This window comes from Crinia signifera, chromosome 11, assembly GCF_055691185.1.
Source record: "Crinia signifera chromosome 11, ASM5569118v1, whole genome shotgun sequence".
Classification (NCBI taxonomy): Eukaryota; Metazoa; Chordata; class Amphibia; order Anura; family Myobatrachidae; genus Crinia; species Crinia signifera.
The window spans coordinates 16715625-16787713 of record NC_139227.1 but is presented as its reverse complement, the minus strand read 5'-3'; the positions used below and the strand labels follow the sequence as shown (position 1 = coordinate 16787713).

The 72089-nt window shown below is 46.4% G+C and overlaps 1 protein-coding gene across 2 annotated transcripts; it reads right to left on the bottom strand.

Moving 5' to 3' along the window:
* Window positions 1–15338: 15338 nt before the first annotated feature.
* LOC146044964 (receptor-interacting serine/threonine-protein kinase 2-like) lies at window positions 15339–56364 on the bottom strand. 2 transcript variants are annotated; one of them, XM_083163642.1, is made up of 12 exons: window positions 56172–56364; window positions 47408–47609; window positions 44441–44594; window positions 40550–40705; window positions 34495–34628; window positions 32132–32181; window positions 30319–30489; window positions 29835–29920; window positions 25919–25978; window positions 22028–22133; window positions 18994–19086; window positions 15339–17751 (listed from the first exon to the last, which is right to left on the bottom strand). In XM_083163642.1, the coding sequence occupies exons 2-12, from the start codon at window positions 47551–47553 to the stop codon at window positions 17426–17428; spliced, it is 1482 nt and encodes a 493-aa protein (XP_083019768.1). In that variant the 5' UTR covers window positions 47554–47609; window positions 56172–56364; the 3' UTR covers window positions 15339–17425. The 2 variants fall into 2 exon arrangements, with proteins under 2 accessions (XP_083019768.1, XP_083019769.1); XM_083163643.1 differs by having other exon boundaries at window positions 15339–17730.
* Window positions 56365–72089: the final 15725 nt, after the last annotated feature.

Genomic DNA, 72089 nt, shown 5'->3' with positions numbered 1-72089 from the left:
CAAGCCAAGCGCTCTGTCTGGGGTGAACTCTGCAGTCTTGGAATGTCCTAGTTGTGCGAACATGCGAGTACAGCCGGTTTAGTGACTTATTTCTACCGTTTCTCTAATTATTCATCATTCTCTGTGACACAATCATAGAAATGCTGCGTCTGCATGATCTTATTTATTCATAGCATAGAGAAAGATGTTGGTCCGATTCAGACCTGAGCATTTGCTCAGCGGATGATGATCGACAGACTGAGCTTGTGTACTGCCCATAGTACAGATGCATACCCTCCAACATGACCCATTCCATTAGGTACAAAATGCTCTGTTCCTGGACTTCCCTGCCAGCGGCAGTTGCAGAGGTGAGGCTCCAGCACAGTCCAATATTCAAAAAGGGGAGCCACACCTACTGCCACCCCAAACATCACTGTCCTGGACTCACTGAGCCCCCTCTTTTATTATTGAACTGTGCTGGAGCCCCACCTCTGTAACTGCCACTGGCAGGGAAGTCCAGGAACAGAGCATTTTGTACCTAATGGAATGGGTCAGGTTGGAGGGTATGCGGATACACGAGGCAATCCTGAGATAAAATCCTGCTGATTTTTGTGATCGCTGGCCGTTCCCACGGCGATTGACAGGAAGTCGGCGCCTGGGGGTGGAAAGAGGCTGCTAACTACAAAGAAAAACGCAGGCGTGCTAAGGAAAATGCTAGGAGTGTCCAAGAAAACCCTAAGCGTGTCTGAGCATTTTAGGGTGGGTGTGTGTGATGTCAGCTCCAGCCCGGTTATGGCTTTATCCATAGCACCGCAAAGTAAGATCAGTGCTGCGCAGCACCTGAGATGAGTTGTAGCCCGTGTAGATATCAGTTGTTGGTAAGTTACAATGGGTTTTGGTTGGACATATACACATGGCTGTGAATGGATGTGTCTCACAGCGTGCACATTATTGGCTTAACTGAATGCTGCAAATTCACGGCTGTGTGATCAGTTCTGAATCAGGCCCATTGTTGGACCCACTGAAGTGGTCTCTGTCATGGATAGGTTCATGCGATGCGACCGACCCGATTTTTTTATTGAATCAAATGTGAATAGGGTCCCTGGGACCCGATTTTACATTGGATTCAATGTAAAATATTCCCTAGACCCCCAATTTTACAGCGTAAACCCCACCCCACTATTGACGTGAACCCAAAGCGTGGCAAGCGCAGCGAGCCCGCGAGGGGCGGCGGTGCGCGTCCTCCGACCTTTTCATTCCCCTACTATCCACGTCGGCGTGGAGTTGAGAATATAAAGTGTGGCGAGCGCAGCGAGACACCGAGCCCGAAGCGTGGCGAGCGTAGCATGCCCCGCGAGGGGACGCGTATAACTTCACAGGTATACGCGTCCCCTCACGGGGCTCGCTGCGTTCGCCACGCTTCGGGCTCGGTGGCTCGCTGCGCTCGCCACACTTTATATTCTCAACTCCACGCCGACGTGGATAGTAGGGGAATGAAAAGGTAGGAGGACGCGCACCGCCGCCCCTCGCGGGCTCGCTGCGTTCGCCAACCTTCGGGTTCACGTCAATAGTGGGGTGACGACGGGGCCATATATAATGTGAAATGGGTCATATTGGCCCATTTCACATTTTTTACTATGTGAGATGGACTTTATCAAGTCCATCTCATCTTGTGCCATTATAATGGCACAAGACCGACGCGATGCTCCCGATTTCAATGTTAAAAATTATTTTAACATTGAAGCCTATGGGGAAATCGCGGGCATCGTGTCGGTCGCGTCGGGGCCAATGTTAATGGTCGCGACCGACGCGATGCCCCCGATTTTCCCTTTGCCGGCAAAATGGACCTGATTTCAAAGGAAATCGGGTCCATCGCGGGCATCGTGTACCTTAACTTAAAGGTACACGATGCCCGCGATTGTGGGCGTTCTAGGAAACAAGTACCGAATAATCAATTGTAAAGTGCAACAGAATTTGCTGCGCCACAGATCGGCCCACTCTCTTCATTTTTTGCCAGCGCGAGATAGCCGTAGAGCTGGAAAGCGCAGGTGGACGGGAACGCGGGAGCACCTCACACGCTCACGCGTCCCGTTGCCCGAGAAGTGTGTAGTCTTTGCTGGCGATGGATTCGCCACGCGCCAGCCATTGCCATCCTTCGGAAGGGGACGGGTGTGCACGAGGCCGGCGCACGTGCGTCCCCTTACAACGGAGCTTCCCCCACCACCCTGCCGCTGGTCTCCTCCCTGAAGTGGAGCCGGGCAGGTCATCACAGTCTCAGAGCAGCCAGGGACTTATTCAGCAACGGCGATAATTACAGGAATATCTGGCCTGTTGCTGATGTCACAGACCCTCCCCTAAAATACTTAGACACGCCTGCATTTTCCTTGACACTCCCATTAAACGGCCGGTTACCACCCCCAGACACCTACTTCCTGTCAATCACCTTGTGAATGACGAGCGATCAAAAAAGAAGCAGGCTTTCATCGCAGGATGGCCTCCGGCATGCGTACTACGGGTGCCGTGCAAATTAGCAGCCGTGCTACCAGGTCTGAAATACCTCTTTGGTTCGGATCTTTTTGGGACATCTGGACCAGCGTTTTATCCATGTAGATCCACTACATTCAGGTGAATTCAGATTTCTGGAGAACCGAACCTGCACATCTCTAGTGGTTCCTACTTAGGGCCCAAGTATTTCCCCTACGTAGGGGGAAAGGGAAATTGGAATCCGCACACAATTGTGTTATACCCTTTTATTGAATCTTGGTTTTTTTGGGGGAGGGTAGCAGCCTTTTATCTTGATGATTCAGCGGGGGTGCTATCCAGGCAAATTTTGTACAGCAGTAGACTAAAAGAGAGGAAAAGGGGTTTGCGCTGTGGATGCACACCGGGGAGATGTAGGTTTCATAAAGTTTTTCATAAAAATTAACCTTTATTGATTTATTCAATAAAGAGGTATTTAGTTCAACAACGAAGAAAATCACACAGAACGCGCTGGAAACATTGTATATACCAAAATAAATATTTATTATACTAATATTCACTGGCCAGTGATAAGGTACACAATTAAAAATAAAATTGCATAAGATTTGTAATATAAAAGAAAACATGTATTAATAAAAGCATGTAATCTGACACAGTAGGTGATTTTGAAGCGTCCCAGTGGGGATAGATGGTAAGGCAATATTGCTGTTTTCAGCTTTATAGTGTCCCCCTGGGGAGTGAATGAATGATGTTTGCTTTTCTGGCCAGATGCAAAAAAAGGTAGAAAAGTGCTCAATGAAACAATATGTAGTGACCGGTTTCATACATACATATTGTTTCATTGAGCACTTCCAAATCCCAAAATTCCTCAAATTAGTAAACAGATGAAGGGGGAGATTCTCTATGCAAGAAATGCGGTAAAAACCCAGTTATCGGGGTTTTTACCGCATTTTGGGATGCTGTAAGCATCCCCCGCCGGGTAACGCGGCGGGGGGCATCGCCAGAAAAATCTGGCGATGCCCCATAGAAGCCAATGGGCTTCTACCGCATCCCACCGCCGCCCCGCAACGACCCCCGCCGCCCCGCATCGCCCCCTCCTCCCTTACCTGTGTCCGGGCAGCACAGCGCAGTGCTGCCCGGACCTTTGACCTCCTCCCTGCACTGATCCTCTTCCGGGTGCAGGGAGGAGGAGAGCCCGCGCAGCAGCAGCAGCGCCGGGTGTGGGAGGGAGGGGGGAGCCGCCGGGACCTGCTGGGACCCGGCGACTCTCACCGCAAAGGACAGCTCTTAACGCAAGAGCTGTCCTTTGCTATCATTATCGCATATGTTAGAACATATGCGATAATTATAAATGCGATGGGCGGCGAAGGGGGGCGGAGATTCTTAGAGAATCTCCCTCGAATTCTGCAAAAACTATGTACAAAGTATTTGAACTGTCTGGGAGTAATTGCTGTAATCATTTTCTTTACTTGCGATTCCTGCAGTACTCACATCTGATTCTCACCCCCATGAAAGAGCTTGCCTTCTAGCTAGCAGCAGCTGTTTCTCCTGAGGTTGGCGGAGCATTGAGGTTCTCCTAGATCAGGGGTGGAGAACATCAGGCCCGGGGGCCGTATGCGGCCCCCGTAGGCGGTCTGAGTGGCCCACCCACTCGCCTGGTGGCATTGCCGGGAGTCAATTACAGGGGAATTCTCGCAAGAGGTCGGTAGTTCTCACGAGATTCCACTTCATCAACAGCAGCCAGAGGTTGTCAGTCCTATTCAGCGGCAGCCGCCGGAGACTGTCAGTCCTAGTCAGTGGCAGCCGCCGGAGACTGTCAGTCCTAGTCAGTGGCAGCCGCCGGAGCGTGGGGCGGCTGCAGCCTGACAATTTGTAAGATAAATTTTTACATATGGCCCCCAAAGGATTTTTTCCCCATACAAACGGCCCTTGGCACAAAAAAGGTTCCACACCCCTGACCTAGATGCTGATATTGGGATCTTGGTGGTATATCCAAATGATACAGTACAAATTCTCACTAGCCAGGGAAAGTAAATGTGATCTTTATTCACATCGGTGTGGACACTTCTGCTCACACAAGAATGTGTGTCCAATAACTGACAAACACTCAGTTATATATTTTAGCAAACCTCCATTACATAGTTGTGGGAACCTTTGCTGCGCATATGATTGGACATATTAGTTTCACACAAAGGGTCTAATGCTGACCTAGATGGAATTTGCATCTAAATAGTAAATGGAAAATGCTCGATGGAAAAAGGTGCATGTGGCCTTTATGACCTGGCCTTATACACAGCGACAGGATGCAAGGGTAGAATAAACGACTGTTTAACTGCTGGAATTCAGTAGTATATGGTGTGTACCTGAACATTCAGTAATACATGCTAAAATATAGTACACAATTCATAAACAACACAGAACATGTTTGGACAGTGTTAGTAAAAATGATTGTCATCTTTGTCCTCAGTTATATTCTATATAAGGGGTAGAGTACCCACAAAGAGGCCATGTGCAACTCTCCAATGGTCATGTGAAATATTTTGTATGTATACGCCCTTACTTTACTGTGACCGTTCCCAGATGTTACTGTACTGTGGCGGTTCTCACATGTTACTGTACTGTGGCCGTTCCCAGATGTTACTGTACTGTGGCCGTTCCCAGATGTTACTGTACTGTGCCTGTTCCCAGATGTTAATGTACTGTGGCCGTTCTCACATGTTACTGTACTGTGCCTGTTCCCAGATGTTACTGTACTGTGACCGTTCCCAGATGTTACTGTACTGAGGCTGTTTGCAGATGTTACTGTACTGAGGCTGTTCCCAGATGTTACTGTACTGTGGCCGTTCCCAGATGTTACTGTACTGTGGCTGTTCCCAGATGTTACGGTACGGCAGCCGCTCCCATATGTTACTGTACTGCGTCTGTTCCCAGATGTTACTGTACTGTGGCCGTTCTCACAAGTTACTGTACTGTGGCCGTTCCCAGATGTTACTGTACTGCGGCTGTTCCCAGATGTTACGGTACGGCAGCCGCTCCCATATTTTACTGTACTGCGGCTGTTCCCAGATGTTACTGTACTGGAGCGTGGGGCGGCTGCAGCAGGACAATTTGTAAGAGAAATTTTTACATATGGCCCCCAAAGGATTTTTTCCCCATACAAACGGCCCTTGGCACAAAAAAGGTTCCACACCCCTGACCTAGATGCTGATATTGGGATCTTGGTGGTATATCCAAATGATACAGTACAAATTCTCACTAGCCAGGTAAATTAAATGTGATCTTTATTCACATCGGTGTGGACACTTCTGCTCACACAAGAATGTGTGTCCAATAACTGACAAACACTCAGTTATATATTTTAGCAAACCTCCATTACATAGTTGTGGGAACCTTTGCTGTGCATATGATTGGACATATTAGTTTCACACAAAGGTTCTTATGCTGACCTAGATGGAATTTGCATCTAAATAGTAAATGGAAAATGCTCGATGGAAAAAGGTGCATGTAGCCTTTGTGACCTGGCCTTATACACAGCGACAGGATGCAAGGGTAGAATAAACGGCTGTTTAACTGCTGGAATTCAGTAGTATATGGTGTGTACCTGAACGTTCAGTAATACATGCTAAAATATAGTACACAATTCATAAACAACACAGAACATGTTTGGACAGTGTTAGTAAAAATTATTGTCATCTTTGTCCTCAGTTATATTCTATATAAGGGGTAGAGTACCCACAAATAGGCCATATGCCACTCTCTAGTGGTCATGTGAAATATCTTGGATGTATACGCCCTTACTTTACTGTGACCTTTCCCAGATGTTACTGTACTGTGGCCGTTCTCACATGTTACTGTACTGTGGCCGTTCCCAGATGTTACCGTACTGTGGCCGTTCCCAGATGTTACTGTACTGTGGCCGTTCTCACATGTTACTGTACTGTGGCCGTTCCCAGATGTTACTGTACTGTGCCTGTTCCCAGATATTACTGTACTGTGGCCGTTCCCAGATGTTACTGTACTGCGGCCGTTCCCAGATGTTACTGTACTGCGGCCGTTCCCAGATGTTACTGTACTGCGGTCGTTCTCAGATGTTACTGTACTGCGGCCGTTCCCAGATAGTACTGTACTGTGGCCATTCCCAGATGTTATTGTACTGTACTGCGGCCATTCTCAGATAGTACTGTACTGCGGCCGTTCCCAGATGTTACTGTACTGCGGTCGTTCTCAGATGTTACTGTACTGTGGTTGTTTCCAGATGTTACTGTACTGCAGCCATTCCCAGATGTTACTATACTGCGGCCGTTTTCAGATGTTACTGTACTGCAGCCATTCCCAGATGTTATTGTACTGTACTGCGGCCATTCTCAGATAGTACTGTACTGTGGCCAATCCCATATGTTACTGTACTGCGGCCGTTCCCAGATGTTACTGTACTGCGGCCGTTCCCAGATGTTACTGTACTGAGGCCAATCCGAGATATTACTGTACTGCGGCCATTCCCAGATAGTACTGTACTGTGGCCATTCCCAGATAGTACTGTACTGTGGCCATTCCCAGATAGTACTGTACTGTGGCCATTCCCAGATGTTAACTTCAGTCCCCTGTGCCACCCCCCTTAGCAGTAAAGGTAATAATCCCATAATACAGTACATGTCTGACTCTGTGTTTATATGTAGCCGAAAAACACAATCTGCCAGAATAAAATGTGCACATTGTGTTTCTGTCTATTTCTGCAGAAGCCCCAGAATGCATTAGTACTGTGCTTACTTTAACAGATAAGAAACACCAATTTCTTTCAAGGTTAAGGAAATACAGTATGTCCTCATTAGCACTTTAAGTTCATATAAGACATTCCATTTGCTACTACAAATACAAACAGGACAAATAATGCAACAGAATTACCTAATTTGAATGTAAACTTTTCTTCTTATGTTGATAGGGGCAGATTTGAACTTGCTTTTGGCCTGATTTGGATTTGTAGCACGTGTTGGTTTATGTACAATGTGATGGTCTGTGGTCTTTTAATGCATTGGACCATGTGCAGAGCTGGTCCTGCGTGATCACTCACGGCCCCTCTTAGTACTTGTGGGCAGTACCATTCTACAAAGCGGGAATGGTACTGCTCGAAAGCCGCCCAGTGTGTACAGGGCAGCGATGAGCGCTCTCCTGCATCATCGCTGGTCCGGCCGCTCATCTGCTGGTATCTACAAAATTTGCAGCCTTGCTAACATTTCTGAATCAGGCCCAAAAGCCATTGACAAATGCGCACACAAAAGATTCCTGTTTAGCACTCACATGTATCCACCATCTGGTGACTATATAGACTGACAATGGGCCTGATTCTGGTGGACTTGTAAGCTGCGAAGATCCAGTACCAAAGTTGTTTATTAAAAGTCTCTTTTCAATAGATCAAAGATTTTTTCATGAAGATACATGAATCGCAACACAAACGCGTTTCGCCTATACAAAGGCTTCGTCAGGGGTTTGCTGCAGAATTGTACATAAACAATAGTTATTACAGCCGCACAGAGCACATCACAGCACATGGAGCATCGCAGCAGCAGCAGAAGCAGCATTACCAGTCTGTTTATAGCCTGTACCCAACACTACAGCAACAGTCTGTGCTGCAGGAACTCTCCACACTGTGTTCACAGCCTCATCTGCAGCAACACACTCTGGCTGTCACGCGGTGTGTCCCACAGCATCACCCTCAGCCTGACTGTTTGGCAGACCTCAAACCTGACCTGCACCATCATGTGTGCTTCCAGCAACTGGTCTGATAAGGAGGTACTTGAGCTATTGCAAATCAGGGCAGATGAGGAGTTTCGGCATCAGATGACCGCCACCGCTAGGGATGCGGTGGTGTATCGCAATATTGTGGAGATACTGGAATCCATAGCATGCAACAACAGGTTGTGTATAAATTGAAATCTCTACGGAAGCAGTTGAGCAAAGTCCTGAAGCGCAAGAAATAGGTCAGTGACCACTTACCAAGAGAATACTCCCCCGCCAAAATCTTCTGGGTTCACTTTAAAGTAAATGACGTATTGGTCTGGGGTCTTACTAGCCAGAATGCCACCACTGGCGATTGCCGGTGAAGAGGTGCTCCTTCTGACTGGGACACATGAGCATCTCACATGCAGGCGTGGAGCGGATACCCTGCCCGACTCTGCTTCAGGGAGGCGGGGTGTGCGGGGAGGTACCGGAGAGCTCCGGCGGAACAGGGCGAGTTTGTCCATTTCCTATTTACAGTACTATCATATTGCAAAATACTGTTGTATATATGTGTTATATTCCTAATGCGAGTATTCCAATGGTTAAAGCAAGTATCCCTATGGCTAATGTGAGTATCCCTATGGCTAATGTGAGTATCCCTATGGCTAATGTGAGTATCCGTATGGCTAATGTGAGTATCCGTATGGCTAATGTGATTATCCTTATTGTTAATGTGAGCATCCCTATGGCTAATGTGAGTATCCCTATGGCTAATGTGAGTATACCTATGGCTAATGTGAGTATCCCTATGGCTAATGTGAGTATCCCTATGGCTAATGTGAGTATCCCTATGGCCAATGTGAGTATCCTTATGGCTAATGTGAATATCCCTATGGCTAATGTGAGTATCCGTATGGCTAATGTGAGTATCCTTATGGCTAATGTGAGTATCCTTATGGCTAATGTTAGTATCCTTATGGCTAATGTGAGTATCCCTATGGCTAATGTGAGTATCCTTATGGCTAATGTTAGTATCCTTATGGCTAATGTGAGTATCCCTATGGCTAATGTGAGTATCTTTATGGCTAATGTTAGTATCCCTATAGCTAATGTGAGTATCCCTATGGCTAATGTGAGTATCCCTATGGCTAATGTGAGTATCCCTATAGCTAATGTCAGTATCCTTATGGCTAATGTGAGTATCCCTATGGCTAATGTGAGTATCCCTATGGCTAATGTGAGTATCCCTATGGCTAATGTGATTATCATTATTGCTAATGTGAGTATCTCTATGGCTAATGTGAGTATCCCTATGGCTAATGTGAGTATCCCTATGGCTAATGTGAGAATCCTTATGGCTAATGTGAGTATCCCTATGGCTAATGGGAGTATCCGTATGGCTAATGTGAGTATCCGTATGGCTAATGTGAGTATCCGTATGGCTAATGTGAGTATCCCTATGGCTAATGTGAGTATCCTTATGGCTAATGTGAGTATCCCTATGGCTAATGTGAGAATCCTTATGGCTAATGTGAGTATCCCTATAGCTAATGTGAGTATCCCTATGGCTAATGTGAGTATCCCTATGGCTAATGTGAGTATCCTTATGGCTAATGTGAGTATCCCTATAGCTAATGTGAGTATACCTATGGCTAATGTGAGTATCCATATGGCTTATGTGAGTATCCTTATGGCTAATGTGAGTATGCCTATGGCTAATGTGAGTATCCTTATGGCTAATGTGAGTATCCCTATGGTTAATGTGATTATCCCTATAGCTAATGTGAGTATCCCTATGGCTAATGTGAGTATCCCTATGGCTAATGTGAGTATCCCTATAGCTAATGTGAGTATCCCTATGGCTAGTGTGAGAGTCCCTACGGCTAATGTGAGTATCCTTATGGCTAATGTGAGTATCCTTATGGCTAATGTGAGTATCCCTATGGCTAATGTGAGTATCCCTATGGCTAATGTGAGTAGTATCCGTTGGCTAATGTGAGTATCCCTATGGCTAATGTGAGTATCCCTATGGCTAATGTGAGTATCCCTATGGCTAATGTGAGTATACCTATGGCTAATGTGAGTAACCTTATGGCTAATGTGAGTATCCCTATGGCTAATGTGAGTATCCCTATGGCTAATGTGAGTATACCTATGGCTAATGTGAGTATTCCTATGGCTAATGTGAGTATCCCTATGGCTAATGTGAGTATCCTTATGGCTAATGTGAATATCCCTATGGCTAATGTGAGTATCCTTATGGCTAATGTGAGTATACCTATGGCTAATGTGAGTATCCTTATGGCTAATGTGAGTATCCCTATGGCTAATGTGAGTATCCCTATGGCTAATGTGAGTATCCTTATGGCTAATGTGAGTATCCTTATGGCTAATGTGAGTATCCCTATGGCTAATGTGAGTATCCTTATGGCTAATGTGAGTATCCCTATGGCTAATGTGAGTATCCTTATGGCTAATGTGAGTATCCCTATGGCTAATGTGAGTATCCCTATGGCTAATGTGAGTATCCCTATGGCTAATGTTAGTATCCCTATGGCTAATGTGAGTATCCCTATGGCTAATGTGAGTATCCTATAGCTAATGTGAGTATCCCTATGGCTAATGTGAGTATCCCTATAGCTAATGTCAGTATCCTTATGGCTAATGTGAGTATCCCTATGGCTAATGTGAGTATCCCTATGGCTAATGTGAGTATCCCTATGGCTAATGTGAGCATCCCTATGGCTAATGTTAGTATCCTTATGGCTAATGTGAGTATCCTTATGGCTAATGTGAGTATCCCTATAGCTAATGTGAGTATTCCTTATGGCTAATGTGAGTATCCATATGGCTAATGTGAGTATCCTTATGGCTAATGTGAGTATCCTTATGGCTAATGTGAGTATCCCTATAGCTAATGTGAGTATTCCTTATGGCTAATGTGAGTATCCATATGGCTAATGTGAGTATCCTATAGCTAATGTGAGTATCCCTATGGCTAATGTGAGTATCCCTATAGCTAATGTCAGTATCCTTATGGCTAATGTGAGTATCCCTATGGCTAATGTGAGTATCCCTATGGCTAATGTGAGTATCCCTATGGCTAATGTGAGCATCCCTATGGCTAATGTTAGTATCCTTATGGCTAATGTGAGTATCCTTATGGCTAATGTGAGTATCCCTATAGCTAATGTGAGTATTCCTTATGGCTAATGTGAGTATCCATATGGCTAATGTGAGTATCCTTATGGCTAATGTGAGTATCCTTATGGCTAATGTGAGTATCCCTATAGCTAATGTGAGTATCCTTATGGCTAATGTGAGTATCCTTATGGCTAATGTGAGTATCCCTATGGCTAATGTGAGTATCCTTATGGCTAATGTGGCTAATGTGAGTATCCTTATGGCTAATGTGAGTATCCTATGGCTAATGTGAGTATCCCTATGGCTAATATGTTTGTACTGCACATGCGCCAGTGATGACAGAAGCTTATGGTGACACTGGCACCAGGAAACAGGGGGAGAGGGGCAGGGGGAGATGGGTTCCTGAGCCGCCACTGGTAGTTACCAACCTTATATCTTGATTGACGAGCTGAAAACTCATTAATCAATCCTTCCCAACAAGCTTGCTGCTTAGGTGTCATCATTTTGTTTGCTTCCCATGTTCATCTAATAAATGTATCTAATATACGACCACATCTTACACAAGACACTGCAAAAACTCTAATCCATAATAACATTTACCAAAGTAAATAATAAGGTTTAATTCTCCCCTATTGTCTCATATCCTCCTTGATAAATGCTCCCTTGTTCAGAAGCCAGATGGACGGTATCGGGAAACCCTTTGCTCCTATGCCGTAACAATGGCCTTTCTGTACAAAGTTAAATGCTATTGTTGGCTGTCGCTTCCTGTCGTGTTGGAGGTGAAAATTTAAAACGGCACTCATAAGTAAGTAATAATCATCAGCGTAATGCCTGCCAAACCGTGCACTGGCTGCAAGTGCCGCTTTACATTTTCATCTCTAACCTTCTGTAAAGTTGTTTGTGTCTGATTTGAAATAAAGCAACAAAAAAAAAAAGAATTCAAATAAAACTAACTTTGCAACATTAGCCAACCAATCATCTTGTAATGACAGAGCTGATTGGTTGCTCTGAGTAACTTTTTTTTTAATCTCTCTCCAACATTTGATAATCCCCCTCTTAGCATTGGACACAAATTGCATGTTCTGCATGTATCATCAAAATAAAGAAAGTTTGCTACCTACTTATGGGGCCTACACACAGGGAGATTATCCTGAGCGATGCTAAATCGCCCAGCACACAGCGCTGCACAGCAAGGTGACAGTATTGTGCGCTGAGCAATCGGTCAGGGCCAGTGTTCTCCGATGAGAACACTGGCCCTGACCTGTGATCTAACTGGATATATTTAGCATGCTGGATATTAATCACCGGGCAATAGCGACGCGTGGGGCCACACGTCGCTATCGCTATGCAGGGCCGGATTAAGCCTTCAGGGGATTCCGGGGTCACTGTAGACAGGGGAGCCCCCTCCCACTTGTCATTACTCGCTGCAGAATATTGCAAAACAGGGGGATTAATATAAACATATATATATATTTATTACCACATGAAAAGCCTGTGTTTGTCCCTCTGTACATTACTCTGTAGGAGCCCTGCTGCTCAGTGCTGGCCCTAATTAAAAACCCTCCCATGACGAGGCTGCTGCTGCTGTTGTTCTCCATGGGCCTGAGAAGCATATGATGAGCTTCACCAAGCAGAGCTCAGCACAAGCCTCTCAGCCTCTGATCTCTTGTCTCATGGGACTTAGTCAACTCCCAGTAATACACTGCACAGTGTGCCTTGGCTCAGTACCATTAATCATTGTCACATTGGTAGCTAGGTGAAGCTGCAGCACTACCCCACTGCCATGCACAAATCTAGATAGAGGGGGGGCCCAGGGTTACTGGCCCCCTGTGCCTATCCCCCCCTTAATCCGGCCCTGTCGCTATGGCCCCTACCCACGATGTAGGGACATTTTCTAGGCGATCTGCCCTGAAATCACCCCCTGTGTTGGCCCCATAAGACGCTTCACAATGATCAGCAGATTGAGGTCACAGAATCTTCATTTCACACAAACGTAAGCAATTAATCACTGCCGGTTCTAGAGAGCGACATGGTTGAATGCAAGAATACTGTGTATGTTAATAAAATTAGGCTTTCACTTATTGTTTACTATTAATGGTACACTATCTAAAGCCGGGTCATTTTAGTTGTCATTCTCGAGCCAGACTGAATCCTCACACAATTACACTACTGATAGCAATCTGCACAGATTATATCCTCACTCCTCTACCTAAATAGGAATGTACTAACAAAGGTTCTAGAGTTGAGTAGACAATATTACAATGTGCATGAAGTGCGTAGTGCGCAATGGGACCCAGCAGGTTAGCCTGCATCAGCAAGAAACGATGTTCTCCACCATCTGTACATGCAGGACGACAGAGGGAATGCACATAGTGAATTATATAGGGCCTTATCCAGTATCAGATCAGCAGAATCTGCTACTGCTAACGATTGAATATTGAGCACCACCCAGCACTAGGCAAGGCTGCCCAGCATGTTACGGACCACCCAGCAATGCAATCACAATCTAATTGCAATCAGAGTAAGTAGGATGGGATATCATGCAGCTCATAGGACAACACAGGGGGGGGACGGGGGGGGGGACACACACTGAAATAGCTCATTGCCAAGGGGGAATGCAGCCCGCTCCCCCACCCGCCTAGCTCTCCCGCTGTGCCCGGCTAAGCCAGTATCTTCTGCTATTTTCAATTCTCAAGTCTCCCGCTGGACCGCTAGCCAATAGGCGCTCGCAGTTCAGCAGCCAATGGTGCTTCTGATTGGCTGCTGGACCGCAAGCGCCTAGCGGTCCAGTGGTAGACTTTAATTGAAAATAGCGGCGGACTCCAGCCGGGCACAGCTCTGCCCTTGCTACACCCTGTGTCCATTAGCTTCTTTTTTTGCTCTGTATTACAAAACTCGCTATTAGGGCAAAACTAAGGGCTACGACTTAAGGTGGATGCACTTTAGATGACTTCCAAGTGATGCGATGTTGTGAACGACTTCTCTAATAAATCCTGGAGCTCCTGGACAAACGATATTGGTCTAATCCAGCCTGTATAGCTAATCTGTAAAGTTGCAGTTCAGCGCGAGTAGATAGCCGCAAGCCCGACAGAAAGAGAAAACACACCGCGCAAATCTGTGAATGAATTGCAAATGGTTCACAGTAAGAAGTATATTGAAAAAATAAAAACAGGAATAACAAATGTATTTTTTAATATAAACAGTAAAAGCCAGACTGTAAGACATTGTAACGGTTGACATTTAAGACTATTTTTTATTGTATATCATGTTTCATGAAGAGAAACCCCAAAACAATAATGTAACATATATATTTGAAGATTTCATTAAAAATAAAATTCCTGTAAGGATACACAGCGCCTCTATGAGAGTTAGTTATACATCTCTGTCATCAAAGTACAGTTCTGCTCTGTAAGAAAAAAAGATCCCAGGTTAACTAAGGCAATGGGGGGTTATGTTCAAGACCAAAGAAAACGACTGCAGGGATTACGCTACAGAATTAGTGCTAAAATGGTCCTAAAAGTGCATTAAAGATTGAGGGGCAGATTTATTAAGCTTGGAGAAGAGATAAACTGGAGAAAAAGCTGAGAAAAGGTAAATGGAGATAAAGCACAGCCAATCAGCTGTGTTTGAAAAAGACAGTTGGGAGTTGATTGGCTGGTGCTTTATCTCCTATTACCTTTTCTCTGCTTTATCTCCAGTTTATCTCTTCTCCAAGCGTAATAAATCTGCCCCTAAGATATTTTAAACTGTATAAACTCAGTTTCAAATGAAGGGTCACATTGTTAAAAAGAAGGGGTTTGAAAAGATATATATTTAAATGACTAAACACAAATGGTAAGTGATACAAATATTTAAACAGTGGGTGAGATTTAATAGGATGAGAGATTCAGAAAGTGAGAGATTTGGTAAGAAATCTGCAGGTTTTTTTTAAAGCGGCAATCATTTACACGGCAAAACCAGTTTGATTTTGCAGTGTAAAGGATTGCCGCTTTAAAAAAATTTGGAGATTTCTCACCAAATATCTCACTTTCTGAATCTCTCATCCCATTAAATCTCACCCTCTCTTTCTTTTTTTTCAGCTGCAAATACTTTTGTTAAAACGTGTAATATTTTGTCTGTTATACTCTGTTGTCTTTTATATAGACTTTTGCACGTGAAAAAAAATTCTGTTTTTCATTAGTCATTTAACTGCATTTGTTTTGCTTCATTTGACCTTAACAATGTTGTAATATGTCACCATTTAATTCCAAGAAAGCTTTGATACAACATACTACTAAGAGGGGTTTTCAATGCAGCGTCACGACTGTAGGGCTGGCCCGACAGCCGTGACCCTGTCCTGTTCTCGGCCGGCTCGATACTGAATCGGAAGCCGGGATTCAATGTTCCGCCTGCCGTGCACCAAAAAGGGGGCACGTCTGCAAGGTGCGGCCAGAAATCATCGTGCTGTGGCTGGGAGCTCGCCAATTGCCAGCCGTTCTAGGCAGAACGTGCCCGACTGCTTGTAAAGGGAATAGCGGCGGGAGATTGAATACCCCCTAAAGTTGTGTAAACACCGTATGCTATGGGTGCCGGACGGAGTCCCGACAGTCGGGATCCCGACAGGCATTCACCCGACGTCGGGATCCCAACTGTCAAAACACTGACAGCCGGGTTCCCGATGGCCGTCGGCTCTTTTCCCTCGTGGGGGTCCACGACCCCCATAGAGGGAGAATAGAATAGGTGGCTCGCGTAGCGAGCGACCGTGCCCGCAAGGGTCTTTGTTGCACTCGCCATGCTGTCTGGGTCCGGCCAGTCGGGATCCCAACGACGGAATAATGACTGTCGGGATCCCGACTGTCGGAACCCTATACCACACCCGTATGTGATTTATGCTATAGTTTTTGACTATACAGTATACTCATAATCGATAGCAAGTTAGTGCAAATCGCACCGTCTTTTGCCGCCACCGATCCCAATTCCATCCTGATGTGTGGCGCCGCGGCATCAGAAATGGAAATATACTGTGCAGAACCGTCTATTTCTACTATCTCGGAACGAGGGCCATGCTGCCCATTGCAATGGTCTTGGAATAATAATTGGCCCCGGGCCCTGTGTAAACACTATGAGATTATCGGCCCAATGAATGCTTAGTTTATATCTAGGTTAAGTCTCGGACTCCAGGCCGGCTGATCCCTACACTGTAATTATTAGTTTGGAATCTCCAGTCCGGAGTGTCTGTGCAGGAGCTCTCTCTCTCTCTCTCTTTCTCTCTCTCTCTCCTGCCCAATTAGTTATTTCTTTTGTGGTTCCATTATTTTCAGAAGTCATCCCATAAGAAGCTATCAGTAATTCTTCAAAAATAATTAGTGACTACCCCCGACCTAATTAGTAATATTACAACCCGATAACCCAGATGCTTATACAGTGAATGTAACATACCATAAAATAACATGACAACACCAAAATAGACATAAATATAATATGTTCTGTATAATTCTATAAAATATGTTATTGATCTTTGTTTTTAGAGTGGTGCATTCTGACCCTAGCTGGTTTTTCAATCCACTATTGGTGAGGAGGTACCCACACCCAATCCACATAAGATAGCCACACCCCACTAAGAGTAAGGTACCCGCACCACATGTCTATCCAAGACTTATGTACCCATTCCCTATTAAGAAATATTAACAAAACCGTTAAATGTACTGTAGTAAGGAGGCGGCCTGGCCATACCTCCCCGAGATAGCCACGTGCCCCCTCACCCAGGTCCAGGGTCTGTCACAGTTGTTGGCATCCCTGAAGAGAAGACGCACAGCACATCAGTCCGACACCAAACTGGGCTTTCTCTATACTGATATTTCTAGTGCAGCGTACAACCTACTATGCAGTCTTGACATTTAAGACATTAATAGCACCTGGCTGTACACCGTATCTCACACTCATATTTAAGTCTTTATATAATTTTTGTGTTATAAATGGCCATAGAGCACACGAATACAGCTGGAGTTTGGGCCTGTTAGCATTGTATAATGAATGTCCACCAACAGGTGCAGCAGACTACAGCGGGTCTGTGCATTAGTGTTCCACAGCAACAACATTTCTGTGTTCTTCCCATTTCTCATCATCGTCATGCTGGGTTTCTAGGGTGCAGAGAGATGACATTTCGGGAGCAGAGGCGGTCTATAACCATCCATGATGCCTCTTCCCCCTTTTCGGAGCAGGTATCCAGGTATTTCCTTGTTCGACATTGTAAAGTCCTCTCTGCCTTGATGTTTTCATAGTCACCCCGGGTCAGTACACAATTGGACATCATAAAATCGATGAGATGATTGAGGTGTCCTTCTGTCATGTGGGTTAGGATGATCTCCCTGTTCTTTGTCAGGGTCTCAACGGAGTTCGCACGACGAACAAACCGAGGACAAGAGGGCTGACCTGAAACGCACACAGACAAAACTAAATGTGAAAGAAGAAGAATATGCCAGGAAACGTCTAAATGCAACTAGGAGAAAAGCCATTGTGTTTTAAAAAATGATTATCTATAATTTATATGTTTAGTGTCCATGTGTCTCCGAAACACTGCCATCTGTTGGCAGCAGGTGAAACTACATCTACTAGCTTTGGAAGCATTTGCTTCGAGTGGACTTAAGGTCCATACACACTGGGCGACTATGCCTAGTGTGTATGGACAGCGATGATGTCAATCATGCATACACACTGAGCGGCTTTCCCCCTGCCTGGCACCGACGGAGGGAGGAGGACGGCGTTGCATAGCGCAGAGCTATGCAAAACCGCCCTCAACGCCGCTCATCTGTTGGTATAACTGGCGGTGATGCGGGAGCGCGCAGCAGCGCTCGCCGCTCATCGCTGGGGCATACACACTGGGGAGGCTTTGAGCTGAAAGCCACTCAAACAGGCTGTTTTGAGCGGCTTTCAGCTCAAAGTCACCCAGTGTGTATGGGCCTTTACACTGCCATCTGTTGGCAGCAAGTGAAAGTACATCTACTAGCATTCAAAGCATTAGCTTCGAGCGGGCTTACTAGTACAGTATAAGCTGTGAGTTGGTTGGTTGGTACTTTATCTCCATCCACTTCTATCTCTCCAATGTTTAGTACATAGACATGGGATATCTTATAACAGGATTTGCTGGTCTGTTGTATTTAGGCCATACTTGCTTATCCTCCCAAAAATCAGGTCTGCCTCCTGGCCTCCTCAGAAAGCTGGACAAGTCCCCACAAAGGCGGCAGCCTCACACAGCCCCCCTCGGCAGGGGGTGTTGCGTCATTGTGGCCCCGTACCCCACTGTGCAATGTCTCTAATAACAGCATTACACAGCAGGGGGGGTGGCCACAATGATGCAATTGCAATGTTCATGCCCCCTTATTGTCAAGCCCTGTTTCTTTTCCGGTATAGCTGCTGGCCTGCCCTCTACCGCTTGGAGCTGGTTGCCCTATCCTGGAGAGGTCAGCTTAAATGTTGCCAACACTGAGTCAGGCAGGTACCCGCCAGTTGCCGATGCTAGCTAGGCAGTATGAGTACATCAAATCAATTGTTTGACATACTGAATATATTCCGACACCTAATAACAAGAGACTTCAGATATAAAACAAATAAAAAGAAAGAATGAATGTATAACCGGATCATAAAAATGGTTTAACATAACCAATCCAGCTCCGTATGCTTAATGTATGTTCTTACCTCCTGTCTCTTGGTGTGTCCATCTCACCCCATAATTTCTCGATGCGATAGGAGGGTGAAATCTGTTCTTATTGCTTGGAACTGGCAGGCTGGCTGAGAGAACAAAGAAATGAAACAAGTGAGCCATCTGTGCAAACGTAGCAGATAAGTGTAAGCAGTATAAAGATAAAACAGATTTATGTCCTGAAAATACTCGCTGCACAGCAAAGCGACTTGTTTTATTGGCTTCCCTTGAATAGCGTGCTCAGTGCCTTCCACAGTGAAGACGGCCATTTTGTGTGCTGAACCAATTAGTAGCATTCTTAGTACCCCTTTCACACCAAAATCTTGTGTCTGACTAGGGATTGGGGACGCGTTTCCAATTCTGGACAAACCCCTTTCAGGCCGCGGTGCAGTGTTAACTCTTCTAAAGAGACACTGGGATGTTCTGACTCTGGACCCTATTCTAAATAAAATACTCCCACAAGCACCTCAGGTCATTTTTAGACAGACAAGGGCCCTTAAAAATACGCTTGCTCCAAGTTAAAAACAGAAAAATGGCTAAGACAGGTGAATGGCCTTCATCCTTGCAGTCGCTGCAAATTTTGCAAGGATAAAAAAGAAAATATTAAGTCAAGATAAAAGGAAATCCTGGGAAATAAAAAGGTATTATATATTGCCAAACCAGGCACATTATTTACATGCTTGAATGTAAATGCAGAACACGTTATGTGGGAAAAACTAAGAGGCAGGTAAAGATCGGAATCTTGGAGCACATTAGAAGTATTGTGAATGGTGCGAATAACCACAGTGTCCCTAGACACTTTGCGAAATGTAATGGGAATTCCCTGAGTGGTTTTAGTTTTAAAGCGATAGAGCAGTGGTTCCCAACCTTTTTTCTCTCCCGTACCCCTTGATTAGGATTTTCATTGATGAGTACCCCCTCCTCTCAATTTAAAATATAGACCGTACTTATGAGTGGAGTGGAAGTGAGCGGTATGCGTATGCTTGTGCATGTCCTTATATTAAGGAGTAGCGGACAGGAATCGTGCTCTTCTGTTTGCTGGTTGTTCATTGTTTCCAGGGTTCCCACTTACACCTGTAGGATTAATGCCGCTGCTTCTTCCACCTGTGTCAGTGCTGGGCAGATGATCGCTGATGTCTGATTGCAGCACGGGTAGCTCCCAGTGGATTGCTGGTCAGGCAAAAGCACAATGAGATGCTGATGACGCTGAAGACAGAACCATAAGTGACACAACATGGTTCTTCTCCATAGCAATGGGTCTTCTTCTTCTGCCATCAAAATACTTTTTTTCATCTTCCGCCATTACCAATATTATTTTCAAGTACCCCCAACTGGTCTGCAGAGTACCCCCAGGGGTACTAGTACCCCAGGTTGGGAACCACTGCGATAGAGCATGTGGTTTTAGATGGAGGAGGAGGTGATTTATTGAAACGACATTTTGGATCTACAGTATGCCTTAAAAACCCTGGTGCCCGATGGAACGAACGAGACCTACGATACCACACCTTTTTTGCACTGATCTCTGTCCCTCTGATGTCCAGGAGGTGGGGTGCTGTTGTTTGGGCGAATAGAGCCGGCCCCACTGCTCCCAAATGGTGCATTGTTCTGGGGGTCAGTGTAATCTGTAAAGAGTGGGTTCTCCGGAATCGCACCGGTAAATATTTATATATTATCCTATATATGTATATATATTCTTATTTTATTTTTATCATTTTTTTATAAAATATTTTATACATTTTTTTTTTTTTTAGAATATACATATATTTTTTTAGGATGTGGGTGACAGAAAATACTCTCGTTACTAACCAGTGGGAAGACTATGTCCCAAATAGATTGCACTTTGTATGATATTATTGTGTAAGTTGTAGATGTGTTTGTCTTTGGTGTGTATATGTATATATATATTTTTATGTATCCATTCATTGTAGTGTGAGATGTTGTGAAGTACCACTGTATAAAGAGATTATGTAGCTGTGCGATATGATGGAAATATGTCAGTTTTCCCGTGTTAAAACAATTAACCAATCCGGTAATACTGTATGGTATTTAAACTATGACGTGAGTAAGAAGGTCACGACAAAACGGGTTGGGCGTGTTTAGAGGACAACAATGTGGTGAGGTTGCCCTGCGAGACTCCCGGTGTGTGAAAGCCGAGTCCAGCCGAGGGCAGACGTGAGACTGTGCTGGAGACCATCCGGAGGCACTGGTTACTGATACATGAGGCCGATCACATCGTTCTTAGATGTCTGTATGTTGGTGCTATTAAAAGTGTTGCTTTTATCTATCAATTGATTGTGCCCCCATTTCTTTTTTCATTTCTAAGTAACACTTGGGACCTTATTCTGATTGACTCGCAAGGCTGCAAAATTCGCAGCATTGCAAGTCCATCAGACTCCGCCCGCAGTGCCGCCCGCCCCACCCTTGCACGCCGTGCCCCCCCCCCCCACCCCCACAGGGCTGCGAATGGATGATTTACACAATCATCCATTCGCAGATGGGGACCATCAAATGATTTAACCCGTGCACGCAGTTCAGAGTGAGCTATATAGTCACTCTAAACTGCGGACCCCCGGATGTCAGCTGCCCGCCCACCGGATGTCCGTCACGGCCTCATTACCATGAGAATGCCCAGCGTTCTCATGGGAACACCCATGGAACACTGGGCATTCCCATATGGTAATAGGGCTGCCTGGCGCCCACCACCCTTCACCCCCCCCCCCCCCCGCACGCCGGCTAGGGTGCGTGTACCTGGTGAACCAAAAGTCCGATGTGGGTGCTCGCACCCTACGTCTGCACATGTGCAGAAACACGCATGCGCAGGCATGCAACATCGGTCCTCCTTGCGAATGCACGGGGGACCAAAGCAATTAGAATAACCCCCATGGTCCGTGGTTGGATCATATTGGGAAATGACACAAGATTATAAAATGTGTGTTTTGAGACTGGCCCAGTGCTGTTAATAACAATATCATCATTGTAAAGCAATACATGACAGAACACAAGGCTGATTCACAGGCTCCACCCTCTTACCGCTCCTTTGTTCTTTCTTTGCCACAGGACAGAGTGAGGATGCGCCAGTGTCCTCGTCTGGGGCACTTTGTGTGCGGCTCCTGCTGCTTTTAGTTGTCCAGCAATCCTGCAAAGTACAAATGATGCTTACTCTCATATCCATATTAAAAAGCCTGTGGCTGTGCATCTGATACCAAGCTATTATCACTCTATGCAAAGATAAGTTACATCAATATTTAATTAAAAAATCCCCAACCATGGTAAAAGGTTAGAAAACATGTGCTTGGATATTGCAGGGAGCATTGTTGTGTAAGGAAATGGTTGAAAAAGCTGCAGTCAAGCAGCGAAACGCGTCAGCCTACACCCACATTGGATCCACCACCCACGCTTGTGCCAACTTTGTACCATCTCCAACCATTGGAACCGGACCAGCCCTTGAGACTGTCAGTACAAGGGTTGCATACCCTTTTCCAGGATAACCCAAGTCCAACAGTCCATTTTGCCAGCACCTCACCCATGGACAATCATTGAGGCTAGGGGCACGCCTCCCCATTGTGACCCAAACAAGGTTACTGGAGGTATTTTAACATACCAATACCAAGGCGGACATTTGGGTATATAGGAACAGATTCCACTGCACCATCTTCAACTCCAAGCACAAACATGTGGAACTACAGTAATTACAAATTCTTCAGTTCCAAGCACAGACGTGTGGAGCAAATGGGTGAATATACTTTACCAACACGCATATTACTGCTGTTTTTCAATTGAACAGTCATCTACAAACTTTCATTATAATACTGTTTCTAATATATATTTTATATATATATAATTTTTTATTACTATTAAATTGTTCAAATTTTAATAATGCTGTTTAGCGCGGTCACATATTACCTCCAGGCTATAAGGCCTATTGCATAAACTTTGATGACTCTTTACCCACTTATTATATAGATATACCCTTGTACTCCCTCAAAAATATGTGCCCAGTCCTCACCCGGAGGGTGTTATAGCTGCCCTCTACAATCCTTTATTAAACACTAAACAATTGGTGGCCACTGATTTCGACAGTTGCAGGTGCCATTGTCCAATGGGCACAGCAGGTTCTGTCCCTGGCTGTGGTGGCCACTAGCGCCGGCTGCACAGATATCTCACAATAATAGTGACATCGCTTATGCCCGGAGGACCAGGCCAGGCAGAGTGACACATCTCAGCAGCATTAGGCTGTTGTGCTATAGTGTGTTCGCCAGAGGGGGCATCAGTAAAGAGGCAAAGCAGGAAGCGTTATACACAATACGGGCAGGTGTAATACATCTACTCCAAAGTTATTTGGAGTATGTACGCTACCATGTACTTTATATGAGCAACTCCGAATCTCCTTGGTCTTTTCTCCTTGGTTGTCCTCTGTAGGACCTCAACAAGTATACAAATAATCTCTGCACAAATCCTCCACACAGCTCATTGATTGGTGGCCGAATACCAAAAATGCCCATAGCTTTATTAGCAAGATTTGACATTGGGTAACCATGGTGAAAATATATATGCCAAGTCATAGGTACAATGGGGCAGATGTATTAAGCTTTGCGAAGAGATAAACTTGAGATAAAGTGGAGATAAATTGGAAAGAGATAACGCACCAGCCAATCAACTTCCAACTGTCATATTTCAAACACAGCTGATTGGCTGGTGCGTTATCTCCTTCCAATTTATCTCCACTTTATCTCAAGTTTATCTCTTTGCCAGGCTTAATACATCTGCCCCAATAGTTCCTCATTCAACATACTATATATCACTCCCAGATCGGTTTTACTGCTGGCATCCTGACCATCGACCATGTATATGTATCCCTTCCTCACCGGTTCTACTTCTTATGGGCCATATTGTTATATAATGTGCTATTACTAAATTGAAGAGGCGATTGGATGAAGGTGTTATTATAACAGTGTTATTTTAAATGTTGATGGTCTATATACTGATACATTTTGTGGGTATAAAGTGGTGTGGACACTGTGAGATTTTGCGTTCGATTTCGACTATATACTGTAGTCAAAATAAATCGAAATCGAATGGACAGCCGCATTCTATGCCAAATCGATCCCGATGCGCGCTCCCGTTCAGTGTAAATTGAACAGTAAAATAGACTGTGCAGCCATCACTATATAATACAGATCTGTACTATATAGTCCAAATTGAATGCGTTTTGCTTGTAGTTTGATTCGATCCCAATCGAATAGCAAGCACAATCACACTGTGTAAACACACCTTAATGGGGCATACAGACACGTCGATCCAGCGGCCGTCGATTACGAGAAGGAAGGAAGGGAGGGAGCATGGAACTGCATTCTGTCTGATGATCGAAGCCAGCGGCGTAAGGCCCTTATTCAGATCTGATTGCAGTACAAATTTGTTCTCAAAATGGGCAAAACCATGTGCACGGCAGGTGGGGCAGATGTAACATGTGCAGAGAGAGTTAAATTTGGGCGGGGTGTCTTGAAACGGATATCTAAATTGCAGTGTAAAAATAATGCAGCCGGTATTTACCCTGCACAGAAACAAAATAACTCACACAAATCTAACTCTCTCTGCACTTGTTACATCTGCCCACCTGCAGTGCACATGGTTTTGCCCATTTTGAGAACAAATCTGTACTGCGATCAGATCTGAATAAGGGCCTAAGTTCGTTCCAGGTGCCTAGAGGCAAGATATACTGTATATTGGTGCCCCCCCCCCCAACACACACAAACACACATATACACATAGTTACCTACCCTCCTGCATTTTGCAGGAGACTCCCTGAAATAGCAGCAATCTCCCTCTCTCCCTCATTAGTCTAGCAATCTCCCTCATTTCACCTAGCCCACATTACACTGTTACATCATAGTTACCTCCCCTCCTGCATTCTGCAGGAGACTCCCTGACATAGCAGCAATCTCCCTCTCTCCCTCATTAGTCTAACAATCTCCCTCATGTCACCTAGCTTACATTACAGTGTTACATTTTTGGGGAAAAGGAATGAGAGACAGATACATTTACATTGAATCATCAGCCCCATTTCCCAGCACATTACCAAGTATAGTATCTCTTACTAACTGCTTTGGGGCTCAGCTACATTTGGATATAAGTCATTCTAAAAGATTCCTCTCAGATGTAGCAGTACACACCCACGCTTCTAGGTGCCACGTTCACAATCTCTTTTCACAATCTCTCCATATATGGAACTAGAGACGCCCTTTGGGTGGAGCATGACACAATCCCTTAATGGGGCGCTGTGCAAAATTCTATTACCAACTATAATCTCCCTGAAACTAGTTTTTAAAAGTAGGCAAGTACGCATATACACACACAACACAACCCAATAAAACCTTATATAAAATATATATTTCTGTTAAGAAATATAGATAGATAACACATATATTTCTCAGAACTCAGCCACAGAAGCAATATTGTTGGCTTTCCATCCTGTTGCCACGGGGCCGTACATCGGGATAGAATCTGCATCGAATGCAGCTAAACACTGTTCAATTCAGATTAGCTTTTGCTTCTCCAAACAAAATCGAATCGAAAACGTGTCAAAATCGAAGCGTGTGTACACCCCCATTAGTCCTATTTCCAATTCATAAATTCAAATGATTTATCTTTAACTGTAAATACCTCAGGTTCTTAAAAATAGAACACCATGCCCTCACCTATTCAATTGCGTTCTCCTCCTTTGTTCTTTTAATATAATTATTTATGTGTGCTTTCTTGCAGCTCCAGTAACCGTTGGAGAGCAATATTATTATTATTATTATTATTATTATTATTATTATTATTATTATTATTATTATTATTATTTTGTGTCTTTATAATGTTTATGAAACTAAAACAAACTTTATTTAAAAGAAGGATTTCTCCTAGAGAGTAAACACTTACATCTAAATAGCTGATGTCATATTCCACGGCACATGTCTGGGAGTGTTGTGTTGCCCTCTCCTGGAAAAAATACATCATTACAATTCGCAAATGTTCCAACAATGTAATGAAAGTTAAACACTATATAAATTATATCCTTGCCTATGTTTGAAGGGGATACGGTCATTACGTCGACAATCATTTGGTCGACACCGTTAGGTCGTCATGCAGAAATGTCGACATGGGACTGGTCGAAAGGTCATTAGGTCGACACAAGCATTAGGTCGACATGGGCAAGGTCGACATGGGATTTTTCACAGTTTTTTGAGCCAACATGTATTTCATGCCCTATCATCCACTAAGGCGTGGCAGTGGAATAAAATACTGCGCTGAGCCATGCGAGGGGACACGGTGCTACGGGTCAATGTCCATGTCGACTGTGTCGGTCAAAAAACAGTGAAAAACCCCATGTCGACATTTTGACTGTCGACCTTGCCCATACCGACATAATGCTTGTGTCGACCTAAACCCATGTTGACCTAGACCCATGTCGACCTTTCTGCGTGTCGGCCTAATGTCCATACCCGTTTAAAGACAATTTAATCTGTTAGTAAATACAATCTTAAATTACCAAAAGTCTAATTTTGTATTCTGAAATACAATAATACAGTATCATAATCCCTGAGCCCCATTACATACAAACTCTTGATGTGCTCCAGCCAATCTCCTAACTGTCATGTGTTTGCAAAATTACAGAGAGGAGCTGATTGTCAGGAGTATTCTTTTAGGGATGGCCATTGTTGCAATTGCCATCGATGGTTGCCATCGATGGCAATTCTGCAACTGGACATCGATAGTGCTATCGCTGACTATCTATATTTTTACATATCGATGGTCAGCCATTATGTTTGATTGATTGGCCTGTGGGCCAATCAAAACACGCTGGCGGGGCGGAGCTATGCTCCGTGTCCCGGTACTTTGAAATAAAAAAAAAGGCTAAACATCCTTTTGCTGTTCGATCGATGGAGGGAAACCATCTGGTTCTCCCCTATCAATGGCAAAAGTATTCAACATTGGCCATGAACCATCAATGATTTCGAATCATCGATGGTCGATGGCCATCCCTACATTCTTTATGACTCATAACAAGTTATAACAACAATATCATTTATTGATAAAACTGTCCCTTAGTATAATAAATGATGTCATAACACGATTATTGCACCTTCTTTATTATTAGAGAATTGATATCATTCACATAAATTGAAGTGGAGAATTTTGATAATCTGATCATGCCGAGACTGGCTGAGATAAGCACGTTATTTACTATGATTTCTATGGGATCACCTGATACATAGTATTGTCTGGATTCACAGCTGCTGCAGCAGCAGTGCTGCAAGAGGCGTCCTGTGTAACGAGATGCCTCCTGCCAGCTTCCCTGATCCGCTGTCTGAGTCCAAATACACCGCATCGGATCACTCTGTGGGACCATCGGTTGTCAGATAGCTCAGGATGTCCGGTGTAATGACTCAGTCGGGGCAGTGAAGCTGTGTCTAAGGACAGGAGCGTCAGCCCTGTTTTCTTGAACGCTAGCTGTCTCCAAACGGGCGCAATATGTAAATCATCCTGCAACTTATGGGGCACTGCCACCATGATATCTGCACATGATCTTGGTACAAATCTTGGGGGTGTATTTATTTGCTTACAATTATAATCTTTGGTACTTGTTTCCTAGCACGGCCGATGCGATGCGACCGACGCGACCGACCCGATTTTTAAATTGAATCAAATGTGAATAGGGTCCCTGGGACCCTATTTTACATTGGATTCAATGTAAAATATTCCCTAGACCCCCAATTTTGCACCGTAAACCCCCACCCCACGATTGACGCCAACCCGAAGCGTGGCGAGCGCAGCGAGCCCGCGAGGGGCGGTGGTGCGCGTCCTCCGACCTTTTCATTCCCCTACTATCCACGACGGCGTGGAGTTGAGAATATAAAGTGTGGCTTGTGCAGCGTGGTTAGCATGGTTAGCAATGGTTAGCATTACTGCCTCACAGCACTGAGGTCATGGGTTCTATTCCCACCATGTGTTATATATACGGGGCAGTATGGATGCTGTAATGGTTAGCATTACTGCCTCACAGCGCTGAGGTCATGGGTTCTATCCCCACCATGTGTTATATATACGGGGCAGTACGGATGGTGTAATGGTTAGCATTACTGCCTCACAGCGCTGAGGTCATGGGTTCTATCCCCACCATGTGTTATATATACGGGGCAGAACGGATGGTGTAATGGTTAGCATTACTGCCTCACAGCACTGAGGTCATGGGTTCTATTCCCACCATGTGTTATATATACGGGGCAGTATGGATGCTGTAATGGTTAGCATTGCTGCCTCACAGCACTGAGGTCATGGGTTCTATCCCCACCATGTGTTATATATACGGAGCAGTACGGATGGTGTAATGTTAGCATTACTGCCTCACAGCGCTGAGGTCATGGGTTCTATTCCCACCATGTGTTATATATACGGGGCAGTACGGATGGTGTAATGGTTAGCATTACTGCCTCACAGCACTGAGGTCATGGGTTCTATTCCCACCATGTGTTATATATATGGGGCAGTATGGACGGTGTAAAGGGTAGCATTACTGCCTCACAGCACTGAGGTCATGGGTTCTATCCACACCATGTGTTATATATGGGGCAGTACGGATGGTGTAATGGTTACATTACTGCCTCACAGCGCTGAGGTCATGGTTCTATTCCCTCCATGTGTTATATATACGGGGCAGTACGGATGGTGTAATGGTTAGTATTACTGCCTCACAGCACTGAGGTCATGGGTTATATTCCCACCATGTGTTATATATATGGGGCAGTACGGACGGTGTAATGGTTAGCATTACTGCCTCACAGCACTGAGGTCATGGGTTCTATTCCCACCATGTGTTATATATACGGGGCAGTATGGATGCTGTAATGGTTAGCATTGCTGCCTCACAGCACTGAGGTCATGGGTTCTATCCCCACCATGTGTTATATATACGGGGCAGTACGGATGGTGTAATGGTTAGCATTACTGCCTCACAGCGCTGAGGTCATGGGTTCTATTCCCACCATGTGTTATATATACGGGGCACTACAGACGGTGTAATGGTTACATTACTGCCTCACAGCACTGAGGTTGTGGGTTTGATTCCTGTGCAGAGTTTGTATATTCTCCCTGTACTTGCGTGGGTTTCCTCCGGGTACTCCTGTTTCCTCCCACATTCCAAAAATATACTGGTAGGTTTTTGGCTCCTAACAAAAATTAACCCTAGAATGTCTGTGTGCGTGTACATGTGGTAGGGAATATAGATTGTAAGCTCCACTGGGGCAGGGACTGATGTGAATGTTCAAATATTCTCTGTAAAGCGCTGCAGAATATGTGTGCACTATATAAGAAAACGTTAATAAATTGCCGAATAACTCGTAATAATCCTGTTTCTCCAATAGTTTTAAAAAGTGAAACTGAAATTGCAAAACGTCTTGAAACCGGCTGAACACGGCCTCAATTGAATAGGCAAGCCTGTTTTTATCGCTAACTGAAAAAAAAACAACAAAAAAAACACGTATCTAACTGAATACCCCCCCCCCCCCCCATTTAATTAGGTTGTAGATATCAATGTTTTCTGTGTGGAATACCCTAGTGGTATATATCCACTCAAATGGTTTTTCCGGTATGTTCCTTACATAAGCAACCAAAAAACCAATAGTTTGCATGTTCAGCCTTGAGTACAGGACATAGAAGTTATATACAGTAAATGATAGTCCCAATAATACATCTTCCCATTGTTCTTGAGATATGTGTAGAGGTTCACTTTCTAGCATTTCTATGAGGTTAATATGAAAATCTGCAGTTGATAATAAATGAAAAGAACATATCTCACCTTTTTTAACTGGAGGGTGTCAATTTCACGTTGCGTCTCTTCGCTAGAAAAAGTCTGGAGGACGCTTTGTAGATGGGACAAGCATTCTGTACAGGGAACATAAATACTTAGTAAATTAGCCTTCTGTAGTAGCCTTGAGGGTGGATTGACTTTTCTAAGCCTGCTGTCCTCTGAATTCGGGGCGGGTGCCCCAAACAGGCATTGTTACACCCGCGTCTTATTTGGAGACGCCCCTGGGTTCACCCCCTGCCCGCTTCCAGCCCTCCCTTCCTGGGGCAAACTGCCTAGCAAATGTGACACTCCCAAAGCCGCTCGCTCCTGGGGTTTGATCATATGCAAACCCTGAACACCGGGGACTAATTCGGCCCATAAAGTACTGTCTGAATCGGCCCCAAAATCAGAATGAAGAACTTTGCTGTTGTTACACTTCAGCTGTTACGTCCGATCTGTGTACAGCCATGTGGATGGCAAATGTTGAACTTACCAGCGGCTGATGGTCTTGCGGTGGGTTTCTGATGCCAGCACAGGCTGGTGAGCCGATTTAGGTTTGTGCGATGGATCTGCGGGAGATCTGTGGCCTTCAGGATAACACACATGTTTGGCTGCGGTCTGATGCCTCTAATGATTTCATTTTCCAGCTGCAAAGGATTCTTTTCTGTGATAGATGTTAAACAACATTAACAAAAACATGATATCTTTATATAAGCTGTGCGGGCTGGTGGTTGTGAGGCAGCTGGGCGTCTGGGAGCCCGGCTGGGGAGAGATGATGTGCTGCAGGAGGTGCATCTTGGTGCCGGGTGGGCGGCTGGTGCATGGCAGGGGAGCTATGTGTGCGGCTGTGTTCGGCCTGCGCAGCGTGAGCTCTGGCCAAGGAAACTGCGCTTTGCGGTGCATTTCTTGGCCTGGCCACTCCTGGAAAACAGGGACAACATGCCCCCATTACTGGAAATGCAGACAGTTCCGGGCTCTCTCCTGTTCCTGTCAATCAGGCAGATTCTATCGCATTTCATCCTGCACATACGCAATGCACATCCTACACGTGCACAGTTTCCCAGCCATAGAGAAACTGCACTATATATGACCCCCATAGAGGGAGAATAGAACCTGTGGCGAGCGCTGTGCTTGCCCCCCTGTCGGAGTAAGGGCAGTCGGAATTCTGATGTTAGTACACTGGCTGAGAGCTGTGAAAAATACAGAAACTCTGCACAGAAGCAATCATTGCTGAGCAATCATAATCATACCTTAGCCCACAGTGTTTTCTGGATCCCAATTCCTTTTCATTTAATCATTTGGACTCATCTGGACCAGCCCCAAATTCATCAGCACCAGCAATTTGCACCCTAGCAGATGGAGTACCATCAGCAAAACAGCTACACCCCCAAGCCGTCCTCCATGGTGGGCTGAACCCAGTTGGACCAGTTTTTTACACCAAACAGGAGGTAAACAGGAGACTGCGCATATTAGGCCTTATTTTGATTCATGTTTAGGGTCTGCGCATGCCCAGGTGCGTTTCTGCGGATGTGCAGACACAGGGTGCGTGCACCCACGGCAAACTTTTGGTTCGCCGGGTGCACGCACCCTACATGCCAAGGGGGGCGGAGAAGGGCGGGGTGCCGGGCAGCCCCATTAGCAGATGGGAACGCCCAGTGTTCCATGGGCGTTTCCATGAGAACGCTGGGCGTTCCCAGGCAAATGAGGCCGTGACAGACATGCGGGGGGCGGGAAGCTGATATCATCCATTCGCAGCCGTGCAGGGGGGCACGGCGTTCGAGGGGGGCGGCCGGTGTCTGATGGACTTGCAAGGCTGCGGATTTTGCAGCCTTGCGAGTCAATCAGAATAAGGCCCATTATGCATGGTGGACGGTAATTTAAAACCTTTTTAAAACAATGGGAACGGACAGTGCAGATACTTAAATAGCAACCGTGTGGAACTGACTAAATGCATGCATTGTAGTGTCAATTACTAACACTATTGGTCATAATATTTGTATCTCTTGATAAAATGTATTTTTACTGTAAAATCAGTCCAATTGTTCTAGATAGATCTTTGTTGAATACCCAAGCGCTGCTTCACCACCCATTTTTTTTCTCTTCTCAGTTTCAGGGGACTGACTATCCCCCCTATAGCAGCTGCTGGTGCGGCAGCTTCTGTCAAGTGCTGCTACCACCCCTAGGGGTACAAATATTTTTTACCTGTATATGTACACCCTTTCATGGTCTTTAAAGCAGTGTAAATACATCTTCTGTAGTAGTACACTATGCAATGTGATGAGAGGGAATCTCAGGGATGCGCTTACCAGGGAACGGTCGTCGTCTGCTTAGGCTTTCATATAAAAGTATCCCGAAGCTGCAGAAGAAGAGATGACTGTTTTATGCAAATCGTATGGAGACAATAGAATAGGACAGCGTCCAGATTTACTACCAGTTTTATTTTCCTACGTGTATTGGTTGGGTGTTTAGCATTTAGGGGCCTAATTACAATATGGAGAAAAGCCAATAACCAATCAGAAATGGGCATTTATCCAAAAGGCGGGGCATCTCTATATTTTAGAGTTTTTTTTGCAAATGCTCTACTTATGTTGAATAAAGGTTTTATGCAAGTACTATTTAGTATAAATCTTGTACGCCATACTGTTCTCTTATGAAAGGGATTGTTATCATTTTACATACAGATAGAGCCGGCTCCATCCTTGCAGGGGATACGCCGCCAGTGCGCTCCGTGGCAACGGAGCTTGGTGGGGGTCCCCGCTGCCTCCCCCGCTGTCGCCACCGGAAAATTAGAAAATGCATATGACGTAAACCCTTATGTAGGGTACACACCAGGGGCGACCCGCTAACGATGTACAGTGTCTCATCCGACCCGCTCACGGTGACGCGGGGGGGCACGACCCGCTCACGATGTGCACCGTGAGCGGGTCCGATCCGATGGCGACCCGCACCCGGCTGTATGGTCGTCATTGAGATCCTACCTGCAGCAGGTAGGATCTCAATAACGACCGACCCGCGGGACCGCGCATCGGATCGGTATCGGTCCACACCAGGACAGAAAAGGGCCCAATCAGCACACAATCTACATCCAATTGGTCGGAATTGGATCTAGATTGAGGGGATCGGGCCCTAGTCGTCCTGGTGTGTACCCAGCATTATTCTTGTTGACTCACTCTGATGCAAATTTGGAATCACCCTAACCCTGCCTTGCGAATGATTAACCAGCATCACCCACTCGAAAGCGGTATTCGTTGGCAAGGCTTGCGATTGGATGTTTTACATGAACATCCATTTGCATGCCAGTGGGAACCTCCCCTATCTTTCGATGGTCGCCGACCATGGAATGATGGTGAAGGCACACACATATGTCAGAGTGGTCCAGCTCACCCTGACATATGCGTGTAGAAATGCAGGGAACTGGGGGGTCAGCTGACATCTGGTTATGTCAGCTGTCCACCCCCTGCACCTGCGTCACGGATGCACTAGCTTGTGTACGCCCAGCGTTTTCATGGGAACTCCCATGAAACACTGGGCGTTCACATATGCTAATGGCCCAGCCCGGCACCACACACCCCTCTTCACCCCCTGCTCACAAGGCTGGGTGCCTGCACCTGGCAAACAGAATCTTTGCTGAGTTTGCACGCACCCAGCATATACACTTGCGCAGAAATGCTGGGGCGCATGCGCAAAACATCGGTCCCTGTGCGAATGCACGGCCGCTGCAAATGAACTAGAATAAGGGACTTAATGTGAATGCAGCAAATAAATGTGAAGGAGGAATGAAGATGTGAATAAGGGTCTTTACTGTTGCGCAGGTGTATAAGGGGATCTGCTGTCTGGCAGAAGGTTTATAAGTGGACTACTGTTTGGAGTGATGTGAATAAGGGTAGTCAGGTATAATGTGTAATAAGAGGCTATTGTGCAGTGTAATGTGAATTGGTACTATTATGTGGCCACACCTCTTCTCCAAGAAGACACACCCCCTTTATTTTAAGCACCCACCTGAGCGCATGCTGGGCCAGATGCACTCAGCTTCGAAAGTGATAAAATGGAGAGTGATAAACAACCAACCAGTCAGCTCCTGCCTGACATTTTTCAAACACAGTCTGTGACATGGCAGGTAGGAGCTGATTGGCTGGCTGTTTATCACTCTCCATTTGATCACTTTCGAAGCTTAGTGCATTTGGTCCGCTATCTCTTTTTTGAATATGGGGGGTGGGCGGGCACCAAATCTCTCTCTCTCTGGCACAGGGCACCAAAATGTCTAATTACAGCACTGATTAACCATACTTGCCGACTTTGGCATACTCCTTTCCGGGAGAAGCCCGGAGAGGAGTGAAAGGGGGCGGGTAGAGGCTTCGTTTTGGGGGCGGGGCACGGCTGATGTCATCAAGCCCCCATGACGGGCTGAAGCATCAATTTGCGGGTCCGTGGGTGGGGCTAAAAATTACGCAAAATGCCGTCCCCTCCCCGCGGACCCGCGAAAGTCATAGTTTTTAGACCGCGGGGAGAGGGGGAGCCGGGGCTGTAGGGAAATGCGGGAGACTTGCCCCCCTTCCCGGGGGAGGGGGACCCGATTTGCGGGACCCTCCCGGCCATTCCGGGAGGGTAGGCAAGTATGTGATTAACTTCTATATACATTACTGACAGTGTCACATTTCTTTTTACTAACCTGTAAATGTCATCTTCTTTGGTTGGTCTATGTCCCTGCAGTCTCTGAGGCGAGAAATACACTAGAGATGCATTATCATCCGTGACTGGAGAAACGGAAACTTTCTGCATTTCTGACAACCAGAAATCTGAGAGCTGGAAGAAATACTTTAAATTAGCAACGAGCAACAAGATAACTGGGAACCTGTAGAAGACTAGAAGGAAGTACAGGACGGCAGACATGGGGAAGAAGGGCGACATACAGTTTGTTACAATACATATCATCATGTGCTGAGCATGCATTTAATAGTATAGACACCCCAATAATATGATACACATTCACATATCTATTTCTAAGCCTGGAACAGTTGCTTTTGTTCCCTAGTGTAAAATAAAGTGCTCAAATATAAAACAGTAATAACATGCTACAATTCCTGAAGGTATGGCTGAACTTTAGACCCTCCTCAAAAGAGCAAAAGGCACCGATCCTTGACTTCCGAAGCCAACAGTCCCTTTGAAGGTAAGGCTAGGGAGAACTTTTTTTCTCCTGGGAGCCCTAGTAGTAGTAGTAGTAGTAGTATGTTTATTTATAAGGCGCCGCAAAGTGTCCGCAGCGCCGTACATAGCAAACAAACAACAACAACAAAAAAATTACAAGGTAACGTACAGTGTGTGTTGAAAAATACAGTATAAATAGGGGTATAGTTGGTAGAACTAAAATCAGCATCAGTTCAGAAGTAGGTGTCAAAATTGTCAAGGAGACTGAAGATGAAGTAGAGGAAGGGAAGAACAGGACAGGAGGACAGGTGAGGTAATGAGGTAGGGTGAGTACGTGAGGAAGGAGGACCCTACTCATAAGAGTTAAAGACTAAAAGAAGGTGGGTGGACGAACGAAAAACAATAGGATAAGTAGGAACGGAGGGGTAGGGTAGGCAGGATAGGAGGATCAAAAGAGGTTAGGAGGAGGAGGGATAGGCTAGTCGAAAAAAGAGGGTTTTGAGGGAGCGCTTGAAGGAGGTAAGGGAATCAGAAAGACTGATGGGTGGCGGGAGGTTGTTCCAGTGCAGGGGGGCAGCGCGAGAGAAGTCTTGGACACGGAAGTGGGAGGAGGTGATTAGGTGAGAGGTCAGTCGGCGGTCAGCGATGGAGCGAAGAGGACGGGAGGGAGTGTGGATAGAGATCAGTGAAGAGAGGTAAGGAGCGGTGGAGGAGGAGAGAGCCTTGTAGGTGGTGGTGAGGAGTTTAAAGAGAACTCGGAAAGGAATGGGGAGCCAGTGAAGAGATAGACAGAGGGGGGAGGCGGAGGTAGAGCGGCGGGAGAGGAAGAAGAGCCTAGCAGCAGCGTTAAGAATGGATTGGAGAGGTGCGAGGCGGGTGAGAGGTAGCCCAGACCATAATCATCTCCACCCTCTTTGATGGGAGAACATCTGTGGTCCATGGAAGTGGGAGCCCAAGGATTACACCACTCCCCATAGATCTTGTGAGTGTGGAGCCCATAAGGGTGTTCTGCAGCATCCTACCAAAAAAAGAATAACACTAACCTAAAAGTGAATATGGCTCCAGCCAATTGCTATACTAGTATAAATATATCCCACTCAGCCAAAAGCCAGAGCAGGAGGAGCTGTACATCACAGGATATGTGGAATAAAGTGCAGTGTGCAATACTCATCACTGATGACCCGGTGTCGCACCACTGGTTTACCACTCCAGGGACTCAATATCCCAAGCTTTCTACAATGCTGCAGACCAGAGGATCGAACGTCAGGGGGCTTTAAGCCAAACAGCATATCGCCATATATGGTCATCTACGCCTGGTCTTAGCCAAAAACCCAAGACAAACAGCAGAAGTCCACACAGAACTGAGGGAGGATGGGGCCTTACTAGTGACTAATGTCTGCTAATACAAAAACAAATTAGCTAAGGAGGAGTTGAGGCCTCAACAAAGTAGATCAACAAACATCGTTAATTAAAAAAATGAATTAGTTTTCCGCCTGAAATATAGGAAATTGTCTTTTTAATGTGGATTCTGATTTAGATTTGGTTCTTGTTACTTTGATTATTTTCTTTTTTTCAAACAACATGCTAAGGTTTGGATTGGACAAGCAAAGTCAATAGTCTGGACTGGAGTCTACTAACTAAGCACTGGGTTCTAAAACTCGGGTCCCCCAAAAGCGATTATGCCCAAAATTGAAAAGGGCAACGGTTTTACTAACAAAACATCTAGCTCTAAACACGATTGGCAGCGCCACGTTTAAGAACCCAGCGCTTAGTAAATAAAACCTGGAGAGTGATTAAGCTCAATCTCTGCATCTCACATCAATACATTAACCTGCTGCTGAGGACACGTGGGAAAAAATTACTTGTTTATTTTTTATTTATAGTTTCTTCTATAGTGCAGCATATTCCGTTGCGCTTTTCTGAAGAAGACCACTAATCACTAGATTAGCATGGACAGTATATTATGACCAATAACCAGTAAAAAGCTGACTAAAACTAGCACCAATGCTAACTAACAGGAAACTGATGCAATAACAAGGTAACGTAATAACAATAAGACTTGGTAGCTACACACACAGGAAGGGGCGCCCTGTAATACCACTTTCACACTGCGGGTCTGACCCTTCACATTGCAGTAGATTACCGGTTTAAATACCGTTTAAATACCATTCACATCTGTCAACCCCTTTAATCGATTTTATTGATATATGATATATTATTTATTATCCAAAAGTACCACACAACAAAAATTAAACGAATTGCACATGCAGAATGATGTTTATTGTATTTATGCGCCATGCAGTCTTATTTTAACAAGTCCATAATAAAAGTTATGTTTTAAATAAATTAACTCTACATTTTTCTAAAGAGTGCGCCCAAAAAGCGTTTGCTTTCTTTTGTTTTGCATCTTGCAAACAAAACCAACCCACCCTCAGTTATTGCTACTGAACGCTGGGCGCACCACCAACCAAATAACCACCAGTATTCATGACCATGTGGTTTCTATGTTGGTTACAACAAAATTTGATTAATTAACTACAATTAATCCAGCTGTGCGGGCCCTTCCCCACCCTTTCCTTGAACCCCTTTAATCCCCTGAACACGTTTCAAGGCAGAATGCAGGGGACAGCCTATCACAGGTCTGGAATCTGTTGTTTTTACTAAATACCGTTTCAGAGCTATTCTCACTGCATAAAAAACGGCTCTGAAACGTGTAGGACTCTGCTTTTTAAACGTTTTGAAATACCGGTTATCTTTAACCGGTAAATCAACTCTGGCGCTTTCCCACTGCAGCCTTAAACGTTTTAAAATGGAAAAAATAGTGCAGTGTGAAAGGGGTATAAGAGAGGAGGAGGCCCATGTTGAGCCTCTTCCGTTTGGGCCTCCTCCTCTCTGTTGGCAGCAGCGCAGCGCAAACCAATAGAGTATGAGCACTAGAGGGATCAGAATCTACTGCGCATGCTCATTTTTCCAGCGCGGCTGCCTTCAGAGTATTGAAAAAATGGGTGCACCCATTATAAATACATCGATGAACAGGGGTAGTCCTTAGTATCCAGCAGTCTAGTGACAATCCAGACAAAGATAAATGGAAGGCAAGTCAGATAGCATGGAGAAGGTAATGGAACCTCTATACCACAGGAATACTGGCGGAAGCGGGACTGTACACAGCTGGCCAGGTAGGTTGAGGTCAAAGAGGGAGATGCATCCAACCAGAGGCGGAACTACCTTGGTGCAGCCGGTGCATTGCACCGACTCCTCAGTGCTGCACCAATGGTAGTTCTGCCTCTGGTTTGATACATCTCCCTCTTTGACCAGGAGTAACCTCGGCCCCACTAGACATTTTTCTATTAAATCCACTGCTGCCAACCACTGCTGCCACTGGCTTATTGGGAACTTGGGTTGGAGACCACCCACAAGTTCTGCGATGTGTGGCGGAGAGGGGCTGCAGGTGTTACTGCATCCCTCCCTATTTCTCTCTGTGTGACAATGGGTGGGGGACCCTTCCAAGATTTTGCTATGGGGCCCGCAAGGCTCTAGTTACACAAACATGGTGTGCAGGCGGCAGTGGCGGGCCAGCAAACTGGCATAGCATACAGTAGGGACAGAAGCGCAGGGCAAAAACATGGTGAAGAAACAATGGGCCGATTCAGGCTTGATCGCACGGCTGCAAATTAGCACAGCGGACGATTATGGACGACCTGTATGGGCCTCAATGCCAGGAAGGTGGTGTCTGGGGAGGTAACTGGACATTTCATGGGAGTACCAACAAATCTGCAGGCGTGCCAGAAAGAACATGTCACGGAAAGTGCAGGCACGCCTGAGCGTTTTAGAGAAGGGTGTGTGACGTCAGCTCCAGGCCAGTAAGTCTCTGGCTCCTCCGAGCCTGCGATGGCTGGTGACCAGTAGAAAAATCACTTGATAGTGAGAGTGTTCCTAAGGGTTTCACACGGCCGCGCCATCTCCCTAACTGCTGGCCGCTGCATATCCGCGGCCATGCTATCAGGTCTGAATGACCCCTAAGAACAGCAAAACATAGCGATCACCAGATCAGAGACCGCCAGCGTACTTTTCACATAACGGACTTAGGGGGATATTCAATCTCTGGTAATGGGGGAAATATCAGCAGTGCAGTATTAAATCGCGACCTGGACTGCCTGCTACAGACCCGCCTCCCTATGCAGGGCCGTAACTAGGGGGGAGGGGCTGGGGGGTCACGCGCACCAGGCGCTGGAGGGGGGGCGCTGTCAGGTCCGGTGACAGGCAGCGGGGATCCGGGTAGCCGCTGTAGCGGCAGCTTGACTCCGTCCGTCTCTACTCTCTCCTACTAGCGCGGCGGCGGGAAGCGCTGGTGATGACTTTGAAAAGACTTGCCGGACGCTGATTGGCTGAATTCAGCCAATCAGCGTCCGGCAAGTCTTTTCAATGTCATCACCAGCGCTTCCCGCCGCCGCGCTAGTAGGAGACGGACAGAGTCAAGCTGCCGCTACGGCTACACCAGTCCCCGGAACCCCACTGCCTGTCCGCGGACCCCCGCTGGCTGCACACAGGAGTTATGTAAGTTGTCAGCGGGGAGGGGGAGGGGGGGTCTCCGGCGCCAGGGCCAAGGTGGTCATTTGGTCGTCCCCCCCTGGTCAGGGGAAGGGGGGTGGGGTACCAAATGACTGCCTTGGCCCGGGCGCCGGAAACCCTAGTTTCGGCCCTGCCCTATGGAGGAGAGTCTGTATTGTCGGAAAAGGTTGTGGATTGTCGAATCTGTTTTCGCCGGGCCAAGGACTTCCCCACTCTCTACAGCTTGAAAAATGAATTCAGACAGTCGAGATACAGTTGGAAGCACCGAAAATGGGATACAGAAAGCTGCTGCATATCTTTGGGACAGGATTGATTGCATTTAAAATACAACTGGCGCATACCCCCCAACATTTTGGAAAAACGACCCAGACCTTGCAAAAGGTGCATGGCTACGCCGCAATGCCGCAAACACCATCCATGGCCCTGTGCTTTCATCAATGTAGGGTCATGGACAGCGCTCGGTCAGCTGCTGGAATGTCCCCAGACCCTATGTCTCCTTGCTCAGCTCCTCCATCAAGGGGGTGCTGTGGGCACAGCTGCCCCAGCCACTCTGACAGAGAGGAAAGGGCCCGGGCCACTAATTCTGCCCACCGCACCCCCCCCCCCCCCCCACCAACTGCCTCTGCTCTGAGCTGCCACCGCTGGTGAGTGAGCCAATCAGATTGGCTGCCGAGCCGTGAGCCCTGTTTGGCTTACCATAGTTTAAATAGCCACCAGCATCTGGAGGTGGAGGAGAAGACTTGCGCCCCGGGAGCAGTGGGTTTCAGCTGGGACAGCGCTGTGGAATTTCTAGTGTCATCCCTGTCCATGATTAAACGCTGTGCTCTTGCGCACCACAGCTGCACCACTTCTAAGCAGAGCCACCCGTGACAGGTGGACTCCCAACTGCACCCCCTACCATATCACCCTGATGCTCATGGGAGAGACCCATGACAGTCCCCAAAAAAACAGGACTGTCAAGCAAAAATTTGGACAGGTGGGAGGTATCCTGGCATGTTTCCTTGTCTTACCTTTGCTCGGTATTGGGCATCCAGGAGGACATTGCAAGGTTTCAGGTGTTGGTGCATTACAGGAGGGTTTAGGTTGTGTAAGAAGCAGAGGCCCTCGACAACGTCAGTCAGGATCCGGATGCATAAACTGAGTGGTAGCTCAGGATACAGGTCACTCTAAAATCAAACAGAATAATTCATTAGATAATGAGTATCATCATCACAAGTAATGTGTTCAGATTGTATTTACTACAATGCGCAAGACAAATACAAAATATCACAATGATTGTCTTAAGTGCACAAATATTTGCGTGCTCGTATGAATGTGTGTGTGTTCATGTGCAGTTTTCCTTCTTTGCTCCATAAATCTAGGTCATACTTGCCTACTTTTGAAAACTAGTTTCAGGGAGATAATAGTTGGTAATAGAATTTAGCAAAGTGCTCAATTTAGGGGGCATGTCATGCTCCACCCAAAGGGCGTGTCTACTTCCATATATGGTGAGATTGTGGAAAGAAACTGTGAACGTGGCACCTAGAAGCGTGGGTGCGTACTGCTACATATGAGAGGAATCTTGTACAATGACTTATATCCAAATGTAGATGAGCCCCAAAGCAGTTAGTAAGAGCTACTATACTTGGTAAAGTGCTGGGAAATGGTGCTGATGATTCAGTGTAAACGTATCTGTGTCTCATTCCTTTTTTCCCCAAAAATGTAACACTGTAATGTGGGCTAGGTGACATGAGGGAGATTGCTAGACTAATGAGGTAGAGAGGGAGATAGCTGCTATGTCAGGGAGTCTCCTGCAGAATGCAGGAGGGGAGGTAACTATGATGTAACAGTGTAATGTGGGCTAGGTGACATGAGGGAGATTGCTAGACTAATGAGGGAGATTGCTGCTATTTCAGGGAGTCTCCTGTAGAATGCAGGAGGAGAGGTAACTATGGTGTAACAGTGTAATGTGGGCTAGGTGACATGAGGGAGATTCCTAGACTAATGAGGGAGAGAGGGAGATTGCTGTTATGTCAGGGAGTCTCCTGCAGAATGCAGGAGGGGAGGTAACTATGATGTAACAGTGTAATGTGGGCTAGGTGACATGAGGGAGATTGGTAGACTAATGAGGGAGATTGCTGCTATGTCAGGGAGTCTCCTGCAGAATGCAGGAGGGTAGGCGGCTATGTGCTAGGTGTTAACCAAGACCTTTATCTAGGAGTCAAAAAGTGAAACCAAAGAAAAGACACATTTTCTAAACTGTTCCTCAAAATATTTCCCACTCGTCAGAAAAATGTCACGTTTCACTAGTACGTGCTCTCAGAGTTACCCCAACCATACCCCGCCTGCCAGAACTGGCTGACTATTGTATCAGAGCTAGTCTCTTCTTTCCTGGAAATGCGAGCTTACAAATACAGGAGAAAGATTGCATCTCTGCACGCCTGCTAAATACCTCATTGTGGGCCTTATTCTAGTTCACTCTTTCTGACAAAATCCTTCTTAGATGGACACAACCATGCACACTTCAGGGGGACAGATGTAAAATGTGCAGAGAGAATTAGATTTGGGTGAGTTATTTTGTTTCTGTGCAGGGTAAATACTGGCTGCTTTATTTTTTCACTGCAATATAGATCTCACTTTGAAGTAAAACCCCACCCAAATCTAATTCTCTCTGCACAAGTAACATCTGCCCCACCTGCAGTGCACATGGTTTTGTCCATCTAAGAAGGATTTTGTCAGAAAGAGTGAACTAGAATAAGGCCCTGTTTAACACTGCCCTGCAGTTTCCAGGGACAGCCAGGTAGACAGAAATGGCGAAAAGGATTCACAGAATTACTTTATAAAACATGCAAGGAAACAATAAACCCAAGCAAGCTAATGTAACAAAAGTTCCCAAATAATTTTCAGTGGCGTCACAAAGGGGGGTGCTGGCTACTTACGAATTCCAGGAGGTGACACTAAAATGCTGACTCCTCCTCAGTTACAGTAGCAGAGTGCTACAGTGCGACAATAACCTGCAGCATTTGGCTTCCGTCACTAAAAAGGATCCGGCAGCCCACACTCCCAAGAAGTAAGGTAATCAGGGCTTCCCCTGTGAGACCACTCCCCCTTAATGATGTCAGGAGGGCACCCATGAGGCCAAACTTCTTTTATATGAAGCCACACCCCTTTTAGGGTGCACGCCCATGGAGTCTCTTCGCTGAACCAGGTGTCATTGGCCCACACTTTCAGATTATGCACATTGACCATTGCGTGGGGACGGCCTACCAGCACCGCACATCCCTGGCTAGACCCAGCATGGAAACTACCATGGCCAGCACCACCCAGCGGATAGGAGCAGAGCAGGGGCGACATTACTGTGGGCATGATGTGTAAGGGGCACTACAACTGTGTGGCATGATGTGTAATGGGCACTACAACTGTTTGGGCATAGTATGTAAGGGGCACTATTACTGCAGTTATAATGTGTGAGGGACACTACAACTGTGTGGGCATGATGTATAATGGGCACTACAACTGTTTGAGCATAGTGTGTAAGGGGCAATATTACTGCAGTTATAATGTGTGAGGGACACTACAACTGTGTGGCATGATGTGTAATGGGCACTACAACTGTTTGGGCATAGTGTGTAAGGGGCACTATTACTGCAGTTATAATGTGTGAGGGACACTACAACTGTGTGGGCATGATGTGTAAGGGACACTACAACTGTTTAGGAATAGTGTGTAAGGGGCACTATTACTGCAGTTATAATGTGTATGGGGCACTACTGTGTTGATTTTTCAACTAGGTCCTAGACGAAAAACGACACTAATTGAATACCCCCTGTTAGTGTGATATTAACATTGTTTAGGGCCCTGTTTTGTCATGTCAATCACTGTGCCACCAATGTACATACCTGTGATGGAAAATGAAATGTAACCTTCCAACTAACCAATAAAAATAAACCTTATTGTGACAATATATATAGATGAAGATGAAGAATTAAAACAATAAAAAATGTTCCTTAAACGTGTACCGATTGCTTACGGTCACTGGTGGCAGCCATTTTCTTGGCTCAATCAATAATCCTGAGAAGGCAGCATATCATCTGATCCAGTGGGGGTGGATTATTAAATCAACAGTATATATGTTGACAGACAATCAGTCGACAGGAAAATGGTCTACATGGTCTAGGTTGGTATTGACAAAATGTCGACACAAGCAAAATGTCGACACCGGAAATGGTCGACACCGGAAATGGTCAACACTTGTTTTTCTCACTTTTGGTGTGTATGTCGACATTTCACACCATATTATTGACATGCACACCGTATTAGTGACATGGGCACGTAATAGTGACATGGGCACGTAATAGTGTGCCGCATCCCCTGCTTCAGGCACTGTTTCTTGCTACGTGCGACATACCATTTCATTTTCCAGCTGTGCCCACTTGGATCGTGCACAAGTAAGTTTCAATTTTAATAAAATCCTGACAAACTTGTGTAGACCGTTTCATGTGTCGAAAATTGACATATCAGATCGACCTTTTGCTTGTAGCAACCTTTTGTCAATGTCGACAAAGATCATGGGGGCAGATGTATTAAGCCTGGCGAAGAGGTAAACTGGAGAAAAAGTGGGAGAACACAACACACCAGCCAATCAACTCCCAATGGTCATATTTCAAACACAGCTGATTGGCTGGTGCGTTATCTCCTTCCACTTTATCTCTTCACCAGGCTTAATACATCTGCCCCATGCTGCCCTAGGCACTATCGATCAGAGACCATTACATGAGGCATTCATGTACCGCATTCTTGCTCAATCTGTAGCCTGACAGGAATATTTGTCCAAGCCACTCTGGTTCCGTCACCCTCTGTAGGCAACAGATAAACCGTCAGGACAAATGATTTGAGCATACACTGGAAGTGCGCAGCCCTACCTGATAAATGAGGGAGTGCAGTGATAAATTTGGCATCCACTCTGTCACAATACCAATCGTATGTGGTGTCCGATATATTCCCAGCGTTTCTGTCAGACGCTCTGATTTTATCCTGCCAATATATTCAATTTCTCTGAGGATTTCTTCCCGATTTCTACAAATACAGAATGTTAAACTTAATAACTAAACAATATTTATTTAAGGCATCAACCTCTTTCCAAACATCACAGGGTAGTACCAGTTAATTGTGCTTCCAAAGCTTATTAAAAGGTTACAGCTCTGGTATAATTATATTAGGGATAATAAATAGCAGTGAAACCAAACTTTGATATAATCATGAGAGAATGTCTGTTGTATGGAGGAATACACAGGGGCGGAGCTTACAGTGGTGCAGCAGGTACAGTGCACAGGCCCCACTGCTGCCCCGGTCACACTCTGCCTCCCCCTGTAACCGTTTGCCTCTCCATATCACCCACTGCTATGTTACACAGACTAACGTTTACACGTAAAGGAATGCTCCTTGCAGCTGAAGCCTGGCAACACTGAAACACACAGAGATATTTTATTTTGAATGATAAATATCAGCAATGTTTGGATATTCAGGTTATATAACATTCCTCCACTGAGGCGCCATGGTTCCACTCCGCCACCGGAGTCAAGTGAGCTGCATCAAGCCCTACCTAAGATCCAGACATGTACTGTATATGGTGGCCGAACGCACACATTACTACATCTCCAGGATGGCGGCATTGTGGCTTATGTGAACAAGGGGTTTCTGTGTGGCACAATGTTAACAGGGGGCACTAGACTGTGTTTAACACACATTTATAGGCATGAAATGTACACATTTGATTCTGTAATAACACCACCAGCATAGTGTATTGACAGTTTAATTAGTCAGGGGGCCCCACGAACCTTAATTGGGCCCTGACCACACATTTGCACATTGCATTGGCTTCATCATATTTATATTCTCATATCTTAAGCTGGCCATACACTAGTGCAATTTGGCCACTTTTTGCCCAATTCCGACAGATCGGGCTGTTAAATCAGGTGAAAAGTGTCCAAACTGCATGTTTTTGACATCCAATCTGATCCCATGCCCAATCCCGTTAGGAGACGGAGATCGGACTTGCTGCACATGATATCCGACTCGGACAGCCTCCCAGCAGTGGGGAATAGGAACGCATACGATATATTGTATGCAAAAGGGCAGCTGCAGCATACGATATATCTTAATTGACCTTGCCGCCCAGGAGAGGGGCATCATTTTCACCCCAAAGAATATACACTTTTTCATAAAATGTTATTTTCCTGCATTGTTTTGTAATAAGTCTAGTTTTATTTTTTTAGTAATATGTGAACACTATTTCTACTATGATACCAGCACTCATAATCATGTCATTTCAACCCCCCCAGGACACATTCATATGTCAATTCCCCCGGTAAAAATTAACATATCACCCCCCTCCCCAGCACACATTTACATGTCACCCCCCTCCACAGCACACATTTATATGTCACCCCCTCCACAGCCCACATTTATATGTCACCCCCTCCACAGCACACATTTATATGTCACCCCCTCCACAGCACACATTTATATGTCACCCCCTCCACAGCACACATTTACATGTCACCCCCCCTCCCCAGCACACATTTATATGTCACCCCCCTCGACAGCACACATTTATATGTCACCCCCTCCACAGCACACATTTATATGTCACCCCCTCCACAGCCCACATTTATATGTCACCCCCTCCACAGCACACATTTATATGTCACCCCCTCCACAGCACACATTTACTTGTCACCCTCCTCCACAGCACACATTTACATGTCACTCCCCTTTCCACAGCACACATTTATATGTCACCCCCTCCACAGCACACATTTACATGTCACCCCCCCTCCCCAGCACACATTTATATGTCACCCCCCTCCACAGCACACATTTATATGTCACCCCCTCCACAGCACACATTTACTTGACACCCTCCTCCACAGCATACATTTACATGTCACTCCCCTTTCCACAGCACACATTTATATGTCACCCCCTCCACAGCACACATTGACATGTCACCCCCCCTCCACAGCACACATTTACTTGTCACCCCCCTCCCCAGCATACATTTACATGTCACTCCCCCTTCACAGCACACGTTTACATATCACTCCCCCTCCACAGCACACATTTACATATCACTCCCCCTCCACAGCACACATTTACATGTCACTCCCCTTCCACAGCACACATTTACATTTCACTCCCCCTCCACAGCACACATTTACATGTCACCCACATTCCACAGCATTTCACAGGAAAAACTTGGGTTCAGAGGGCACGCTCACCCCAAATAGGCACGAGAGGAGAGTGATAACCTCCAGCCATATGCTAAACATATTTGGCCAGGTCCACCATTCATGTAATAAAATACAGAGTATCCCCTCCAACACCTACCCGAAACATCAATAAACATGGATTTTAACTGTGAAGGTACATAATACTAAATAAAATAATAATTTATATATGTTTCTTCTTAATTTTAACACATATGGAACAGGAGGCAGGGTGATCCCATATTTCAGACCAATCTTCTTAATCCAAAGTAACTCCTAAATCAAGGCCCCAAGCTAATTCGTAGGGGTCTTGTGTAATGCTCGTCTCCTCGGCCAACACAGTATACAGAGCAAAGATCAGGCTTCTAGTAGAGAAACGTCTTCATCAGATTCAAATGAAGTTAAAGGGATAATAACTAGCGGCTGTGCTACTGCATGACTTGAGTGTATGTGGACACATCTGTAGCATTGGGTGTATGTGGACACATCTGTAGCATTGGGTGTATGTGGACACATCTGTAGCATGTGGACACATCTGTAGCATAACAGGAACAAAACAGTAATACAACGAGGCTGGGTAATAACAGGCAGAGGAATTATTTCTATAGGAGTATAAATTACCTTTCCCGTTGGTCATCCAAAGACAAGAGTTTTATGAAGACGCATGATCCGGTGGGTTGATGTGTAGATTTGTAAACATGTTCTGTACTTGTCTTGACTATCTGGTAGGTCCGAAAGTCCCGGTGTCTGATCAATGGCAAGTTCATTTCTAGCACACAAGTGGGTGATGTTTTTCTACATGAATCACTGTGATGTTAGTGGCCTAAAACCAATAAAAAGATCAGATCATTAGATAAAAACAAAGAGGAACATGCAATGATGATTTAAGCATTCTCCACGCTATAGCTTCTCCACTTTGATGGTGACAAACCGTGTACAACCCTGTTCTTTTTCCAGCCTTCAGAAGACACTGATTTCCCACTTACAGTATATTAAACCATTAATTGCCACCAAACTCTCCTCATAGAAAGGAGAATCTGTATTTAACATCTCTGAGGGGGATATTGCAAGATATTGATACATCCTAACAGGTTTATAATATACAGTAGGAGTGAACTCTCAAATTACATATACAAGGGGTTCCCAAAGTTTTTGAACCACGGCACCCTGAAGCATCAGGAATGTTTTTGCGGCACCCCTGGGCTAAAAATTTCTCATTGAGAAAGTCAGAGACAAATATCAAGATAAAAAAAGTGTTAATAACTCAGTTGTGTGGTAATGGACAGGATTCACTTGTGCTTGTCCACAATTTGACTATAATAATGGACATAAAGAACTTGAATTGGTGCTGGACCACCAACCCAGGGCACTTCTGCAAGTCCACCAAGACACTCCAGGGTGCCACGGCACACAGTTTGGGAACCACTGACATATACAGTATAACATCTTCCCTCCAGGTTATTTTCTGCACACTGAAGCCATCTCAGATAGAGAATAAGATGCTGTATTTATACAATCTTTAATCAGAACAATATAAATAACAGTACGGTGCACTGATATCCCACCACAGGTGATTTTTTTTTTTCCAGCACACTTTTTCTCTTATTAGGGTAAGCACGGAAACACGTTGGTTAACCTCCCTCTGCACCAGCCTGATTAGCACTTGTCTGGACCAGCCCCCCACATTTTGGAAAATTTGTTTAACGATCAATGACCTCCTTGGGGAATCTCCCCCTCCACTCCATTCATTTATGTGGATAAAGACCACCTTTGAGTTGCCTCCTGTGACCACCAGACACTGCTAACTGTCAATTGGTCATCTCACCAGCGAGGACTCACCTATTTAATTGGATATAAATACAGCTTCCACCCTTGGGACTTATAAACATTCCACAGCTAGTCACCAATTGGAGGACAATGTAAATAGGAGTGGACAGTACACCTACAGTATGCCACGCCATGCCAGGAGGAGTGGTAACTATACAAACCGCAGCAATTTGCTTATGGACTGAGTTTCTTTCATTTCTGGGGCATACAGGAACAGACACATTAGGCCTTATTCTAGTTCACTCTTTCTGACAAAATCCTTTTTAGATGGACAAAACCATGTGCACTGAGAAAGAGAACGTGTGTCTATTTTGTGGTGCACCAGAGAGAATTAATTAGATTCAATAAAAATTAACCTTTAATTGATTTATTAATTAAAAAACTGCGAAATATAAAACCAAAACACAAAAATTGACAAACAAAGTGCAAAAATAGTGCGTGTTAAAAACAGCACATGTGGGGACTTGCTTGTGTGTTTTTAATGAGTCTCTTTAATGATATATTGGTTTTGTGTTAGCGTCTTTTGAAAATAGTCTTTGCTACAGAGTGTGGGAAAAACCTCATATACACTTGTAGCTGTTTTCTAAATGGATATACTCCTAGCACTGAAGTAAGAACATATTCTTCACATGTGTTGCCAAATTCCTCACTGTATTGACACTTGTCTTTTAGTCACGCTTGCCGCTGATTGCTAATTTATCAGTGTGTCGACACTTTGATGTCGATATGATTAGCTTTCATTGAGTTGGCTTGTGCTGATATTGAAATGACCCGGTGAGGGGCTTTAATTGTCTCCAATAACCTAGTTCTATTTCAATCTGTCAGCATTTAGTAGCAAAACAGCGTTTTATATAGATAGTTGAGAAACTATGTTGCTGTAGGGCTTGTTAATAATGTAATGTTGTTATGCTGCTGCATGTAGACAGTCATTCATCAGAGCCTCCAATATAATTGATTAGTGAGCCCCGTCAGCGGGTAAGGCAGCGTTAATACTTAGTGTGCCTGCCCGTGTTTTAACAGTGAGACAATTTTAATGGCAAGACTGCGTATGTATACAGACCGTATAGTATTGGTGCAAATAAATATGTTGCTATCGGGTTTATTACTTGTGTAATGCTGCTATGCTCCCGCATCTAGTACAGTCATACAGTCAAGTCTCAATACCGCTAATTCGCAAACCCAAATTTGTCAACGGGTAAGGCAACGTTGGTAGTCAGCGTGCCTCCCCGTGATTTTACAATAGAACAGTAGTAGTGGCAGGACCGCGTGTGTACCTGCTTCTGTTCTATTATTCACATGTGTTGCCAGATTGCTCACTGTATAAACATTTGTCTAGTGGTCACGCTTGTTGCTGAATGCTAATTTGATAGTGTGTCGACACTGTGGTGTAGACTTTGTTAAACACTTCAGCTGATATTGAAATGACCTGGTTAGGGGCTTTTAATTGCCTCCAATTACCTCTTCCTATTTCAATCTATCAGCATTTAATAGCCAAGCAGCGTGTAATAGAGAAAATTATAGCGATAGTGCAGGTACTATGTTCCTGCGGGGCTGGTTGATAATGTAATGCTGTTATGTTATCACATGCAGACAGGTATTAATTACAGCCTCAAATATCTTTAATTTTGTGAACCAAGCTGTCAGTGTGTAAGACAGCGCTGATACTCAGCGTGCCTGTCTGTGGTACAGCAGTGACAAGACAGTGTACAGATAGTATGGTAATGGAAAAATATTATTATTAAGTTACTGTCAGGCTTATTGATAGTGAAATGCTGCTATGCTAATGCGTTTAAACAGCCATTCATCAAAGCCTCAGTGGAATTAATTTCAGAACCAAATTTATCAGCGGGTAAGACAGTGCTAATGCTTAGCGTGCCTGCCCGTGTTTAAGCAGTAGGACAGTGGAAATGGTAAGACTGCATACGTGCAGACAGTTTGGTACTAGTACAGATATTTGATGGCTATTAGGCTTATTGAATTGTGTAATGCTGCTATGCTACCACATTTAGGGCAGTCATTCATAAAAAGCCTCAAATACCGCTAATTAGTAGACCAAAAACTGTAAACGGGTAAGGCAGCGCTGATCGTCAGCGTGCCTGCCCGTGATTTTACAATAGAACAGTAATATTTATAAGGGAAAATGAGCGCTGTGTCCGGTCTCCGGTCAGTCGGTGTCACCGACTGACCGGAGACCGGACACAGCGCTCATTTTCCCTTATAAATTGCACTTTATCATTGAGCCGCTGTGAAAACCTGTTCAGTTTTTAGCGCAGTATACCCCCAATTTTTAGAACAGTAATATTAACAGGACAGCGTGTGTCCCTGCTTCTTATTGTAATTGAGTGCTAGGTATCACATGTAAGGAATATTATCCTAGTGGAATTACAGCCCTAAAAAGGGCTAACAATAGCAGACGTTAAACACATATATATATGATAAAGTAGAGACTGTGCACACAGAAGTACACCCACACGGCCGTGCTGCCGGCGCGCGCGTTTCGCTCCCCGCTTTTTCAAGGCCCCCCTGCACCGGCACTGGGTCATAAAAACATTATTACATCTACACTGCTGTAAGATTCTGCTAATGTGATACACCAGTGGTCAAAGAACTCGGTCCTCATTACCCCACACAGTGCATATTTTGCCAGTCTCCTCACAGAATCACAAGTGAAATAATTAACTCCACCTGCGGACCTTATAATATGTGTCTGACTAATTAGTACACCTGTGCACCATCGAAGGTAGACTTGAAGGTTGAGCCATCGAAAGTTTAACTTTGCACATGCACAGACCACACCTGTGCATGTGTAATGCACAGACCACACCTGTGCATGTGTAGACTGACATCGATGGTGAAAGTAGCTAACAATGCATATTTGCAGTTTTACACACATGTAGGCACAATTCTAGGTAAGTAAATGTGTTAGCGATCAATATTTATATTCAACTGGAATCATAAATCATTTCCCCGGCATTGGTTATAAGGTACAGTGATCCATATGGCTACATGCATTTTAAATAAGGTTTCTTGTGGCCACATATCTCGAAAAACCTTGTATCTTGGAAGACAAAACCAGTGTGTTAACTGCAAACTAGATGGGGATGAGTTAGGCAAATCTAATACAGAAAAGGACCTGGGAGTACCAATTGATAACAAACTTGGGTGTAGTTCTCAGAATCTTGGAGCAGCGTCTAATAAAGGCCAACAGAGTCCTAGCCTGTATTCAAAGGGGCTTGGAAGCTGTAATTAGGCCACTATACAAGGTATTGGTTAGACCTCATCTAGAATCGAGAGTGCAATTCTGGGCCCCCCACTACAGAAAGCACACGTTAGAACTGGAAAAAGTACACAGAAGGGCAACAAAGCTAATAAAAGGAACTATCAGGAACACCTTGAGGTCAGGACATAAGGGAATCCATTTAGACTGGAGGAGAGGGGATTTCGGACCCTGAAAAGAAGGGGTTTCCTTATGGTCAGGGCAGTGAAGGTTTTAACTCTCTGACAGAGCAGGTGGTGATGGCAGACACAATAAATACATGTAAGATGAGGTTGGACAAGTTAAACATCCTAGCATCTGATGTGTGTGACCTCTAGCATGTATATAAATCCCATTTCAAAACTTACAAACTAAACCTGAAATAAAGACTCGGAGACTTAGGTTTGGCAGAAATTGTTAGCTGATTTATTTTAGCACTTTTAAGCTAGATTCATTTATTAATAATTAATTAATTAATGGTGGCCCATAAAGAACGGCTAATTAATTAAGCTCCACCCACACAATCTGCATACGTAATCAACCCTACCCTAACAAGCGGTATCCGCTCGACCTACTGCATTGACTACCCACCCATCCGGGTGGGGTCGCTGCCCCCGGAGTGGGTGATCAAGCGAAGGCCTAAGCCAATGAGAGGCGAGCACACCGAAAAGCAAACATATACGTAGCATCATCATTTGAATAAGAACTAATTCTATTAACCTGTCGTTCTTTCCCGCCTTTCAGCCAACACAATTAGACACCCACCCAACCATAGTAACACAAGGGAGGGAGGGCGGGAAAACCTTCAGGAAAGAGAGGAAGACTCCTCCCTTTCCTGCACGGATATCCCAGCTAACACTGCCCTTCCCTAAGTCATTATTGGACCACCGAGTCACATGCTTCCCTAGGTCACACAACAGCCTTGGATGTTTAACCCACTCCATGCCTATTGCAGACATAACGTTAATCATTTATTGAATAACAACATTCAGGGTTATAACTATCCCCTATAGGTTAATGCAGGGTTAATTTGTTGTCAACCTAAGGGTTGACAACAATTTCACTACTTGGCTACAAGTTAAAATGTAATAATTACCGGACCCGGTTGACCTTGATGGACGTAAGTCTTTATTCAGGCTAACGTACTATATTGCTATGAACCTTAAAACACAATACATGAACAAGTCCTGACATGTATCACTGTTAGCAACCTGGGGGGTAATTCAGACCGAATTTGCATGGGCAGATTTTAATGAAGCCACCACCCTGTTTGAGTGAATGCAAATGGATGTGCATGGCTACACATCTGTTCACAGCCGAGCAAATATATCCAAAACCCATCGTAACAGGCTCACCATCTAATGATTCTCTTATACTCTGTACAAGTCATCGCAGGGCCACAGTAGCCCTGGATTCAGTAGGTGGTGCGATGGAAAAGGGCATATCCAGGCTGGAGCGGACGTCACACACCCTCCCATAAAACACTCCGGCAGCCCTAGCATTTTCCCGGACACTCCCAGCGGTTTCCTAGGCACGCATAGCGTTTTCCTTAGCACTGCACCCCAGACACCTACTTCCTGTCAATCACCTTGTAATCGGCCAGCAAATAGAAAAAGTAGCCGCATTTCACCACACGATGGGCTCACGCATGCGTACTACAGGCTGTACACGTGCACAGTCTGTCCATAATCAGCCACTGTGTGCATTCACAGCCATGCTAATAGGACCGAATTACCCCCACTGAAACATAGAGTTTGAGGACAGATACATTTTCCACTTATCTACTACCCTTTCTGTGAAGCATTTGTTTTCCCCAATCTCCCCGGAACCTCCCTCCCTCCAGTGTCACTGCATGTCCTCGTGTTCTGCTACTTCCCTACATTTGAACAAGGTTTCCCTCCTGAACCTTGTTAAAACTCTCTATATATTTGAAAGTTTCTATCATGTCCCCCCTACAACAAGTGTAGTAGATCTTACTTTGGGGCTCATATGCAGTTGTTGGATATAAGCATATCTCATAACTGTCCCTGTTTTCGTGGAACAAACCTTTTTGGGGTCTGTCCCGCATCCCACCCACAGAGCGCTGGCCATGACCCCCACAGCAGCAGAAATGTGGCGTGGCCTTGTGGGAATGCCATTTACACCCCCCCCCCCCAATTTTGGGCCCGCCTACCTGCAAACGAAAGTTAGAAGCACTGGCGTAACTATAGTCCCGCAGCCCCCGCGGTGGCGGGGAGGCGCTAAGCAGGTGTGGGCGCCTGGGGGGTCTGCGGGACTATAGTTACCACCTGGTCCCGGCTCCCAACTCCTGCCCTCCTTACCCCATTGCCGCCGGCGCTGCTGCCTTTAACCCGACACGCAGATCTGTGTCGGGTGGTCCCCGGCTCCGGCTGCAGTGCTAATATAATAAGAGACACTCAGAAAATGGCTGCCCCCATAATGCTGTATGGGGGAAGCAATTTTCCGAGTGTCTGTTATTATATTAGCACTGCAGCCGGAGCCGGGGACCGCCCTTCACCCGACACAGATCTGCGTGTAGGGTTAGAGGCAGAAGCGCCGGCGGCAATGGGGACGGGTAAGGAGGGGGTTAATATTTCGGGGGGGCGCCCGAAATGTCCGGCGGGGGGCGCAAAAAAAGTAGTTACGCCTCTGGTTAGAAGGTATTTGCAAGTCATGTTATGACCACCCTTCCAGGGGGATCCCCCTCACTGGAAGGGTGGGCAAGCCTCCCACAAAAAGCTGCAGAGTCTCCTCTCCGGCATCTCCCGGAGTAGAGACATTTACGGTAGTCAAGTATAGTTATGACGCACCTGTCAGATGTAGCATTAGTAGGCAAGTACGCTGTGCAGTGCTGCATATTATAATAATCCTATAGAAATAAAAACATCTGGGGCTCAGTACAAATGTGTGCGAGTTTCTTGCACCTGCGTGCCGTTGCGGTAGAAGCACAAAGTGCTTGCAGGCAATTATTCTGGTTGATTCGCTCGGATGCGAGTCAACCTAACCTCGCCTTGGGAATCGTGGTACGCTGGCCCATCATTCGCAAGGCGCATTCCTTCACACTGGATGTTTTACATAAACATTAATTTGCAGCGTGCAGGGGAACACCCACATCGTTCGATGGTCAGAGAACGTGCACGCATATGTAAGGATGCAACTGTACATATACGTGCACGTTCAGATGGAAGTGGGCGGGCAGCTAAAGTCCGGTGATGTCACGGCCACATTAGCATGAGAACGCCCAGCCCACATAAGCTGATGGGGTCACCCGCCACCCCACCCCTCACCCGCTGTCCTAGGTGCGTGCACCCAGCGATCCAACTATTCGCAGTGGGTGCATGCACACTGCGTGTTTCTGCGCATTAGCAGTAACAAAACATCGGTCCCTGTGCGAACAAACGCCCTTTGCGAACGAACCTGAATAAGGTCCATTTATACCGCTTTCAGACCGCACTCTAGACCCGGGTTATTGCCGTGTTCTTGCGGCCCCAACACGGGTCAAGGTGCGGTCTGAAAAGGCCACCACGGGTCGAGCAACACGGGTGTTCAACCCTGGTAATGACCAGGGTTGAACACGGCTATGACCCGTGTCAAGTGCAGTGTGAACGGGTGCCTGGGTCGAGCGACCCGTGTCCCGTTCACAGTAGGGAGGAGGCAGCACTGTCAGCTCCAAGTACTGCCTCCTCCAGAGCCCCCCATGACGCGCCGCCGCCCAGCTCTGCCCCCTGTGACGTCACTGACTCGGCAATATGCCGTGTCGGTGTCGGAACTTTCAGACCGCATTGCCGTGTTGCTCTGGGGATGGGACCCGTGTCCTAATCCCGTGTGCGACACGGCATTTGCGGTCTGAAAGTAGTAATACTGGATCGTCTCTCTGGTTTTAGTAGCCTGATCTACTAGAGATCTGGGCTGGGCAGACCCCAATGCCTTGTGGTTTCACTTTAACAAAACCAGTGTTTTGGTTTCAGTTTTGCGTTTTGTAAATTTGTGAATTTCTTTGAAATGGTTAAAACAGCAAAAATCCTGAGATTTAGACTTTGTGCATTCCGCACTTCCTGGTAATACAGACAGATATTCGGACATTCATATAAAAAACACTTAAAACATAAACCGGATCCTTAAAGAAACACAACCAAAATGTATGACCCCCCTTCCCAGCTCATACATCAGTATAAAAATGCACCTTATATATATATATAAACGTTTAGAAAATAATGCATGTTGTACGGTTCTGCATAGATAATGGCTACAGAAAGAGGATACGGCTAATTCCTGCCTGAAGCATAATGATTATATACTTACTGTCGGTGGTATTATTCCTTCCAAGCAGAAGATGCAGCCAGAGACTCAGGTCCTCTTGTGACTAATAGGAAAGAAGCTCTCTGGTAATTAACTGAAATAGCTCTACAATAATAACTGTCCCAGTATTTGCTGAGATTACAGCTACAAGCACCAGTAACAACCAGCAGAGAAGGGAGAGAAGATAGAGCGCTTACACTCTGTGGAAACACACTAAAACACACCCACTACAGGCTACAGGCAAAATTCCCCTAACATTTCTTCTGTGCATTAAAGCTGCAGAGTCATAAATACTGTAGTAACACAGCCACCACAGGCAGGTCAGTCACTGATATGAGCCAACACTCCATTGCTGCAGCTAAGAACAATCGTTTTAAAGCACAATGGAAGTTGCTGCGCTGTATAAGAAACTGTTAATAAATACATTTAAAAAGTTTCTTTTTCCTGAAATCCACAACAATCTCTTTTGTCTCACTGGCATTCAGAAAGAGATTATTAGCGCTACACCCTGTCCCCGCTCCCTGCCGCCCAGCTGAGTGATACGCACGAGCAAGTGAGACGCTTGTGCGCCCCTGCCATCCACCATGCCGCCAGCTCCACCAGAAACATTTCCATGGCGTGCTGGCGGCATTGCTAAGAGGGGTTCCATCTGTATCTCCTCCCTATGAGCTGTTTCTTCATTATTACTAATAAGTCCTATCACCGTTGACGTTGTATCGTCTGCAAACGTAATAATAATATTTGACTTATGAACTGGTTTGCAGTCAAAAGTAAAAATAGAATAAAGAAACGGGCTCAGTACCCAGCCATGTGGTACCCCTGTATTCAATGTAACCGGGGCAGAACTGATAGATCCTGATCTAACTTCCTGCGGCCTATTGATTGAAAAGTCTTCAGTCAAATTACACATAGAACTACATGCAGCTCCAACGCTCGCCAGAATGCCCCCGCTGGCGGAGAGGAGCTCCACCTGACTGGGACACGCGCATGTCTCACCAGCGGTAGGGAGCGGAAACCCTGCCCGTCTCCGCTTCAGGGAGATGGGCAGGGTTAGGGAGCGGTGCCGAGAGGCGGCGTAGAGCACCTTTGGAATGGGGCACACGAGCATCTCATGTGCGTGCGCCCCTTCTGGCGGCTGTCGGCTGGCAATTCTATTGCTGCGATATGCAAACTGGAATGGATCCAAGGTCGGTGAAAGACTGGTCTTTAGATGTACCAACACCAGTCGTTCAAAGCATTTCATTATAATTAGTGTGCGTGCCACAGGGTGATAGTCATTCAAATCTGTCGGACTGGAACTTTTTGGCACTGGAATAATGGTAGTGCATTTAAAGCATACTGGTACAACTGACTCGGACAGGGACAGATGAAAAAGACCCCTGCCAGCTGCCCTGCACAGGTTATCAGTACACGCCCTGGAATACCATCTGGCCAGCCAACTTATTTGCATTACTTTGGCTCAATCCAGCATTAACCTCAAGTACAAGAGGTTGACCCATAAAAGGCAGTCTAGCCACTATCTCACATTCGTCTCTATCGAACCGAGCATAGAAATAATTCAGCTCAGCTACATCCATAGTCAATGATGAGCTAGCCTTGTCTGTGTTATTCAACCAATTATATACTCTACTGGAGAGTATATATAGGGGCGCCTATTATATGAGTGATTTCTCTAAGCTGCTGCTTGGTAACAGGGGTAGTCAGTCCCTGTTGGGGCTGTCACTGGGACAGATGGTACAATTGAAAGTGGACTGATCTCCGTATACCATCTAAGGACTGCCCTGACGGGATTCTCCGCAGCCCATCTCATCCTCCAGCGGCTCTTGGTGGCCCCGCTTCAACTAGAGAGGACCATTGGGCACAAAAGAAATCTTCATCCACAGAACCCTCCAGCGGCAAAAAAATACAAGTTTCCATGTTCTAGTGAGGACCTGTGACTTCCTTTCCCCATCCCACCTTGGAGCAGTGATTTCGCAAATACCAGCTATTGGGCTAAGTGCACTTAACCATCATTGAACCAAGCATCCAGCCTCCATCCTGAGAGTGAGATACCCCTCTTGCATTTCCCTTTTATTTTATTTTTCATTGTTTCATTTTATTCAAATGTATTTGCATATGTCAATGTTTTAAACCTTTTATTACAGTACATAAACTATCCATAAATTCTAATCCATTGAGATTGTGTATTTCTTCATTGTAGTACCAGCGCTGCTTCCCTCTTTTTCTTTTTTTGTCTGTGTTATAGTCAGTGCTATTTTTGTAGAAAAACAGGTTCAGGAACTGTGGGCGGGGCAGAAAGTGGGCGGTGATGTGGGTGGAGCTACAAAAGGGGTGGGGCATCAATTGTTGCATAAACCTTTTTTTAACACATAACGCCCTTTATATACACAATGCCCACAGCAGTGCCATATATACACATAATGCCACTAGTAATGCCATGTAATACACAATGCCCCCCAGCAGTACCAGATAAACAAGCCAGTAGTGCAAGTCTAAAAAATACTCAGCAGTAACAAAGGCATGCGCCAAAAATTGGGTGTTGCCACATGCCCAATGCCAATGAAAATGGGGGTGCCACACATATGCCCCCAAGAGTGCAGCGCCAGATACACATATTCCCCCAATAGTGCCAGATACACATATGCCCCCAATAGTGCAGTGCCAGATACACATATGCCCCCAATATTGCCAGATACACATATGCCCCCAATAATGCCAGATCCACATATGCCCCCAACAGTGCCGTGCCAGATACACATATGCACCCAATAGTGCCAGATACACATATGCCCCCAATAGTGCCAGATACACGTATGCCCCCAATAGTGCCAGATACACGTATGCCCCCAATAGTGCCAGATACACATATGCCCCCACAGTGACAGATACACATATGATCCCACATTGTGAGATACACATATGCCTCCACCCGCTGACGCTGCTTCCTTTTCAGAATGTTATTAGGTTGCTAGTTGCAAACTGCAACTAAGATATAGTTGCAGTTTGGTGCCCTGAAATTTCCCTCATCACAGTGAGAGTGACTGTAGGGAGCAGTGAGGGCAGGTGTATGGAGCAGCAAGAGTGGGTTGGGCATAGGGAGCAGTGAAGTGAGTGTAGGGACCAATGAGTGAGTGAATGAAGGGAGGGCAGTAAGGGGAATGGGGGAGCACAGAGGATGGAGGGAGAGAGAGTAGACAGAGGAAGGTGAAACAAGGTGAAAGAGGAGGGAAGATAGCAAGAGGGAGAGAAGGAGACAGTGAGAGAGAAGGAATAGGCATACATGGAAGAGTGAGAGAGACATACAGTCAAACAGATGACCACCTCCAGGGGCTGATTGGAAATTCAAACCAGCCCGGTCCAGACCAGCAGTCTCTCAGAGAGTTTCAGGCGGAGTCCGTCCCCCCGCCGTACAGCAGCATAGTCACTGGGTTCGGCCAATACGGCGGCGGCAGCCTGACATGACGTCCCGATCCAGCAGCAGCCAGCTAAATGGAGTAAGACGGAAGGCTGACACGGACATTTAGCAAAGCACCGGCTGCCTGCTTCCTGAATGACACTGTTGCACAGCATCTCAGAGCCACCGCACCATCAGAAGCCGTGGCCCAGCACGAAGATGCCGCGGCCCATGTTGTTAGGGTGGGCGGCCACTTCTACTAATAAATGTGCCGGCCCACCGGGAAACAGCCCGGTTTCCCGGTGGCCCAATCCGCCCCTGGCAACATACACAAATGCCAACACAAAGATGCTGACACAGCCAAACAGACCCTGACATACTGACACACACATGCTGACAGATAAATGCCAACACTTACTTACAACCAGACCTCAACACCCCCCCCCCTCCACAGACATAACTAGCCAGCAAATAGGAACCCCCTTTACCATTCTGCAAAATGTAGTAGCTTCCCCACCCCCCTTCTGTCCTCCCAGCAGCGGCACCTGCCAACATCTCCCTTCTCGGCGCACCCCTGCTGTTTGGCTGTGTCAGCATCTCTGTCCCCCTTCTGCGGACAGCAACCTCTAACCCTAGTAGGCAGCTCCCTTCTCCTGCAGCACCCGACAACCTCCTTCCCCTCACTGCATAGCTGCTCCATCTTCCTGCACTGCCCGGCAAACTCCCTCCATACCACAGTGGCTCCCTTCTCCCTGCAGCGGATGTGGCCGGGCGCCAGCAGTGTAACTGTGGCTGCGCTAAGCTACTGTAATGTACTTACCCTGCTTGCCCAGCCGCCGGTCCACCCGATCACCCCCTGCTCTCGCCAGCTGGTCTGCTAGTCTGGCTGCTGCTCCTGGCTACAGCAGCTTCCGGTATCCGCGAGCAGCCACGGAACACCGCTCCTGCTGGCTATGGGAGTAGCGGACCGGCCCGCCAAGGGGGCTATTTCACCGGCCCACTGGGAAGGCTGCTGGGTGGTGAGGCAGGTGACGCGGGGCTACATGCTCTGCTCCCATCGGGTCGGAAGAGGTATTGTGGGGGATAGCGGGACTTAGCACCGCTCCTCATCCTGTCCGCCGCTACCGCTGTCCGTTCCCTGTCACAGCGCCTCTCTCTCTCCCCATTCCGATGCCCCTGACTTGTCCATCAACCATAAAATCTTGCGGGCCGGATCCTGATTGGCTGCAGTCCCGCAAGCTCTGATTGGCTCGCGGGTCAGCAGCCAATCAGTAGCCGGCCTGCAAGCTCTGCTTGGCTGACGGACCAGTCAGGGGCTCCTGCCGAAGGGAAGCCCTATGACAGCGGCGAAAATGGTGACTGATGGGCAGGCCACAGAGGTCCCGGAACGCCGTTCCTGATGACGTAATTTTGCATAAGAGGTTCAGGAACGGCGTTCCGGGCCGTTCCGGCCCAAAAATAGCCCTGGTTATAGTCACTGATAACCTGAATACCCTGCCACATAAGTCAGATCTAAAAAAAACGCTCCTATATTTTTAACTTATAACAGCTCTTACATCTGATAATGCCCCTCCTTAGATTTGCACTAGCTACACCATAGGCTTGTGCCCTTCCTAAAGGCAATATTACGAGCCTTTAACGGAAGCCGAACCTCCTTATTCATCCACGGCTTCTCATTCAGATACACAGTAATCTGTTTCCAGGTAGTGACCTTACCAATATTAACATTAATATAATCTAGCACTGAAGAAGCATAGATGTTTATGTCAGTAATGTCAGTCACTCGGAAGTTAATACTGATGCGCTATCTCCTGTCCCCCAGCCGGCCGCACTGGGCATGCGCGAGATCTCGCAAAAAACGCGAGATCTCCAGCGCAGCCCAAGCCAGACGCAGGGCTAGCGTTGTCCCCATAGTGGGGGATAGGACAACGCTAGCCCTGAGCTGGCGAAGTGGCCGGGGCGAATTAACGCCTTGAAGGCTGTTAATACATCGCCCCGGCCGTTAATCCCTGGGGGGGATTGCAGGGACAGCCCCGCCGAGCGTAACTCGGCGGGCTGTCACTAGCGCACGTTAGGTGCGCTAGTAATACATTAGGGACAGACGTAATCCCCCCCAGTTAACCAGCGTTAAGTGCATTTTTGCACTTAACGCTGGTTAATACATCTGCCCCATTGTCTGAGTGATGAACAATTCCCAGCAGTCTCTGCAACTGTTTAAGAGGTCAGGAGTTGGTCACATGACCAGGGTCAGGGGATGACAGTTGGGAGGGAGCAACTGTTGGGCTGTGCAGTCTGTGAGGGGAAGATGGAGAGTCTCTGTGGAGAGGGGCAGTGAGTAAGAGTTAAGGCCGGCAGCAGTCCAAAAGGAGAGAGGGGTGTGGTGAGTACGGAGCCAGCCCCCAAAGCAGTATAGTGCAGCCCTGGACCAGCCCACACAATTAGGAGCCAGTTCCAGTGGCCTCTATAGAAACGCTGACTGATAGACCTAGAACAGAGCTACAGCTGGGCCATGACGCCAGCCCTGCTGGAAAAGTGAATGGAGGTGTGGTGAGTCCAGCCCCGTGTAACCTGTGAAGGACAAGGAGGGGTGGCCATTCCCTATATAGTAACAGAGCAGCTGGATTATCAATACCGAAAGCTGAAATATTTAAGAAGAAAGCCCGGGAATGAACTGTATCCTATCTAATAAGGTTCAGCTGATACAGCGGCCAAACAGCTTTCAACCATAGTCTGAAGTAAAGACTTTTTCACCACAATTGCCACTTATGCATATGTATTAATGAAAATGGAGCTGTTGAAAATAGACTTTATTTCCAGTGTTAATCTCCTCAGATACTTTACCTATACTACGGAGAAGTCATATAATATTGCTATTCTGCATTAAAGACCTGAATATACACTGATAGAACTGCTCTGAGCGAAGTATCAGATTACGCAGGGCAAAGAACAGCATATAATATGTGCCCTGTTACACTACCCAGCAAACGCCAGCAGTTGGTGCACGATATAACCAGCAGTGAATTTGTCAAGCAGAAAGCTGTGAATACAGTGCTGTAAGGAGGCTGAAGTTAGAGAATTAGCCTGCACTATTAGAAAGGACAACTACCTCAGAAAGTGTATGATCAGAGACTAGATCACCTATACTATGCAATAAAATACAGGCTCTCCTTGGCTAGACACCTTACAGCTTCCAGCAGAAAGTTATTATATTCTTATTAAATTACATGCACACAGTCAGCTTCAGGGAAGTACAGAGGAAAGCACAGGGAGCCTGACCTGCATGTATACTGGAAAGCTTTAACCCTTCATTGGCTAGCAAAGATATCCTTCATCCATTAAAAGTAATTGAACCATAACACAACAGCGTAGAATTTACCTGTTAATAACTCTGCTTAGTGGATTATAAAAAGGGACTGAAAACTTGAATAGAGCTGCTCCAGAGTTCTGGAAAATCTAGTAAAACATTTCTACTTTGTGTAAAACATCTCTGGATCGTGAAGTTTTGACAGTCTAAATATTGACCCCGTGTGTCGCTTACTTATACCTATATATATATATATATATATATATATATATACATAGGGCTAAACCCGGCTAACAAGAAGCCAGGGGACGCCTAAAGAGATATTACAACATCCATAGTTGACGCAAGGGAGCTACATCCGATCCACCAGAGCCAGGGAACGCTTCATAGCATACATGAGAGAAAGCATATAATAAGCACAAGGGGCTAAACCCTGGCTTTTGGTTGGCCAGGGGCAGTGGTGTAGCTAGGTGCCACGGTGCCCGGAGCAAGGGCATGTTTCGCGCGCCCCCCCCCCCCTCCGATTTGTAGTAGGCGGGGCTCTTGCGCGGCAAAAAAGGGTCAGGGACTAACATTATAAAACACATTGTAACGCCCATTGCACATTGGGGGGACGCGGACCTGCAAACAGCAGAGCAGCAGACATCAGCTCACAGCAAAAAAACAACAGATAATAAGCGCTAAAAAACACACACACACACACACACACATCTATCACATTATACGCACACACATCTATCACATATGCACACACATCTATCACATACGCACACACACGCACATCTGTCACATTATACGCACACATACACACGCACATCTATCACATACGCACATACACATCTATCACATTATACGCACACACATGCACATCTATCACATTATATGCACACACACGCGCACATCTATCACATTATACGCACACACATCTATCACATTATACGCACGCACACATCTATCACTTAATATACACGCATAGCACTATATATGTGCACACACACTTCTTTCCCCTCAATCACTTAAAAAATGTGCAAGCACATAAACAAAATTAACAAACACAAAGAGACCTACTCACATTTATTACAGATCGCCCCCCACCCCCACTCTGTGATGATGTAAACTTTTATTTTAGTGGGGGCAGACTGAGGTTGGGGTGACCAGTGCTTAGCCCTCAGCAGCATCAACCTCCCCCCTCTTCCTCCCCAGCAGTTAGCTGCAGCCTTCCTCCTCCAGCATTAGCATAATAGTGCAGCACTTCACATACCCAAGCCCTTAGGAGTACCTCACCTCACCTGCAGAAAGTCCGCAGCCACACCAGATGCTCCATGAGTTACTTCCTCCTCCCCTCGCTCCCGCCGTGGAATGACAAAAGCGGCAGCTCTTCCCCTCTCTCCCCCCCTTCCCTTTAATCAATGCGTCGCAGCGGAGCGTACCTCCCGGCAAGCGGCAGTGTGCCCAGGGGACTGCTGTTGCTGGGATACATACAGCTGGCTGCCAGTGGTGGCTGGGTGTTTTAGGAGCCAGGTCAGAAGCCGACTAACTCCCCCCACACCGCACACATACCGCTTCTGCTCCCGCTGATGCCGGCTCCTGGGTGAGTTCAGTTGCCTTATCCGACCTCAGCAGCCAGCCCCAGCATTACTGAGCAGGCATCAGCGGGAGCAGAAGCGGTATGTGTGCGGTGTGGGGGGAGCGAGTCGGCTTCTGCGGGGGGAGGGAGGAGAAGGGACAGCCAGGGAGAAGCTGTCATTTCTCCCTGGCTGGCGGCGGCTGTCTGGTCACAGCCTGCTGCTGATGATAGGTGCCCTAGAAATCCGGCCCTGACGGGGAGCGGGCAGGGGAGAGAGCAGGGAGCGGGGTGCACGGCCTCCGGCGCCAGTTGCTATCTCTGCGCCTGGAGCAGGTGCTCCACCGGCTCCGCCCTCCCTACGCCTCTGGCCAGGGGACACCTCCAACAGAATCTTCAGAATATGAGATACTGAGTTACAGCTACTAAAGTTGAAAGATTCATTACAGGAGATTTTAGTCAGCAGCTCATCACTACGCATATTTCAGTGGTTGCCTAGCAACTCAACGCTTAGGAGAAAGTGTTCAATCTAGAAACATTTACTAGAACAGTTTAGTCTCAATTAGCAATTAAAAGTCATATAGAGATATATCTTATTGCGCAATAAGTCACAAATATTTTGTACAGTGTTTTATTACATAATTCCTTACAGTTCAGAATACCTAGGTATTGTTGCATTTGCAATTGTTTTTTCTAGCATCAAAGGTAGGAAAATATGTGATGTTTATTGTGAGAGCCTGGTGAACGAAGATTACAAGTGGATTACAAACAGGTTCCGGCAGAATAAAACTTGTATTTAAATTGTGGTGCATTTCATGTGTTTGCTCCTGTGAGAGAAAACTTTGACATTGTAATCTTTTCTGTTAAATTAATTGTTCGACGTATAATAAAAAAAAAGTCGTTTGAAAGCTCACGTGTAATCTTTGGAGGAGAAGAAAGAAACTAGTTGGATCACCTGGAAAGCCTTATAGATTTCACAATTGGCGTCACGAACAGGAATATAGTTAAGAAATCCAGAGATGTTTTACACAAAGTAGAAATGTTTTACTAGATTTTCCAGAACTCTGGAGCAGCTCTATTCAAGTTTTCAGTCCCTTTTTATAATCCACTAAGCAGAGTTATTAACAGGTAAATTCTACGCTGTTGTGTTATGGTTCAATTACTTTTAATGGATGAAGGATATCTTTGCTAGCCAATGAAGGGTTAAAGCTTTTCAGTATACATGCAGGTCAGGCTCCCTGTGCTTTCCTCTGTACTTCCCTGAAGCTGACTGCGTGCATGTAATTTAATAAGAATATAATAACTTTCTGCTGGAAGCTGTAAGGTGTCTAGCCAAGGAGAGCCTGTATTTTATTGCATAGTATAGGTGATCTAGTCTCTGATCATACACTTTCTGAGGTAGTTGTCCTTTCTAATAGTGCAGGCTAATTCTCTAACTTCAGCCTCCTTACAGCACTGTATTCACAGCTTTCTGCTTGACAAATTCACTGCTGGCTATATCGTGCACCAACTGCTGGCGTTTGCTGGGTAGTGTAACAGGGCACTTATTATATGCTGTTCTTTGCCCTGCGTAATCTGATACTTCGCTCAGAGCTGTTCTATCAGTGTATATTCAGGTCTTTAATGCAGAATAGCAATATTGTATGACTTCTCCGTAGTATAGGTAAAGTATCTGAGGAGATTAACACTGGAAATAAAGTCTATTTTCAACAGCTCCATTTTCATTAATACTTATGCATAAGTGGCAATTGTGGTGAAAAAGTCTTTACTTCAGACTATGGTTGAAAGCTGTTTGGCCGCTGTATCAGCTGAACCTTATTAGACAGGATACAGTTCATTCCCGGGCTTTCTTCTTCAATATTTCAGCTTTCGGTATTGATAACCCAGCTGCTCTGTTACTATATAGGGAATGGCCACCCCTCCTTGTCCTTCACAGGTTACACGGGGCTGGACTCACCACACCTCCATTCACTTTTCCAGCAGGGCTGGCGTCATGGCCCAGCTGTAGCTCTGTTCTAGGTCTATCAGTCAGCGTTTCTATAGAGGCCACTGGAACTGGCTCCTAATTGTGTGGGCTGGTCCAGGGCTGCACTATACTGCTTTGGGGGCTGGCTCCGTACTCACCACACCCCTCTCTCCTTTTGGACTGCTGCCGGCCTTAACTCTTACTCACTGCCCCTCTCCACAGAGAATCTCTCCATCTTCCCCTCACAGACTGCACAGCCCAACAGTTGCTCCCTCCCAACTGTCATCCCCTGACCCTGGTCATGTGACCAACTCCTGACCTCTTAAACAGTTGCAGAGACTGCTGGGAATTGTTCATCACTCAGACAATGTCCTCTGTGGGGATAGCATATATTTTCACAACACAACTTTCAGTATCTTATATTAAGGATAAATAGTATGGCATTATATGCCCAAAAATCACTGCATGCACATATATATGAGTTTATCACATCTCCAACTGGCCAAACTTTTATGTCCGTTACCAATGGTTTCACTCTGTGTCTGAGTGGGGTGTACTTAGGGGTAAGGAATAAAGATAAGTGGTCTGACTGCCCCAAATGGGGAAGAGCAGTCGCAGTATAGCTCCAGAGATGTTTGTATATACTGTACTGTCCAATACTTTGTCTCTTGGATTACCAGAAATATGGTGATAAATACCGCCTCCGGATTGTCAGTCAGATGTTTAGTAATGGCTGTATATAGCTTTTTCATAGCCATCTTTGCCGTTGCATCCGGGGGACTATAAGCTGCTATTATAAAGACAGAAGTGAACTTCAGTAAAGGTCAACTGAGCAATGTCTCTCTATGACAACAGAGTCCATGCACCATGCTTTGTTAATATAAATGCATAAACCTCCTCCTCTGGTTTTCCAGCATCATTAGATATTCTGTCTGCCCTCAATACATATTGGCCAGATATTGAGTTTAGACTCAAGGATCCTTACATCTATGGTGTATTCAATGACATGATGACATGTTAATCTATTTGCTGCATCACTAAGGTGTATAGATAAAAGCGACTCTCTCTGCTGACTCTACAGCCTGGGGTGTGTGTGTGTGTGCTGACACTAGTACAGTCGGGGGGGGGGGGGGTTGCTGGTGCTGACACTACAGCCGAGGTTGGCGGGTGCTGCCACTACAGCCCCGGGGGTGGGGGGGGGGGCTGCTGTCGCTACAGCCTGGGGAAGTTGCGGATACTACTCACCACCGCCACGCTTCCATCGACATCCAGCGGCCGCAGCTGCTTACACAGTGCAGCATAGCCCAAAACAAATATGGCCGCCGCATATGTGCATATAATATATGCATGTATGCGGTGGCCATATTTGTTTTGGGCAATGACACCCCGGCAGAATTGTTTTACCTGGAGTGCCAAACAATCTCCTTTGTTTGTTTATATATATATATATATATATATATATATATATATATATACACACACACACACACACACACACACACACACACACACACACACACACACACACACACACACTGTGAAAAGGATGACATACACTGGATTCAAATGAAGTCTTTGGTCTTAATTTTGGTTAGCAGGTCACAGCATACCAGGTTAATTTCACAGGCAAGTGTAGTTACAGCATGCAGCATACAGGTAATCACAGGATACTGTAGTACAGACTTCTCCAAATGCTTCAGTTGTCCGTACTGTGGCCCACACCTCGGCCTATCGCTTGGGCACCTAATCCACCATCAAGAGCATTTACCCTCTGCCCTGGATATCAGGAGAGCACAGGTTTATTACACAACCCTGCTGATGCTACTGCTTCCAAAACCTGGTCTGGATCCTCCACATTATTTTCAAGTGGAGAGCGGTATGGATAAAAATCGGAACCAGACAGCACCTCCGGAGGATAAGGGGGAGAACAAAGCCTCCATGCATGGTCCGGACCATTCCAGTTTTTAGTACATCCCCAGACCATGCAGGGAGGCTCTTATCCTCTCCCTGGTGACAGAAGTCACAGCAGCCCTACCAGAAGGGACACCAACCGTCAATGCAACCCCCGGGGTGCTGTTCGGTTCTGGATGAGGAGGCTGTCATCTCCCCTTCCCCATATCCCTGGTGAAAGCTATCACATGCTCACCCCAACCCCCCAACCCCCCCCCCCCCCCCCGGACTGGACACCCCCTGAACAGGCACCCCTGGGCTGGACATTACAAGCTCTGGAATGCAGAGTTTGATACTCCGGTCCAGCGTTCCGGGATCCGGTTCCGGTTTTCACTTAGTCCCTGTGGAGAGATGCTGTCTCTGCCACAACTACCCTGGTGAGCTACTCAATTTTCAGTGGGAGATGTGGGCACAGATGTCAGGCAGAAAGAGATGGGGGGATTGCTGCTACGAAGAGAAAGGAGGGACAACTTCTTGGCAAAAGAGAGAGAGTGGGGAGACAGATGCTGGAAATAGAGGGAGGACAGATGCTGGGGAGAGAGGGAGGTGAGATGCTGGGGAGAGAGGGAGGACAGATGCTGGGGAGAGAGGGAGGACAGATGCTGGGGAGAGAGGGAGGACAGATGCTGGGAGAGAGGGAGGTGAGAGGCTGGGGAGAGAGGGAGGACAGATGCTGGGGAGAGAGGGAGGACAGATGCTGGGGAGAGAGGGAGGTGAGATGCTGGGGAGAGAGGGAGGACAGATGCTGGGGAGAGAGGGAGGACAGATGCTGGGGAGAGAGGGAGGTGAGAGGCTGGGGAGAGAGGGAGGACAGATGCTGGGGAGAGAGGGAGGACAGATGCTGAGAGAGAGGACAAATAGATGATGGGGAGAGAGAGAGAAATATGGGGTACAGCCAGATACTGGGCAGACAGAGGGTGGGACAGCCATATGCTGAGGAGACTTAGGGGGTGGTGCTGGAAAGAAAGAGGGGAGGGGCAAATGTTGGGTAGAGAGAGGGGGAACAGATGCTGGGGACAGAATGGACCCATGATGGGCAGAGTGAGAGAGCGAAGGAACAGCCATTTTCTGGGCAGACAGAGGTTGTGTTAGTGTGTGGGGGGGAGGGGGGAGAGAGAGAGGGGTACAAATGATAGACAGAGGGAGTGGGTGGCAGATGCAGAGCAGAGAAGGGGGGTGCTGGGAGTGGGCTGGGCAGATGCTGGGAAGATAGGGGGTGTATGCTGGGGAGAAAGAGGGGGACAGATGTGATGTTGCTATGGGCAACCAATCAGAATCTACTGCTTATTTATTTAGCACCCTCTAGATGATAGTAGACAGGATCTGATTGGTTGCCCAGAGCAACATCACACGTGAAGTAGAATACACATCTTAGTAAATTTCCCCCAGAGGGTGGTCCAGGTACTAGGAAGAGAGGTGTACAGACGATAGGCAGAGGGTGAGGGGGGTAGTTGCAGAGCAGAGAAAGGGGAGGGGGCAGATGCTAGGAAGGTAGTGGGTAGATGCTGGGGAGAGGGTGGACAGATGAAGGGCAGAGAGAGAGAGGGGGGCAGATGCTAGGCAGAAGGGGTAGGAGACAGAGCGTGTGTGTATACAGTATGTGTTGTGTGTGTGTGTGTGGGGGGGGGGGGGGGGCAAATACTGGGAAGAGAGAATGGTGGACAGATACTGAACAGATGCTTGTGCACCATCGATGGTGGGAAACCCCCTAGTTCTCCCTATCAATTGCAAAAGTATTCACCATTGATCTTAGACCATCAGTGGTCAATGGCCATCGCTAGCATGAAGCCAGTATGTGCAGCACAGATAATAACTGAATGTACAAGCTACCTGAGGAAGGTGCCAGAAGCATTGCTAGATCCATTTTAAAATACCAATATTAATTCTGTAAGATAGTGAGCTGCCATTCAATAAAATAACTAACTCGTACGATAATGTCTATGGGTTTCTACAGAAAGCTTGATCTTGCCAGCCAGCCATCGTTACTTAACCTCAACCACTATGATCTGTGGTTTGATCAGAGGAAACATGTCATAGAGAGAGTTGGATGGCAGAAAGGGCTGCTGTGATAAATGGGAAGTTGCAGCAAGAAAAGAAGAAGAAGAATGGCTAAAAATAATGCAAGAGCAAAAGGACGTCTTGTTGCAAATTTCCTAAAACAGAAGGGTATTCCCACGGTGGATGACTGCTTGCTTCACATCAAGGGCCTGATTCAGGAATTCAAGGATTCACAATATTCCAACTTGCAAGCGCTACATAGCAGTGCCAGACAAAGTGCCCGCATATTACAAGCTGCCCCCCCTTGCTGCCCACTGGTGCCTGCGTGCATTTGCAGATCCTGAATCTTGATCTATTGAATCAGGCCCAAAATGTGGTTCAACAATACAGTGCAAACAGTCTTTCATTTCGGTTGTGGCAGTGATTGGTGATGGGAACAGGGCACTACTAAGCAGGGGCGGATTGGTAAAGCAAGGGGGGGGGGTTGCTCACGCTGCCGCTACCGCTGCTGGTAGGGTGGGAGGGTGGACCGCTACTGCAAGGGGGTGGGAGGGCGGACGCTACTGCCAGGGCATGGAAGGGTGGGCCACCACCGCTACTGCCGGGGGGTGGGAGAGCTGACTCTACTGCTGGTGCGTGGGTGGGCGAACGCTACCGCCGGGGGTGGGAGGGCAGGCCGCAACCGCTACTGCCTGGGGGTGGGAGGGCGAATGCTACTGCCGGGGGGCGGGAGGGCGGACGCTACTGCCGGGGGGTGGGAGGACGAACGCTACCGCCAGGGCGTGGGAGGGCAGGCCACCACCGCTACTGCCGGGGCGGGGTGGGAGGGTGAGCGCTACTTACCGATGTCGAGTCCTGCCACACAGGGTCTCCTTGTCCCGGCCAGCTCCAGGTCCATGCTGATGCAGGAGTCGGGTGACGTCCTCCTATGGCATAGCCGCATAGGATGACGCCAGCACCGGCCCTGATAGCAGGGTCGGCGGCCTGGCCAGGTGGCAATCTGGACCGGCCCACCGGGAAATGGCCCGGTGTTCACAATATGTCACATGAAAGTAGGTGACAGGGAGAGCCAGAGGGTGACAGGGAGAGGGTGACAGGGGCAGAAGTGCACTGTATTGGGGTAGGGGTCTTACACATTTAGGGGGCGCCGGACGGGGTCCTGACAGTCGGGGTCCCGACAGTCATTTACCTGACGTCGGGATCCCGACTGTTAAAACGCAGACAGCCTGGTTCTCGATGGCCACCGGCTATTATCCCTCGTGGGGGTCCACGATACCCATAGAGGGAAAATAGAATAGGTGGTGAGCGTAGCGCCCCACCATGCCCGCAGCGTGGCGAGCACAGCGAGCCCACAAGGGGCTTTGTTGTGATCGCCATGCTTTCTGAGTCCAGCCAGTCGGGATCCCAACGTCGGCCTAATGACTGTCGGGATTCCGACTGTCGGAACCATATACCACACCCCATGTAGGAATATGCAGCTTTGGTAATAACATTTACAAATGCAACATCGTCTTGTCTTCTACTCTGAAATGAACCGCCTTGTCATTATTTATTGACTGTTTTATTCCAATAAATAGCGAACAGGTAGGATGCAAATATGTGGATCATAAATAGAATGCAGAATCAATCATACACATGAAACAAATACTGTATCTTTCATCTTTGGATTGAATAATATTGGAATACAATTATTTTTGGCATGATGGTCAATGCCACAGAGAGTTTTGTGGCACAGCAATGGGGAC

Coding starts and splice junctions, on each gene's coding strand:
- LOC146044964 (XM_083163642.1), bottom strand. CDS start 47,553: ATGAACTTGCCATTGATCAGACACCGGGACTTTCGGACCTACCAGATA. Junction 34,629..40,549: donor ATGCCCAATACCGAGCAAAG/GTAAGACAAGGA, acceptor TATTTCTTCCAG/CTCTCAGATTTCTGGTTGTC. Junction 19,087..22,027: donor AAAGAAAGAACAAAGGAGCG/GTAAGAGGGTGG, acceptor TTGTTCTCTCAG/CCAGCCTGCCAGTTCCAAGC.